The sequence below is a fragment of the Giraffa tippelskirchi genome, chromosome 14, assembly GCF_054371585.1.
Source record: "Giraffa tippelskirchi isolate mGirTip1 chromosome 14, T2T-mGirTip1v1.2.pri, whole genome shotgun sequence".
In the NCBI taxonomy this organism is placed as follows: domain Eukaryota; kingdom Metazoa; phylum Chordata; class Mammalia; order Artiodactyla; family Giraffidae; genus Giraffa; species Giraffa tippelskirchi.
Window position 1 is genome coordinate 72,478,472 of NC_137288.1, and position 72,089 is coordinate 72,550,560.

The 72,089-nt window shown below is 43.0% G+C and overlaps 1 protein-coding gene across 2 annotated transcripts; it reads right to left on the reverse strand.

Annotated features, from left to right (window-relative positions):
• Positions 1–1,204: 1,204 nt before the first annotated feature.
• Positions 1,205–32,640, reverse strand: VPS4B (vacuolar protein sorting 4 homolog B). 2 transcript variants are annotated; one of them, XR_014074740.1, is made up of 12 exons: positions 32,382–32,640; positions 21,838–21,949; positions 20,467–20,623; positions 17,531–17,598; positions 12,858–12,977; positions 10,347–10,503; positions 9,673–9,821; positions 9,212–9,293; positions 8,617–8,836; positions 6,221–6,361; positions 4,560–4,732; positions 1,205–1,776 (listed from the first exon to the last, which is right to left on the reverse strand). XR_014074740.1 is itself a non-coding variant. In XM_081562288.1 (11 exons), exons 1-11 carry the CDS (start codon positions 32,406–32,408, stop codon positions 4,631–4,633), a joined length of 1,335 nt encoding a protein of 444 aa, XP_081418414.1. In that variant the 5' UTR covers positions 32,409–32,640; the 3' UTR covers positions 3,840–4,630. The 2 variants fall into 2 exon arrangements, 1 of the variants encoding a protein (XP_081418414.1); XM_081562288.1 differs by lacking the exon at positions 1,205–1,776 and having other exon boundaries at positions 3,840–4,732.
• Positions 32,641–72,089: the final 39,449 nt, after the last annotated feature.

The window sequence follows — 72,089 nt, forward strand, 5'->3', positions numbered from 1 at the left end:
AATTGTGTATTCCACGATATAATTAGGCAACCTGCAGGATCAAAAGCTGACTTTTGATTACTTTAGTACTGTGACTACAACTGCTTCTTTCAGCATAGTCATGAAGGATCCCCGGGTTTCCTGTCAGCAGTCTTTGAAGTTCTTGTGCCTTCATTTTGTTTAGTACTATTGTTGTTTAGACCCTGAGTCGTGTCCAGCTCTTTGCAACCCCATGGGCTATAGCCCCGCCGGGCTCCTCTGTCCGTGGGATTCTCCAGCCAAGAGGACTGGAGTGGGGAGCCACTGCCTCCTCCGGAGCGTCTTGATCCAGGCGTGGAACCCCCGTCTCCTGCAGTTGCTCAACGTCGTCCCCTCACTGGATACTTCATTCCATGAGGCCACAGACAGTAATTAGCCACCAGATCCCCGTCCACTCACTTAGACGCTGTCGATGCTGCTATGATCTGGTTTTTAAAGTCCTTCCATCTTTGCTGTGCTCAAGACTGAAGGACTGGGCAGCAGCGCCTGAAAAGCCAAAGCTGGTCAGGGGTTCAGGCGGTGTCCGCCACCTGAGGAGGACCTCCTCACCGTGGTTCCTGGATCCAGGGGCGTTCCCACAACCTTGTAGGCAATAGGGATGAACATTCCTCCAAAGTACGTTTGGTGAATACCCTCCGTCCTTTTTTCCTTAAAAACGTTTCCTTTTCTGTTATTTCATCAGGTTCCAGAGGAGACAGATTCCTGTCCCTAGCTGACAGGTTGACTGCAATTTTTTCTTAAAGACTTTTAATTTTGGGAAAGTAACATATGTAAAGATAAAAACAAAGAAGAAAATTAATAAGTATCTGTATTTCTATCACACAGATTTAGCCATTGTTCTTGATGTGGGCTTGCCTGGTGGCTCAGTTGGTAAAGAATACGCCTGCAATGCAGGAGACCTGGGTTTGATCCCTGGGTCGGGAAGATCCCCTGGAGAAGGAAATGACAACCCACTCCAGGATTCCTGCCTGGAGAATCCCATAGAGAGAGGGGCCTGAAGGGCTACAGTCCATGGGGTCACAAGAGTTGGACACAACTTAGCAACTAAACCACCAAATTCTTAATGTTTTCATTCCTAATTTTCTTCTTTTACAAGTAAAAATTGTAGGGTTGGCAGGGAGAGAAAGAGGGGCAAAAATCATACACACTCTTTGTAAAGTATTCAGACTTAGGAAAAATACGAAGGTTCATTCACTCAATAAATATTTATTGAGCACCCATCAGGCACTGGTACTGTTCCAGATCCTGAGGGGACAGCAGAGAAGAAAACAGACAAGAAACCCCCAGCTTTCCTGGAACAAACGTGAGGAGAAATCACAGGGAAGAACAGCAGTAAATCACACGGCATGTTAGATGATGGCGAGAACTACAGAGAAAATAAAGCGGGTGGGGGCTGTTTTCATGTCTCTAATTGCTGCTACAATACAGAAGTACAATCTTTACTTATTAACCTGTATCTTCTAATCTTGTTAAATTCAGATTCTAAGTTTGTTACTTTGGATTCTCTACATACAGAATCACGTCACCTGAGGATGACAATTGAGTTTCTTCCTTTTTAACCCCTTTTATTTTTCCTACAACTGGGTAGGATCTCCTGCACAAGCTGAAACACAGCGCTGGCAGCAGGCACCTTGGTCTCTTCCCGATGTCTGCGGAGTCAACTTCAATAATTCACAATCAAGTATGGTATTTGTTCAGAGTTTCTGCTTGTTTCTTTGGTAGATGTTCTTTATTAAATTAAGACGTTCTCTTCAATCCCTAGTTTATAAAATTAAAAAAAAATCACAAATGGTGCTGGAATTTTATTAAATGCTTTTTATGACTCTTCAAAGACATACCTTTTCTCCTTTATTTCTGTGAACACGGCAAATACAAATTTTTCAATTTTAAACTACACTTCTTGCTTTGTACTGCGCCATGTACGTGGAAACTTGCTGGATTCTGCGGTGAAGATCACTGCCACCGCGACAGGTTTCAAGCTGCCCATGCAGTGACCACAGGTGGCCAGAAATAAGAAAATCTGGTTCTTGGGGCCAAGAGGAGCCAGCTCTGGCACACCTCTGATTTCAGCTCCAAGAACCAAGACTGACACTCACCACAATGGCAGTAGACCAGCAGGAACAGAGCAGCTTCAAATTATCTCTTTTATGAAAAGTCTCACAGATAAACTAGCAAGTTGATAAATATGGATACTAACTCCCTTAATTTTTTCAAGCCTTTATTATGTACATCATAAACAGTGTCAAGCACCATGCTAATCCAAAGGAAAGTTGGCTTTACTTGTTGGCTCAGAAGAAGACTCGAAAGTCCCTTGGACTGCAAGATGCAACCAGTCCATCTTAAAGGAAACCAACCCTGAATGTTCATTGGAAGGACTGATGCTGAAGCTGAAGCTCCAATACTTGGCCACCTTATGGGAAGAGCCAACTCATCAGAAAAGACCCTGATGCTGGGAAAGACTGAAGGCAGGAGGAGAAGGGGACGATAGAGGATGAGGTGGTTGGATGGCATCACCGACTCAATGGACATGAGTTTGAGTCAACTCTGGGAGATGGTGAAGGACAAGGAAGCCTGGTGTGCTGCAGTCCATGGGTCACAAAGAGTTGGACATGACTGAGTGACTCAACAACAGCAAAAATCGTAATGGTCAACATCCAGGCAGAGACAGCCTAAACATTCAGCTTCCTCCTGAGTAGTTATCTGCCCATAAAGAGCACATGGAAACGGTCTATGTCCCACCATTCTAGAATAAGTTTAAAATGACTAGGGGGAGACCGTGTGAATTCTAGAAGCAGTTTTAAAACCAGAAATGTGGAAAATGGCTAAAAGTGACATAGATACTGAGGCATGGTTTTCAGAGCACACAAAAGAATTAAGTGATAAAGTATTCACTTGTCATTAATGCTGTACTTACACACTATTTGGTGAACTGAAGTAAAATACTTCCTCAAAACAAAATTTGGATTCACAAAGAATTCTGGATTTAATTATTACATAGTTTATAATAATATGTTAATTCTCTCAATGACAAGATTTTAATAGCAATACTGTATGATTCTGAGGCGGCTAAAGTAGAATCTTCATGGCTACATCCTTAATTAATAATTTTTAATGATCTCTTTGTATCTAATCAATCTAGATAATATTTTCTCCTATACAGAAGATCCCAAAATAAAGAAGCGTACACAAAATATAGCCAACAGTAGGTTATATCAATTTACTTCACGTAAGAACAGCGTATTTCGGGCCTATGATTTCCATTTAATATCAACAAAAACAATCTGTACAGAAAACCCCAAGGCAACCATATAGCATAATATGTAAAATGTGCAAATAGACTTTAAAATGCAAGTTATTCTATAGCATTTGCAAGGCAGAACTTTATAGCAAATTAAGGAAATCTACCTCATTCTAGCTGACTTAATAATACTCTGCATGGAGAGGCCAATGCAAATGTACAAGGCACAACTTAGTGTTGGTGCTGAAGTGTGTAACACACCCCCTCAGATTATTTATTTGAGGGTATTAAAATAACATAAAATCATGTTTGCATTTTATTACTTAAGGAGACTATCAGCTCATTTCTAAAGCTTCATGAAACATTACACTGATAACATATGTGTGGTCAGGACAGGCTGTTCCCCAAACTTAAAAGATCAAAGACAAGACTCTAGCTATCCTATATTTAAAAAATTTATATATATATATATATATATATACAAACACACATCAGATATCACATACAAGAACCTTTCCATAATCCAAAGGGAGGCCGTTTGTCCCTTTAAGTAAAGGTTCCCATACAGTATTTCATGACAGAATTATTTAAAAAGTACATGTTTATTCACCACCTGTTTTGGTCAATCTTGCTACAAAAAGACACTGAAAGACACAATTTTTTTCTTCAAAGCAAAGACAATGTCTAACTTAGAGAGTCCTTCTCTAAAGATTGCACAGTGAAAGGTATTACTTAGTGAAATATAAAAAAGCTTGCAGCTTTTATAGAAGCTATTTAAATCTACATGGAGGGAAAAAAGTCAACCTATCAAAAATCAGTAAGACCCGTGGCTACAACACAATTAAGAATCTTTCAAGCCCGATGACAGTGCTCTCTGCTGTTTGACTGCCCATCCCTGAGAGTAAAGCATTTAACATGTTTTTAGTAAAGCAAATAAAGTTTACTTTGATGAGAATGATGCTTAAGAATTTTTTTTTTCAAAATATGAAATAAGCCCCATTTCATTTTAGCTGGGAAAAAAAAGAATGCTCTTTGCAAAGACCACTATTCCTAACAGTTTGAAATATTTGTATGGCAATCAATTTTAATTTTCTTTTTACTGGGCAATTTCTATTCCCTGCTATTTATACGTCACTCATTTTCTTCTTTTTCCTGTCTGTGTGTGTCACTCACTTTTTATGGCCCATTATTTTATAATTTTTGTTAACGGGAAGATTTAATCGGTAATGGAGCAAAAGTACATATAAAACTTAAAGGAACGCTAAAGCGAGATCTCTATCTCCCTGTGGTGAAAGAGCTTTACCGGAAAAAATCTGACTGCCGTCCAGGAAAGCGAGAGCACGCGTGGCGAACGGCGCCCTCGCTGTCTCTGGTCTAGCCCTCTTGGCCAAAATCCTCTGTAAACTTCTTCAGTTTCAACAAGTCGTGTTCATTGACCGTGGGCTTTGTGCTAGACAGCGACCGTAACATGTCCGACTGTCAGGAAAAAGAATGGGGGAGGATTAGTCATTGATTTAATTGAATAAAAAACATTTCATTATCAGCATTATTATTACTAACTTTCACCTAAGGTTAAATCTGAAAATCTGCATTGTGTCACAGACTACTGATGATAAACTCTCTCGTTTCCCTAAAAGACAACTTTGACTATGTTACTCCTCTGCTTATAAACTTTCAGTTGCTTGCCCCGTCCTGATCATAACCTTCAAAGGCTCCTCGGCACCCACGGAAGTACAGTCCTCTTCGCCCAAGGACCAAGGCCTCCAGAATTAAACCCCAATCTTTTTTCTGGCTGTATGTTTAATTTTAAAAAGAGCAGCTGTCAAAATGCAACTCAGAAGGATACAATCATTCACTTCTGTGAAACACAAGAATACCATTTAACCAAAATCAACTAATCAAAAAGTTTAACTATTAGCTAAAATCAAAATCAAAATGGCAAGAAAATATACCAATGTAAAAAATTTATTAAAAAGTTAACTTTTAGGCCATGTCTCCTGTAAAAGAGTAATGGAAAAATGATCCAAAGAATGAAACCGTTAAAAAATAAAGGATTTCTAAATAATTTCTCAGATAAGCAGTGGTTAATTAACACATAAATATTTCTATATGTTTACAGATATATTATTATATACATATACATACAAGCTTATATACATATATGTCTCTATGTCTAGGTCTACCTATCATGTGAAAGTTACTGTTAATTTTGACATATAGATTTGAAAAATCTTTAACTAAGAGAAGATTTTAAAACGGAATGTTCATATTGGCTATACCCCAATACAAAATAAAAAGTTTAAAGTTTGGGGGAAAAAACTGAACGCTCATAATAAATACGTATCTTTTCTGTTTTGGCGGCATACCGCGTGGGATTTCAGTTTCCTCACAAGGGATCAAACCTGTGCCCCCTGCAGTCTTACGGATTACTTTATTTCCTCCATAGAAACTATAGAAATGCAATATTTTATGAATATTTTAATTCCTTCAATATAAACTGTAGAAACGTAACTTCTTATAATAAAAATTTTGTTTTCAGAGCTTTTAAAAAAGTATTGCATTATTTAAACTTCCTGTGATGCCTTCAGAAGTAAAACAGAAAAACACTGTTATGAATACTATGATTCACATAATAGTGTTTCTGGATATTTTACTAAATCAGAGATTCAGGGAAAAAAATTTTCACAATATTATTGTAACACCTGTGTCAGAAACCTGTATGTTTTAAAAAACAGCTTATTCACTTATAATTAAAATTTCCTTGAAGCTCAAGAAAACATTTAAAGATAATTATTTTTGATACTTTATATTCAATTAATCTCTATAACCTTTAAAGTATTACTATTAAACATGTCTGACCATACTAACATGTTTAAACTAAATTTTATAAAAGTGAAAATTTTATCTGACAAATTATAAAATATAATTTAAAATTTTTTTAAAAAATTAAACAAAACGTCAAACCATGCAAACAACTGGCTCCAAAAGTTTATCCCCAGGGACGTCCATCCACGTCATCTCAACGGCCCCCGGGTCGCCGGGGGAGCAGGGCGTGAGCAGGTCATCTACTATGTTGTTAGGATCAGCTCGTGAAGGTCCGCGAACCTGCAATAAACAGTCATTTGAGATATTTATTTGAACAAATTGAATAAATATTACGATTTAGACCACCATCAGGAAATCTGAACATGTACTATTACCATGTTTTATTAAAATGCTTAGTTCTGAAAATAAACAGAATATACAACAAAAAGTGCAGCTATCTCCGGGTGATGAGGTAGATTGTGTTTCATTTTAATGTTTTTCTTGATGATTTTCTATATTTTAAATTTCCTACAATACATTACTTACATGATCATAGGGAGAAAATAAGGTAAAAAAAAAAATTCCCTGTGCCTAAAAATACCTTTTTTCTTTTCTAATGGTTATTAAGTGGTAATAATCCTAGATACCAAGAACAGACCTGCACAACACACTGCTATATTTAAAACAGACAAGCAACAAGGACCTATCGTATAACACAGGGAACTCTGTTCAGTATTCTGTAATAACCAAAATGGGGAAAGCATTTGAAAAAGAATGGATATAGGTGTATGTATAACTGAATGACTTTGATGTACATCTGAAACTAAGACAACATTGTTAAACAACTATAATCGATAAAATAAAAATTAATAAAAAATAGACCTACTTAAAAATTCCTTTAAGTTACTCTATTTTCCATATTAAGAAATTTCTGTGATCTTTGGGAGGTTTATTATTGTGAAATTACTGTCTCTCCAACAAAAACTCCTTCAAATATAAGTACAAAGTTAAATGCTGAGTGTAATTTCAGTGCTAGCTGAATTTATAACTCATAACTGGTTTAAAGTAAAGAATTTTCGCCATACCCAGAAAAAGAACCTCTGTGACAGTCGCATGTAATTTTCAGCTTGCAACACCCATGTATCAAGTCAGGGGCTGCTTCATCCTTCATATTTGTTTTAAATGACTGGTCTTAAATACTGTCTGAGGATTGGGGGGGGTAGAGAAACATTTTCACTTTACTTGTTATGTATTTTATTGTTTGTCTTCTCTCACAAAAATTTCAGCGGCAGGGATTTTTGTGTTTTTCGACTACTGTACTTTCTGACTTACCTCTGGGCCCAGATTAGTGCTGATACATTTAATAAATAAAATCACAGGCAAACGTGTTCTTACGGACCGAAAAGCGGAGGAGAAGATGGAGCCATACAGATCTACTGGGCTGGGGACACAAAAGGCCTGATGTTGACAGATCTGGCTGCTTCACCTTTATCCTCCTAACAAGGGCCTGGCTTTAGGGTCGTATAAGCTGCCCCCAACAGTAATACAGAAAACTGACTAGAAGTTCTTAGCAGGGAAGGACTGAGTTCCTTCGAAACGGCAAAGAGAATGTAAGAAGAAACACAATGGCTGTGGCATAAAACTTGATCCCGAGCTAACTGCGTTTCTCTCAGTAATGAAATGACTGAAGAAGAGATGAGTGACATTTACTGGATTGTTCAGGTACCATGACAGCTGCTTTATGAATCTTCCTCTTTTCATTCTCATATGAGCATTTCAAAGCAGTGTTACCATCCTTATTTAAGAGATGATAAAAAAAAAAATGAGACCTAAAAAGGTAACACAATTTGGTCAAATAGATAAAATAAGTAAATTGTGGAGTAAGGCTTCAAATTCAGGTTTTAATTCAAGCTCCTCATTTTTTAAAAGAAATTACTTACCGTGGTAATACATGGTATACAATAGACATGGTATACAATAGACATAATACATGGTAATACAATAGACACGCATATGCTTACCAGAGTCGTGACATATTAGTTCGTCATATACTGATGGATTAAGTTTGCTGACAGTGTTTTGGGATTTTCACATCTATGTTCATGAACATATTGGTGACTGCTGTTCTCAGCAAGAGTGTAGGTCCAAATTACCTAGTCTACAGTTACTTAAATTGAGTCTCCCAAGACTGCACAAAATTCCCTCTAAAACCATACATGCTTACGTCACTCATGAGACCCAGCAGTGCACAGAGGAGCAGGAGACGAGAGGTTAAGACCTCTGTGCCGAGCACAAGAATTAATTTAAACGATATTTAGCTATCATTATTGTTACTTTGATAAGGAGGTGTAAATGTATGGGTAACACGCTTCAAAGCACTGCATACAAAGTAGTTTTAAAACACATCGGGAGAATTTATTTCAGTATCTATCACGTAAATCCACTTATTTATTACACAAAACTGAAATCTTCCTAAAATTATTCAAAGACAAGTCAACAGTGGTCTCAAAACTTGATTTTAAAAATATATGAAAAGACAGATGAACGTTCCTTACCTTTTTAAAATGAGTAGCTGACTGCACTTTCCTAACTGGCTGCATAAGCGCGTCCCGTACGATGATACTTATGTCTGCCCCTGAGTAACCCTCAGTTTTCTTTCCAAGGTCCCGGAAGTCTGCTTCTGTTAAACTGTTCTGAGTGGCCCCCAAGTGCAGTTTAAACATTGCTGCTCGGGCATGGGCCTCAGGCAAAGGAATGTAAATTCGTTTCTCAAACCTTAAAATCAAAGAAAAATTACATCAAGAATATTACCATATGATAATATTTAATTTCTATTAAAAATTACTTTTCCAAGAACTAAGGAAGACATTTAGATATTCTCTTTTATCCAGAGCTAAGCTGAGTACATTAAATGGGCCCGTATCCACCAGATATGGGTAAACATATATATTTAGGGTAATAAAGGGAAAATACCCAGAACACATTAACAACAAATGCCTGCCTCTCCTGTCCAGGTCGGGGGTCAGCAGGGTTCAAGCACACTAAAAACATTCTAAAGTTATCAGAATGCCTCCTCTCTAGACTGAATGGGAATTAATATTCATTTACTATACTGTAACTAGAAATAAGGTATTTCCTGTATTGTCATACCTTCGCCTAATGGCAGAATCCAGAACCCAGGGTATATTTGTAGCTCCCAGAACCAAAATTCCATCATTGTCCACGCCAACCCCTACAGCAAAATAGATACAGTTTCAGATAATTTGTCATTTCAGCGTTCTTTAAACCTCATCTGTATCTTCTCTTATGAATGTGGTATTTCTTTGTTAAAAATGCCTCCCCTTGAGAGTCTCTCTGAAAAAAACTGTATTTAACCATATTTCATACTACTAGAATATGATGTAAATATTCCCAACAGTAGAATCTCCTAAACTGTGGGAAAATACTATTAATATTCTTTTCAAAATATTTCTCAAAAGATTAAAATTTGAAGTGTACTTTTTCCTTCTATTGATATTGTTTCTGGTGTAAGTGAAAATATAAATAAGTCTCTTCACTACTTATACCGAGATGATTACAACTGGGTAGAAATTAAATCAATTGAGCACTACCTTGCATCTGAACTAGGAATTCTGTCTTAATTCTTCTTGCAGCTTCACTTTCATTTTCACTTCTTGAACCACACAGAGAATCGATTTCATCAATGAAGATAATCGAAGGTTTATTCTCTCTGGCAAGTTGGAATAGGTTCTTAACTAGCCTAAAAATAAATTAAAAGTTTCAATTTCTAAAAATTAGCCAACGACACATGACAGTGAAAACATTTAAAGAAAACAATGCAGCGACAGGAGCTCTAATAGATCAAAAAGCCTATGGCATTTTGATCTAGAAAATAAGACCACGACACCTGGGTAACTCACTTCATGCCTTACAAACCCTGCTGCTCAGGTGTTTCGTCCTGTCCGACTCGTTGCAGCGCCGTGGACTGAGCCCACCAGGCTCCTCTGTCCACGGGATTTTTCAGGCCAGAACACTGGAGAGGGCTGTCATTCCTTCTCCATACATGTGTCATATATCCTAAACCATACGTGTGTCACATATGCTATCTTTTCCCTATGAAATAAATTTTGAACTAGGGAACAGTTTGACAGAGAAATGGATACCACCTATATTACAGCACTTTTTGGAATGCCCATTAATGATGTAAGAAACCTATTACTTTATAGACTGATATAATGACTACTAGGTAAAGAAAAACTTAAAAAAACACCAATTTACTACTTACTTTTCACTTTCACCTAGCCACTTAGAAACAAGGTCAGAGGAAGATATTGAGAAAAATGTTGAGTTGTTTGCTTCTGTGGCTACAGCTTTGGCTAAATAGGATTTTCCAGTCCCAGGTGGCCCAAATAACAGGATTCCCCTCCAAGGCGTTCTCTTGCCTAAAAAAACAACATGAGAACTTCAAGCCTGTTAACTTCATCACCCACAGTGAAGAACAGCATGAAGAGGCTTCCACTCTAAAGCTGGCAGGAGGATGAAACAAAATTTAAATAAATCAATCTAAGGTAAATATGTCTTAAATGTACTTTATTTGCTTTTTAGGACCACTTTGTCAAAACCGTGTTTACACAGCTATAATCCTCCTGACAGGCAGCCCATCCGCACGCTCACTCACATGACCGCTATGTGCTGAAACCACAGTGGCAGACGGAGACGACCCAACAAGGGTCTCTGACCTCCCAGGCCTGCCCGTCTATTCAGGGGAAAAGAATTCGGTTAAAAGGGAGCTGATCATCCACTGTGTGCACAGCTCAGACTCAGAATGTTGTGGGAGAAACCACGCCCACAGGGGAAAGGCAGCTGGCAGTTTTTCCTTTAACATTCATGGCATCTGGAGGGGTGAGACTAACACAGTCTGGATGACTCATGAAGTCACACTCCATTCCTGATTCCACAGGAAGCACAGGTTATTGTTACAGGCGGCAGATTTCCATTCTGATGATTGGACAACAGTAAGGGGACTCCACCGTAAATTCTAGTTTTGCCAAAATATAGTAACAAGTGAACACAACCAGTTCTTTGAGCCTCAATTCTACTAATGAGAAATTATAATGTTGCCTTAAATAAACCAGGCTGGGTTACAACTGGCAATAAAATATCAAATACACATTTTTAAAAAAACAAAACTACTAGGTGTAAACTGTAGGTGGACACAAGGTATCTGTAAAAGAATGATATGCAGATGACTGATGGCAAAGCTAAACATTGTTTGCTGTTCGGGAAGCCTCAACTTTTACTTGAATCCTATTTGCCTAGTTTAAATGTCTGCAACTGTAAGTCAGTGTCCCCATAAGTGTGGTCCATATACCACTGGTGGCAGATGAAATGCCTTTAGGTGGTATACAAACACTTTCCATTTAAATAATTTTTAAAATGCATTCTATGAAAACACTACTCATCCATAGAGACACAAAGACGTCTTTTATTCCTTTAAACAATTTGTGTGGCCACATCGCACAGCATATGGGATCTCGGCTCCCCAACCAGTGACCAAGCCTGCGGCCCCTGCACCGGAAGCGTGGGATCCTAACCACTGGGCCGCCAGGGACGCGCCCCCAGTGGTCATTCTGCAGTAGAGTTATGAAGTCAACACAAATGAGACGACTTAGAAGTTCAATGTGGGCAAAACAAGCTGCGATGTTAGAAGTCAAGAGAGAGTCCCTCTCTCTAGGGAAGACACAGGGAGGGGTTCCTAAGCGCCTCACATTGATTTCTCATCTGGGGGAGGAGTACCATCTGCGATAATTGATGAAGCTGAATGCACATGGGTTCCTGCATGTCTTTGTATATTTATACTCCACTTTAATAAGTTTCTCTAAAAGTGATTTAAAGAAGAAAATTTAAAAAATAATAGTACGCTTATATGGAAAAATTCATGAAGATTACACACAGGACTCATGTTTGAGAAACACTGGTATAACATAAGTTCAATTGCATTTTTGTACCTTTATAGGATTCTGATGGCAATTTTTACACGGTTAGTTTCATATTCCTCAAGTGAGGTTCTGAGTCGCAGCTCGAAGCTGGGTGGACAGCGGGCTCTTGCTCTTCATCACTGCTCTATAGGACACTGCTGTCTGGACCTGCTCAGTTTGAGGCCAGTATCACAGATTTGCTCTCTACATAAACCTGCTTGTTTTTAAAAGGAAAAACCTCTGTTTCACTGTTAAGACTGTGGGTATAGCCGTATCACGAGCACAGGCTATGGGTCACAAAAGGGACAACGTGAAGGATGGTTCAGCACAGACAAACCACCTACTGCTGGAGCTGTAACTTCAACTCGATCCAGATGGTTCGTTAGCAACATTCTCCCTGCAGTGATCATGAGCTACTAGAGCATATGCGTTTCACCTGAAACTGTTCAATAATTGGATACATACTGTATAACTTGCTTTTTGACCTTTACAATACAGGGGGACATTCTTTCATGTCAATTATAATCAAGATGGTACACTACACTGTAGTGAGTGCACAGTACTCCACCGAATGGTCCTGATTTACCCTATGCCCTGCTGCTTGACATTTAGGTTGTTCTAAAATAGATACGTATTATCAATACGCACACGCATATGAAGTAGCACCTGTATAAGGCTATGCCCTAACTGCCACTACCTTATAAGAGGATTTAAAGTAACAGTTTATGACACAGTGACAAGAGTTCACAATACTTTACCTCAGTCATCAGTGCGTTTTTAAAAAAATCATCAAAAAATTTATTTACAAGCCATCTCACCTGTAAAGAGATGAGGAAACTTGATCGGCAATATCACGGCCTCTTTCAGAGCTTCTTTAGCTCCTTCCAGACCAGCAACATCGCCCCACTTCACATTGGGTCGCTCTATGACAATGGCACCTACAGAAAATTAAATCATCTTTCAATCAAAGAGAGCTATTCCATCAAATTTAGATAACAACATGAAATAATGAAACTAAAGAAATGCCTTATAAATTTGTCTGGAAGTTTTACATATTAAAGACAGTTCTAGAAGGGTGTGGTGAGGAAGTGGTTGTTAGGGGCAGTGAGGAGGGGTCGGGACCTGGGGTGGGTAGCTGGATGATCCAGCATAGAGCCATTCATCCGTTCTATCCCCACTACCTCACTGTGAAACAGAAATAGCATCATCTGGCCAGACTACTAAAGACAGGTGAGTGTAAACATCAAATGACGTAATAAATACCCGAGTGCTTGGAAAAGCACCAAACATTACGTCAAGTATTTATAATGGTTGACCACACTGATTCTGGAATATCTTTTAACCAAAAGAATCAGTGATCTAACGCTCTCCGTAACCACAGAAATAAAATACATTTAACCACTTTACCTGAAGACAGACAGGCAGAGATGGACGGACAGAGAGAGGGGAAGGCGAGCGTGAGAAGGGGATGATGGAGAGAGGAGGTGTGCTCTTACAGACCTGCGGGATTTCCCAAGATTTGCCACAGTTACCATTCGACTTCTACATAGATCTATTTACAATTTCTGTGCATTAACAAAGCTATTTAAATGATTTAGTTTTTGAACATAATATATTCAAAAGTCATTGCAAACTGTCACAGTAAGAACAAGTAAAAATCATTAACGGTCCACAAAACATTTCTTTTACTATAGCTTACTACTGGATCTCTCTACAAATCTTTTATCAAAAGTTTTCCCAATTTTCTAATCTATAGAAACAGCTCAACTACCAACCATGAAGTAGCCTGTTCTAAGATGATGTGTAATTGTTTTAAGTGTAACATCACCACTTACACAATCGACTCACTACCTATGATATTACTTTATGGGTATTTTTTCTTCCTTTGAAAGGTCATCTGTTATTTTAAGATTGCTTCTACTTGGCAACTTCCCTAAATTATGAAACTCTTTAGCTATACATTAACATGAAATAAAACTATGAACTCTTTTTGCATTCTGAAAGTTCACACTAAGTATAAATTAAGGGAAAATTTTACCTGCCTCCTGAGAAACCTGTATGCAGGTCAAGAAGCAACAGTTAGAACTGGACATGGAACAACAGACTGGTTCCAAATTGGGAAAGAAGTACATCAAGGCTGTATATTGTCACCCTGCTTTTTTAACTTATATGCAGAGTACATCACGAGAAACACTGGGCTGGAGGAAGCACAAGCTGGAATCAAGACTGCCGGGAGAAATATCAATAACCTCAGATATGCAGATGACACCACCCTTATGGCAGAAAGCAAAGAACTACTAAAGAGCGTCTTGATGAAAGTAAAAGAGGAGAGTGAAAAGGTTGGCTTAAAACTCAACATTCAGAAAACTAAGATCATGGCATCCGGTCCCATCACTTCATGGCAAATAGATGGGGAAATAATGGAAACAGTGACAGACTTTATTGCCTCCAAAATCACTGCAGATGGTGATTGTGCCCATGAAATTAAAAGATGCTTGCTCCTTGGAAGAAAAGTTATGACCAACCTAGACAGCATATCAAAAAGCAGAGCCATTACTTTGCCAAAAAAGGTCCGTCTAGTCAAAGCTATGGTTTTTCCAGTAGTCATGTATGGATGTGAGAGTTGGACTATAAAGAAAGCTGAGTGCTGAAGAACTGATGCTTTTGAACTGTGGTGTTGGGAAGACTCTTGAGAGTCTCTTGGACTGCAAGGAGATCCAACCAGTCCATCCTAAAGGAAATCAGTCCTGAATATTCATTGGAAGGACTGATGCTGAAGCTGAAACTCCAATACTTTGGCCACCTGATGTGAAGAACTGACTCACTGGAAAAGACCCTGATGCTTGGAAAGATTGAAGGTGGGAGGAGAAGGGGTTGACAGAGGATGCGATGGTTGGATGGCATCACTGACTCGATGGACATGAGTCTGAGTAAGCTCCAGGAGTTGGTGATGGACAGGGAGGCCTGGCGTGCTGCAGTCCATGGGGTCCCAAATAATTCAGACATGACTGAGCAACTCAACTGAACTGAAGGGAAAACCCAATTCACTTTTTCTTTTCTATGTTCCTTTCTGATTAGTAACCCTATGTGAGAAAAACATTATGTCATCTGACAGGATTTTGTGTCTATTAAATAAAAGTAGATTTATACATAAGCATTATCTTATCAACTAAAATGTTTTGTTACAAATTTTCTAAGTATGTCATAATTTATCTTCACATTTAACTAATACTTTTCTCCTTAAAGTTTAAACTAGGTGACTTTGGAATGTTCAGTGATAAAAGAACATCTAGATAAAAGTAATATTAATTACTAGACATGGATTAATGACTTTTAAAATTAAAAGGGAAGGACTATTAGAAAATAAGAGCCAAACAGTTCTCCTGTTCCCAGCTGAGTGGCCCTGTCCCGTCTCCGGTTCTGTTCGTCCACTGACAGGCTCTGTGCGCTGGGTCGCTCAGTCACGTCCGGCTCCCTGCGGCCCGTGGACTGTGGCCCACCAGGCTCCTCTGTTCATGGAACTTTCCAGGTAAGGATACTGGAGTGGGTTGCCATTTCCTACTCCAGATATTAATATGTTATTTAACCTCAAAGTCACTGAATATCAAAATTAACAGAAGACTCAAATAATTGATTTTAATAATTAAATATTACCCTTAATATCATAACCTAAAACAGAAGTAAAACATTTGGAAAACTATTTCAGGAAAAGTGACTAAAGATTCAAAAACGGACTATTACACAATGAAATCCATCAGCAAACCATGAAACTAAAAGGTGGGGGAAAAAGGACTCTCAGGTAAGAAAAGCTAGGACTCTCTCCATATTCTATTTCATCCTGAAATTGCAGATAAATTTTCTTGTTTAAATGTTTTAAGCATCTGTATTTTTATACATCCCTGGGCCTTATCATTACTGATAGGAAATGTAGAAAAAAATTCCTTATTAAAAACTGGGTTGTATCTTTTCCAAAATTAAAGATATTAAAAATTCCAATTTTTCCTTCAGTGGGGCAGAGCCAGAGAGATGGGGAACAAAACCAAAAGAATGGAGAGAAAAAGGCTTTCTGCCTTACCAGTAAAATAAAGCCACTTGGCATGGCCCACGGGGTGGCCCTAAAAAGCTAACAGAGGAGGAAGCAGGCCCATGCGCTCGAGGCCGTGGAAACTCCAGTTACTGCCCTTGGACTACACCCACCAGTGACGTTCTTGGCACATAAAAACATCTTCGTTAACTGTAGGGTTTTCAAAATATTATCCTTATAGGATTCCCCTATCCATCCCGGTGGGGTTGGTAAGACGGAAACAGTAACAAAATGAAGAGACTAGAACAGCAAGGTTAAAGGTCTGTCCAAGCTAGGAACCTCCACCAGTCACTGAGGCTGGCCCTGCGCAATGGCTATCCTTCCTAGGTACAATGCGTTCTGCCTGGCAAGATTCAAGTCAATAAAATCCAGGCTACCAGTGAATGAGCATAAAATTCAACTTGAAAGACCATTTGCTAATATATCAAAGAACAATCAAATCTCAGTAATTAAAGAAGTCAGTAATTAACGAGAGGCCTTTTTAGACACACAGAGCTACTATCTCCCCTGCGCGCTAAGTCGGTTGCTTCAGTCGTGTCCGACTCTTTTCGACCCTGTGAACTGTAGCCCACCAGGCTCCTCTGTCCATGAGATTCTCCAGGCAAGAACACTGGAGCAGGCAGACATTCCCTTCTCCAGGGACTACTTACTGAATCCCTAGTATTTGTCAGATGTAACACTAGGTAGTTTTACACTGTCATTAACCTCTTCAGAGCCCTGAAAGCATTTTTAACTTGCATTTTAGAGTTGGGGGGTCTCAGGCTCCTTGCCCCAAATCAGAAAGACCAGCCCAGCACAGCCTGCAGTGGAGTCCAGACGTGAGTGCAGCCACAGTCCACACTCTCTCCACCATCCCATTCCCTACAGCAGAGAGAGGGGTTTCACAGTGTGGAAGGCGTGAAAATTAAAGGGGAAAGAGCAATGTAAATAGGAACACTGAAACAGGGCAAAAAAGTATGAGGAAGAGCAGGGAGGAACATGAAATAAATGGCATCAGTGGACTAGTGACAGCAATAGCAATAGAAGCCAAGTGTGAGTCTTAATTCATTCTGTTCCTCTGACAGGAAATTCCAATACCATCAGATTTCAGAGTATGTTAATAGTATAACTGCTACACTCTCTAAAACAGGGCAAATAAGACAAAATGAAAGAGAGTAAACTTTTTAAGGCAGATATAACATGAAACAATATTTTTATTGCCTAGGAAAAAAATCAACTCATCTGAGAACCTATAGAGGAAATCTTACAAAAATGGTTTCAAACAAAGCCAGCACGTGATCACTGGGAACCAAAGCCAGTTCTTGAACCTCATTTAAGTACAGGTAGGAAAGAAAAACCAATTCAAACAGACAATTCATTATGAGTTTTTTAAAAATAAGTAAATTTAAAAATGAAATCTAAAGCAACCTTGAAGTTGATTCTGTAGTTTCTTTTTTTCAGGATCATCAGATTCTCCTTCCCCATCACTGTCATTCCTAATAAAAAGAATTTAATATATTCAAATGATCACTCATTGCTATCAAAAAATGAAGGAAAAGAAATATCTGTAATGAAAGTGCCAAAATAAGACATTCACTACAAGTTTAGCTCATCTTATTACTTTTAAGAATACAGTAGACAAAATAGGGGGCAGGCATTTGTTGTTGTTTAGTTGTGATGTCGTGTCTGACTCTTTGCAACCCCATGGACTGCAGCCCACCCAGGCCCCTCTGTCCATGGAATTCTCCAGGCAAGAACACGGCAGTGCGTTGCCATTCCCTTCTCCAGGGGATCTTCCCAACCCAGGGATGAACATGCATTGGCAGGAAGGCAGCCTATTACATGGAATCATGAACAGAAAATGGAGAAAAAGACCAAAATGAAGTCAGGAACTAGCTCCAAATTCCTGTGTCATACCTATGCATGTATTAACTCATAAATGCATGACCCATACTTCATTCCACAAAAGATTTAAGATGAATTACAAGAGAGTTGTAAACAACAACAATTTAAAAAATCAGGACCAGGCAAACTACATATTAGACCAAGAAGCCATAACTAGGAGGGAAAAAACCCAGAATACGATTTAAGGTACAAAGATCGATAACCTTAGTCTGGGGGTTCCAAAAGCCGGATGAAACTTCTGATGAAAATGAACTGACCCCAAAGAACAAGGAGATCAATCCAGACATTTTGTATTTAGGGATTCATTCTGAGGACATAATTTAAAATGAGTTCAGGGATTTGACTGCAAGGATAATCATGCCCACGTTGTTGACGATAGGGAAAAAAATCAGCAATAATGTGCATTCAACTATAAGGATTAGCAACATGATAAAACATGCTGCAACCTTTAAAGCAAAAATATGCCTTTAAGACACATTTTTTACAATATTTAAAAAATGTCATTACATAACATACTCGACAGGTTTCATGTCAAAATGGGACCGTGTGGTTCTCAGAGGATGGTTGGGTTCTTTATGGGTGAGGGAGAGCCTGCAAACTGACTCATCTTGACTTTAGAGTTGGAGGGTCTACCAACTCTCTAACCTCTTTCTACCATGCTTTCTTGTACAACAGACTGTACTTGCTTAAAGAAAACCTGCCATTCCTAGGCCCCTAGCCACATGGAATCCAAACCTGTCTCCCTGGCCCTCGGATTCTGAAGGGAAGGCGCTACAGGTCTCCCAAAGCGTGCTTTATGACACTGTGATTCTACAAAAGACCTACATCAGTACCTGTTTGCACTAACTGAAAGATAGCCAAAGAGGATTACTGCTATTACAAGGAAAGGCAAACAACAAAAACAGCCTTCAGCGCCTGTTTTGCAGCGAGCTCTTACAGAGGCAGCGCGACCCCGCGCAGTGAGAGCTCCTTCCAGGAACTGCACGCAGTCTCTCAGCACCAAGACGCCACAGCTGGGGGCTGCGAGCCTCTGTGCCTGCTTTCCGTGTATCCTATACCTCTATTACCAAGAAGGAATGGCTTCTCGGCTTTACCCCGTTTCAGTTTAAAGCGGGTCCTGCCGTCCGCTACAGAAGCAGGCCATCACCTCAGGAAGGACACCACAGGCTCTCCAAGCGTGACCAGGAGGGCCTCAGCTCGCAGCGGAGGGGACACTTCTGCTGCCAAGGGGGTCTCGGTGAGATCTGAGGGCCCACGCACCCGAGGTCAACCGATCCTTCCCAACAGTTCCATTTCAGCTTCCAAGAGATTTTCACATAAGAAAAGCAGTGAAGTTCAACTGATTTTGAAATTCGGTAAGCTATGAGATCAGCGAGGGTCTCATTTTTGTCCCGCCAACACTAGAGCTATGAGAAGATAAAATATTTTTAGGATGTCATAGGGTCTCCTGGTTCTCTGACCACGTCTTGAACAGAGAATATAAATAAAAACCCTGAGCTTATTACAAGTTTCTTCGAACTGTCCCACGTAGTCCGAAGCAGCCTGTCAACTCTTAGATCTTCAAGTTGCCTATGGGAGTAGCCACAGGCCGCCAGAGCACTGCCTTCGAGGGACTCCGTCTCCAGTGATCACAAGGGTCACCTCAGGAGCCCGCACCGCTGTTTACGGTGAACATGTCACATCCTCTCGTGCCAACAGAACCTCCTGCCTTCACACCCAGCGAGGCCAGGTAACCCCCCCCCGGGTCTCTTTTTCCGACCTGCACGTGTTATGTATTAACAGACACATTCTGCATCTGTAAGTGATATATCTTCCATCAAGGAAGCCACTTCAAAAACGACTTTTGATATCTATAAATTATGCTATAAATTATTCTTTACAATGATAAAGTAAAGCAAATCTGATGCAAATTCACATCAAAAAACTTTACTAAGATATCCAAAAATTTGTGTGCATTACTGGAGCTATTTTTCACATTGTCCATGTGCTTAGCACTGAGTCAATACTACCAGTCAAAGGGTCAATTCTCAGACCATTCCTACCATTTTAAACCTCATTACCCGATGGCCAGAGGGAAAGAACTGAGCCGTATTCCTGCCAAGTGGTTTTTCCGCTACCAGCCAGTCAAGGAGCCGATTTGATGTGTATCACCTCCTGAGCCTGGCAAACTAGGGACTCCAAACTTTGTTCTGTAAAGAATCAGACCGTCAACATTTCAGGCTCTGTGGGCCACACAGTCCTTTGTCACAACCACTCAGCTTTGCAGGTGCAGCGCAAAAGGAGCCACGGACAACAGGGACTGAAGGGACGCGGCCGTGTCCCCTACCACGCCAGCTGCGAGAGCAGGCGGTGGGTCAGAGCTGGCCCGGGAGCCGTTCTTGTCTAACACCTACAGTTTCAACAAAAGAAATCTACTTCACAAACTCCCGTACTCTCGTGACTCGCTCTGAGACGCGTACCCCTTCTCGTCCGCGGGGGCCGGCTGCCCCTCCTTCACCGGCTTCTGGGGCTTCTTCTCTCTCTTCTTCAGGTGCTCCTTCAGCTTCTCCGCTCTGTCCAGATACTCCGTACACTTCGCCCTGATACTCTGCTTGGCTTTATCACCTTGTGCTTCATCTAGGGAAGGGAAACGCAAGAGATTTTTTCCTTTAGTATTTTATACAGACAGGTTTAAACCCTTAGACACACTTTTCAAACAAGGAACATCTATTTTGGAGGAGAGAGAAAAGATCATCTCCGGTTCATCGTAATCAGATGATGATCAATCTTTTCTGATCCTTCCTCTGGCAGGCTTCAACAGTGAGTACGAGTCAGAAAGAGTTCTGAGCGAGACACTAGTAAACTTTAGGTTCATGGTAAAGAATAAGCAGAAATCCTGTAATATTCTGTGGGATTCACACTCTTCCCTTACATTCTTTGCAGATAGTTGAAAGCTGCTTATCTCATACAAAACCAATTATAAGACAAAAGTAAAGCAATATTAACCATTCCCACTAATGCCTACGTAAGCTTTATTTCAGAATATAAAAAGTGACAGAAATCCCAGATATTATGTGTAACACCAATACAGTAATTTTATTACATAAAGGCCCCAGTGAGGGCTGTTTGAAAGGAGACTTCAGCAACATATGCAGTTCATACGATCAGCCCTACCTATCTTATCAGGTTATGACTCATTCTTAAGTTTCTCTTTAATGTGACACAAAAACCTCAGAATTAAAGAGGAAAGCTCAGAAGAAAATCCTTAATTACCCAACTGTTAAAATTTTTATTTAAAACAGTAACAGACAGAAAGACACTTTTTTAACGTCTTACTTCACATATGTTCAGCATTAGGTTTAAGCGGTTTTTCTTTATCCGTTTCCTCCTTACTGCTGTATCCCACTGCCTGGAACAGTGCTGGGGGCGGGGGCAGTGTTAACACTGAACACAAATTTGGATGTACACAATTAAAGTGTTTCCCAATCTCTTTTTAAAACATTAATTTCAAAGAGACATTTAGAAAATGAGTAAGTCCAGATTACAGATCTGGGTACATTACCAGTAAAATAAAAAAACTTTTTTTCATTGACTAGATGGCATTTTAATATGTTTAGGTGCACAAAGTAATAACTATGACAGCTGCACACATTTGCTGGCTGAGGACTTAGAAACTACTAAGAAGCTAGTGGGACTTTTTTGCAAATCGATGGTTTATAATCTTCTAGGATTGTACTTCAATGTTTATAAATGAAACAGGATAATCTTTTTTATTTCTTGGAACAGAAATGAATAGAATAATTTTTTCTATTTTATTGTTTTCAAAATAACAAAACAAACGATGACCTTACATTTAACTACGTGGAGAAAATACTGTACAGCATGTTGGTAGAGTTGAAGAGCTTCCTCGTAGTTTCCGGCTTTATCTTCCTGGGCTGCTTTGCTAGCAAGATCTATGGCTTTCTGTTTGAAGGGAGACAAAAACCATCCCATCAAAATCAAAGCACAGGAGAACTCTGAAGTCAATAATCAAATTGAAAGCTTTCTTTAAAAATAAAAGCAACTTTAAAACAAATCTTTTTTCTCTAAATCACAACTGCATTACATTATAAATGGTAGCTATTTATAAAATGCAAATTACATTTGTTACATAGGTAAACGCTATCTGAACACTACTTTACCTAGTACCAATCACTAAGAGTCTCACATAATTTTTCATTCAACAAAAGTCAAGCTCAGGGCTACCAAAGAATAATTGAATAAGATGAAAATTCAACTTAAAAGCATTTACGGAAACTCTCAAAAATCAAATTCTGTTATGTCTAAAGCGTATGACAATAGTAAAATTTAAATGGGGTAAAAGCCCTTCAGAAGCAACAGAGCAATGAAATACCAAAAGTCTGAAAAATACCCAAATCTTTTAACTCCGTAATTAACTAAAAGGTTCACCAAGCAACGAGTAACCAGAGAAGTCTTAAAAAATAAAACAAGACCTGGAAACTTCAAAAATTCTATAATGAAACGGGCAACTCTGTGTAGCATTAAAAAAACAAAAAACAACTACCAGAATTAGATCCATACAAATACATCTAACTGAACTTTGACAAAGACACAGAAAGGCAGGTTAAAGGCAGAGAGATAGGCCTCAGAACTGGTTCCAGAGCAACTGAACATCCATGAGCCAAAATAAAAAAAAGAGAGAAGGAGAAATTGCAAACCAAACCCTGCACTTTGTACAAAAAGTAACTCAAAATGGATCACGGACTCAAATCATAAAATCTTTAGACAAAACAAAGCATATCTTCACCACTGAGGGCTAGGCAAAAGGGTTCTTAGACTTGACACCAAAACACAATATATGAAAAGAGAAAAATAAAAACAGTATGATACTGGCATAAAAACAGACACATAAATCAATGGACCAGAAGAAAGAGACTAGGAATAAATCAATACATACATTGCCAATTAATTTACTGTAAAGGAGCAAAACATGTATGGTAGGGAAAGAATAGTCTCTCCAATAAATGGTGCTGGGAAAACTGGATAGTCATATGCAAAAGAATGAACATAAGCATTATCTTACACCACATATAGATATTAACTCAAAATGGATTAAAGATCTGAACGTGAGACCTAAAGCCATAAAACTCGCTCCCTGACTCTGGTCTTGGTGGCAATATTTTGGATTTGACACCATAAAGGCAACAAAAGCAAAAATAGATAAAGTGTGACTACATCAAACAAAAAAAGCTTTGCACAGCAAAGGAAATAATCAACAGAATGAAAAGGTAACCACCTGAAAGGGAGAAAATACTTACAAATCACATGTATCTGATAAGGGGTTAATGTCAAGAAAACAAATCAATACCAAAAATCAAAACAATTCAATCAAAACAAAGGGCAGAGGATCTGAATAAACATTCTTCCAAAGAAGACATACAGATGGCCAACAGGTGCATGAAAAGGTGTGCAAGAGCACCAATCATCAGGGAAATGCAGGTCACAACAACGAGCTGTCGCTTCACACCCGTCCGAACGGCTGTTACCCGAGTTCCTACCACAGACTACGCGTGGTGACAGATGTTAACTGGACGGACTGTGGTGACTGTCTCACCGTGCACACAAATAGTGAACCACGCTGCACAACCGCGACTAACACAACATTATATATCAATTACACCTCAAAGTGGGGTGGAAAGAAAGAAATGATAAATTGGAGCTCATCAAAAACCTTTGGTTTGCAAAAAATCATATTAAAGGGATGAAAAGACAAGTTACAGACTGGGAGATGTTTGCAAACCACATATTAGAGAAAGGACTAGTACTTAGAATATAGAAAGAACTCTCAGAAACCAACAGTTTAAAAACAAATGAAGTAGAAAATAAGCTAAAGACATAAACAGACATTTCACCAAAGAGGATATACAGATGGTAAATAAGCACATGAAAAGATGTTTAACACCACTAGCCTTTAGGGAAATGCAAATTAAAAGCCACAGGGAGACACCACAAAACACGTATCAGAATGGCTAAAATAAAAAATGGTGCCAATACTAAATGGTAATGAGGCTACAGAGAAGTGAATCACTTATACACTGCTGGGACATAAAATGGTACAGTTATTCTGGGAAACAGGTGTTTTTTTAAACAAATCTAAACAGGTAAACAGGTAACCGCCACATGGACCAGCAACTGCACTCCTGGGTGTTTATACCAGAGAAACGAAGGCTACGCTCACATAAAAAATTGTACTTGAACATTCTGGATGTCCTTCAAAGGCTGCATTAAACTCTGGTACGCCCACAGGAGGGAATACCATTCAGTAACAAAAAGGAATGAACTACTGATACATACAACTTGGATGAATCTTGGAAGAAGTATGCTAAGTGAAAAGAACCAATCCTGAAAGGTCACCTACTGCATGATTCCATTCATATAACCTTAAATGGCAAACCCAGAGGTGAAGAACAGTTAAGCATCGTCAGGAGATAGGGATGCAGGGGGAGAGAAAGAGAAGGGACTGTGCTTATACAAGGGCAGCAAGAGAGACCCCTGTGGAGAGAGCTCTGCTGTATCATGGCTGGGGTGGGGGTTCAAGAATCAACTCACGCGTCAGAACTCAGACAGACACACAAAGTAAAACTGGGGAAACCTGAGTAATGCAGCAGAATGTACCAAGGTCAACATCCGGGCTGTGACCCTCCACTACACGAGATGCCCCACCAGGGATGACAGGGCGACGGCTACACAGGCTCCACATTCCTCACAACTGCACGTGGGTCTGTGATCATCTCAGGGTGAGATTTTCACTAAGAAAGCTATCTTTACTATTCTAAAATATGCACACACATACAAATAAAGAACAAGCATAGTTACCGAAACATTTCGCCTGGATTAATTTAGGTAGTAAAACTATATTCAACAGAAATAAGAGCCAGTAGAAAAAAGTGATCATGGTCATGCTATATCAAAAATAAGAAATACAATTAAGAAATTATTCATACAGTGCAAAAATGAATCATATGCTATGAACAGGATATTTTGAAGCAGTTGCTCATGGACTGAGTATAAATGGGATAAATGGGAGGAACTGGCCTTCCAGCTGCTATAGCAAGAGGGAAGGAAAATACCTGGTGTGTTTTAGAGTTGACCAAATGTAGCAGTACATGCTTCCAAGTTCAGATTGTTGAACTCAAAGCTTAATTTGCAAGTCTGGTCAGCCCAGAAGGATCTAAAGGGCCGAGTTGCAGCACATGGCACCTGGTCACACAAAATGCGTCCAGAAGGCTCAGTAACTAAATCATGTAGCAGAAGTAAGGACTGTCTTTTTTGGCTGTAATTTCCTTCTTAAGCTATTTTGAATTGCTGTGCCACTCACCTCTTTACTCTCACATCCCCCTCCTTTGCAGTCAGCCCTCTTTTCAGTTCAGTTCAGTTCAGTCGCTCAGTCGTGTCCAATTCTTTGCGACCCCATGAACCACAGCACGCCAGGCCTCCCTGTCCATCACCAACTCCCTGAGTCCACCCAAACCCATGTCCATCGAGTCGGTGATGCCATCCAGCCATCTCATTCTCTGTCGTCCCCTTCTCCTCCTGCCCTCAATCCTTCCCAGCATCAGGGTCTTTTCCAATGAGTCAGCTCTTCGAAGCAGCTAGCCAAAGTATTGGAGTTTCAGCTTCAACATCAGTCCTTCCAATGAACACCCAGGACTGATCTCCTTTAGGATGGACTGGTTGGATCTCCTTGCAGTCCAAGGGACTCTCAAGAGTCTTCTCCAGCACCACAGTTCAAAAGCATTTAGGAACCAAAATGACACCAGCTGAAACCTGTATAGTCAGCACTTAATAACCTAGCTCCATATATGGTAACTTTTTCTGCTGAAGTACACCTCTGTATTTGCACCATCCAGTACAGGAGCACATAGCTTTTGAAACTTTTGGCTAGTGTGACTTAAAAGTGAGTTTTAAATTTTATTTAAATGACATGTAAATTGCCACAGGCGCTACCACACTGGATAGCAAGGGTTTCATCTTTAATCAAAGGTGGGGATTTGAGGACGGGCATTTGTTTTTCCCTGCGGATTGCCTCACTTCAGCCTCCTTTCTGTTACCACTTTGCATTTGAAACAAAATTACAATCGCTGCCACCCTAGCTTGGTCCTCTACTGCTGTAGTCAAACTTCCTGCCCGCCCTCCTCTCAGCGGCCGGCCTGCTCTACACGCGATGCTGAAGTCCACACAGCACCAGCGAGGGGCACCCTTTGACAGCTTCCCCTGCAAACAATCGGTCCCCGGTGCTGGGTCATGGTCCACGCGGGCCTGGCTCTGTCTCGGTCTCAACTGAAACCCCGTGGTCCCTGTGCACTCGGGTCCATCTGTTGGGGATGCTCTTCCCTCAGATCATACTTCAAATACCAGTTCTCAGAGAAAGGGAAAGTCGCTCAGTTGTTTCCGACTCTTTGAGACCCCATGGACTACACAGTCCGTGGAATTCTCCAGGCCAGAATACTGGAGAGGGTAGCCTGTACCTTCTCCAGGGGATCTTCCTGACCCAGGAATCGAACCCAGGTCTCCCGCACTGCAGGCGGATTCTTTACCAGCTGAGCCACCAGGGAAGCCCATTCTCAGGGAGGCTCCATTCAAAGGCTGCACCCCATCCTCACTCTTAGCTCTCTGCCCGCCCTGCGCGTATTCCATCACTTCCCAGCACACTCACTGACCATCTCCTTCCACATACAGAGAACCTCCATCAGGACGGGGGCTTCCAACTCTGTTATCGCTGACAACTTCTCTCCACGAGATATTTCTGTGTGCCTGCAAACAACCCTCCTTTAGACAGAGATCCCTGGACCCCCTTCAGCTTGGTTGTTTCTCTGCTACTGTTTAGAACCCAAACTTCACCAAAGCAGCCTCTACGCTCTCCAGTCTCTTTTTTCTACATACCCTTCAGCTGCCGACCTGGGCTCCTGTCCCTTATCTTATCAATAAAACTGCTCATATCAAGGTTCTCTGTGATGCCAGATCCAAAGGCCAGCTCTGTCTTCATACTGATCCCCCGACAATGTTCTACAAAAGAACATTACAATATCCTCCCACCTCTCTGACAGATCCCGCTCAGTTTCCTTTGCTGATTCTTCTTCTCGTAACCAACACTGAAATACATTAAGGTTCCTAGGGGCTTGGGTGGGCCTTCTGCTTACTACCTCCCTAGGTAGCTGTTCTCAATGATTAAAACTGATTATCTTTAGGCTGATGATTCTCAAATTAATTCAATTTGAAAACACATCACTCTTCTGTTTAAAATGCTTCCAGTGGCTTCTTTCTGTGCATGTGGGTTTGGTTTTGGCCTGTCCTCTCCTACCAGAATAAAAGCTTCATGAGGACAGGAGTCACGTCTGTCGTAATGGGTCTTTTATATTCCGGAGTCTAGCCCAGAGGCTGGCACAACAGACTGGACGCTGGGTTCAGCCTGGATCCAGTCACTAACGTGGAGTTACAAAGGCCGGGAGCTCCTGGGACTGTCCTTTTCAGGTTAGGAGACCACGACCTGTGCATGCGAGAAAACCGTGGGACACTGGCTAAATTGCAGAACCACCTATCTCAAGAGGCAGGATGGCCCAGAGCCCGTCTTTCAAGACTGATTTTTCTCCCGTGCTCTGGAACCTACCCCTGCTTCGTCCTCTGACAGTTACTCCCCTCAATTATATCAGCTCAACTGTTCTCCCCAACCTAACTTTTCCCTTTTTTGAGGGAGCAATCCTTAGCATAAAAATGTATGTAAGTCCTATCTTAGACCCCTAGCTACAAAACACCAACAAAACACACCACCTCTCCCTAATTCTAAGGTTCCCATGTAACTAACAACGTACCTATCTCTCCCCCCACAGCCACGTCCAAGGAGAGCCCGGCATTCATCTGGGTTTCCCGGTTCCTCCCACAGTCGTCTTCCTGCCCCGGACAGCCCGCTCCCTCACCCGCCGGGCTCCAGTGACCAGGGGAGCACGGAGCCCTCACAGACAGACCCGTGACGCGGCCTTCCCCATCCTCCCCAGGCGCTCCTCTCGGCCACGTCACCCCTCTCTCTCAGGCTCCCTTCTTGCTCCTGAAGCTGCTCTTCCCCCCGATTTGTGCCTTGTCCCTGTGCCCCTCATTCCATAAACTCCAAGATGTCCCCACCTCTGCTACCATCTGTGTGCTAGGAACCCCCAAATCCTTATCCCCACCCAGTCTAAGTTCTACATACACGAACCCAACTGCTCAGTGGACATTTCCACCCGACTGTCCCCACAAGCATTTCAAGCCCCAAAACTTCAGGACCCCTCCGGCCCCAAAGCTGTCCCCTCTCTTCCTGTAATCCCAGAACCAACCCACTCAGACACCCAACAAGGAATCTGGGAGCAAACTCCCCTTTCAAACGGAGAGGCTCGCCCAACTCCCCTTCCTCTTCAGTCTGTCTCTCGCCAAGCCCTCCTCTATTCTCACAGCTACTGCACCACTCTGGCCTTTGCTACCTCCCATCGCAGAGACAGAACCTGCCTCCTAACTGGTTTCGGGGCTTCCAGGCCTGCCACCCGTCAAGCTGTCCCTGTGCACACACAACGGTTTTGTTCTAAAACAAAAACTGGAGCTTCCTGCCTTCTCTGACTCCCCGTGTGGAGCAGGATGCGGCCAATCACCAGGGCGCGCACTGCTGCTCTGGACGTGGCCGACCTAGGCTCGAACTCTCCCCTGGCACACTCCGTTCCCGTCACGCCAAACTACTGGGACAACCCAGATGGCTCAGACTCCGCACCTGCGTGTACAGCCCACGGTCCGCCTGGAATACTCTGTCCCTGTGTCTCCCTGTAAAACTCCAGCTTCTCCAGGACTCAGCAGAGTCACTGTGGTCCTCCCTCCTGTGAGCCCTCCCCAGCAAGCCCAGGAGACCTAGCCACGAGTCCTCTAGATTCCCACTGCCCCCTGCACATCCTTCCAAAGGTCACGGAATATCCCAACAGTCACTTTATATGTCTGTTTTCACATCAGAATATAAGCCCTTGGAAATCAAGGATGATAGATTTCTTTTATGATGCCCCAACATGTAGACACTCTTAAAAACAAACAAACAAACATTTAGGACTGAGTAAACGTGAGTTCTATGCACAACGAACTTGCAGTTTCTCCCAACCCTCTCCAAGGTCTATTACACTTCTAGACTAAGGCCCAAGTTGCTTTTCTCTACCTGGAATGCATCCTACTCTCCTGTCCAAGAAGGCATGATTTTATCGTGAAAAAGCACCACCATATAAGCAGATAGGCCTGGATTCAAAACTACCTTCAACAAATTAACTGTATGTCTTTGGGTAAATCATAACCTTAATAACCTTTGGATTCTTATACTAAGAAACTGAAGTAATAGTCTCCTTGAAGAGCTGTCTGAGGACTAAATGAGATCACACCATCATACCAGGTAGACAATTAGTGTCAGCATCTCACTTTATCTAAGCTCACCATCACCTCCTCTGTGGAACAGTTCTCATCCTTCAAGAGTTACACAAGCCTTCTTTTCTGCCCTCCCTCACCAGAGCATCATTACATTATTTTGATTTTTAGTTATCTGCATTCCTCCATTTGATTATAAGCATCTGGCTATGGAGATTTTTGCCTTGTTTGGAAAGTTATTTGTCAGTTGAATATTCTTCACCCACGTTTCCCACCTCAGAAGGTTGAAAAGGTTGAATGAGAAGGTGCACCTCACCCGACCACTGATGAGAATGTAACTCATTCTCTCCTGCTGTTCAACACCAGCAACTCTGCCTTTAGGGCAGGTCAGCCTCAAACCGATTCACTGAGGAACATCCACAGTCCAATTCCAATATAATGCAAACAATTATAGAATGAAGCTACAATCTTGCAAAAGAAAAAACATGGATAAGTAGATGAAAATTATACTGCAGAAGGCACAAATCACATGCAAATTCTTGACAAATGAAAAGCTGGTGGACTATGCATAAAGTGGATGAGCAACAAGGAAACAGATGGGCGCAGGAAATCATAGCCATTGTCTTGTAAAAACTTTTAGTGGAGTATAATCTGTAGAAAAACGGAATTACTATGCTGTACAACTGAAACTAGTATAAAACTGTAAATCAATGAAACTTCAATAAAAACCATTTTTTACAGATGGTGGAATACAACTATGCAGTTAACTGACAAACCAACAAGGATGAAGACAGGATGGGCACTTCAAAGGAAACCACCTTTGAAACTCAAGAGAACAATACTTTTATCAAATGACCGATACTTTTTCCAAGTACATTTACCAAAAAGACCCCTTCTGAATGGGGTTACATTATTGTAGCATCTTACTTTAAGGAAATCTTGTTGAAAAAGATACAGATATAAAAATCAACACATGACATTGTCTTTTTAACAAATAAGTCACAGTTGCAATTACATTTTGTGAAACAAAACATTTATTTTCATAACCTTTTTGGTCGATTTTCAATATAAAAGTCCCAAGAAAGCACTTCACCCCCTTTCTGATGAAAATTTGATTTCGATTTAAATCCGTCTACTTTCAGTGATTTTTCTTCAGGATCAACTATTCTGGGCTAAGTAGATCCTCTGCTAATTATCCTAGGTGCCTGTACTCAATAGATGCCTTTTCAATTGTTACACCAAGGGGAGGATTCAATATAGGTATTCATACCACTCTTTTGTCCCAAACTTATCTAGTGGACTGCCGCCCTCGAGGTTAAGTCACATTCTGAACCCCACTTACAACTGGACAGGGAACAATGCACTGGTTCCAAACTGGGAAAGGAGTAGGTCAAGGCTGTGTATTGTCACCCTGCTTATTTAACTTACATTCAGAGTACATGATGCAAAACGCCGGGCTGGATGAAGCACAAGCTGGAATCAAGACTGCCGGGAGAAATATCAATAACCTCAGATATGGAGATGACAACACCCTTATGGCAGAAAGTGAAGAGGAACTAAAGAGCCTCTTGATGAAAGTGAAAGAGGAGAGTGACAAAGTTGGCTTAAAACTCAATATTCAGAAAACTAACATCATGGCATCCAGTCCCATCACTTCATGGCAACTAAATGGGAAAACAATGGAAACAGTGACAGATTTTATTTTGGGGGGCTCCAAATCACTGCAGATGGTGACTGCATCCATAAAATTAAAAGACACTTGATCCCTGGAAGAAAAGCTATGACCAACCTAGACAGCATATTAAAAAGCAGAGACATTACTTTGCCAACAAAGGTCCGTCTAGTCAAGGCTATGGTTTTTCCAGGGGTCATGTATGGATGTGAGAGTTGGGCAATAAAGAAAGCTGAGCGCCGAAAAATTGATGCTTCTCAATTGTGGTGTTGGAGAAGACTCGAGAGTCCCTTGGACTGCAAGGAGATCCAACTAGTCCATCCTAAGGAAATCGGTCCTGAATAATCATTGGAAGGACTGATGTTGAAGCTGAAACTCCAATACTTTGGCCACCTGATGTGAAGAGCCGACTCATTGGAAAAGACCCTGATGCTGGGAAAGATTGAAGGTGAGAGGAGAAGGAGACGACAGAGGATGATATGGTTGGATGGCATCACCGACTCAATGGACATGAGTTTGAGTAAACTCGGATAGTTGGTGATGAACAGGGAAGCCTGGCGTGCTGCAGTCCATGGGGTCGCACAGAGTCAGACACGACTGAGCGACTGAACTGAAACCCCACTTAAGTCCTAGATCCGTTCGAGGGATGGGAGGCACTGTTTAAAAATGTCTCATCTCAAAGAATTCCATTCCACAGAGGTTGAACAACTGTCTAGAATATTAGGATAACCTGCTTTATGAATAAAACACCGAACTCACCGCGGTAGGGGTGGAAAGGTGAAGTAACAACGGCGCTAAAGCCTACTCCATGATCTTATTTACATGCTACACTTGGGGAGCCATCAGGGCGCACCTGAACGCAGAGCTCCAGGAATTCACGAATTCCTCCGATTCTGAGCTCACGATTTTACTCAGTCTGACAGCTCGAAAGAAAGGCTTTGCTACAGCAGCTTGAGGAACCAGGAAAGGACTCCAATCTTTCTATTTTCATCTGATCCAGAGCAGTGCATTGCATGTATTCCGTTCTTTCCTCTCTCCCTTACACCGATTGGGGTCTATGCCTCTCCTTCAAGCTTCAACCAGTTCGGTTCAAACTCGGATGGTTTGAAAAGGGAAAAACACCACACATACACACGGCAGAAAAGCCTCAACCGAAGTCAGGAGTCCTACCGCGCGGGGGGCTCGGGCGAGCCCGGGAGCAGGCGGAAAGCCGGCCTCTGCCGCCGGGCTCGGGGCGCGGCCGCGCCCGCTCCCCGCCCCCCACCCTCCCGCGCCGCGCTCCGGGGCGGGAGCCGGGGATACCTGCAGGTTGGTCACGGTGGACGCCATGGCGGAGACCCGAGGCGGCTCCCCGGGGAGGGCCGGGGGCGGAGGCAGCCGACAGGGCGACGTCGACTCACACCTGGAGCGGCCCGAACGCACGCAGGCCGGCGGCTTGGAACCTCGCGGCTGCCTCCCTCAGGAACCTGCTCCGAAACCACCCCGCACTCGGACAGCGCCCGACCCTCCCACGGAGCTTCCGCGATCCCAGCCCCCAGCGCCGGGCTCGCGTCCCGCCCCTGCCGCAGAACTTCCGCTTTCGTCATCAGCACGCGCACCACCCCGTCCCCGACTGTCGCGGTCTCACCTTAGCCCTGGGCCTCGCGAGGCCGGGACGCGGGTCCCTGAACCCCGCTGAGGCGTGGCGGAGTCAGCCTGCGCGCAGGCGCACTGCGGCTCCGCCGAGCTAGTGGGACGCTGGGGGTGGAGGGCTATTCCTGCTTCTTCCTTTTGCGGCTGTTGTATACTTTGAGATGAGTTCCTGGTTCTGGTGCCTCTCACGCGACTGAGCGTGGGGCGTGCTCTGTCGCTCTGTCATCCGAACTCGAAGACCCACTGGTTGGGGCTTTGGGCCGGTTACCGGTTCAGTTCAGCCGCTCGGTCGTGTCCAACTCTGTGCGACCCCATGGACTGCGGCACATCAGGCCTCTCTGTCCATCACCAACTTCCAGAGTTCACTCAAACTCATGTCCATGGAGTCGGTGATGCCATCCAACCATCTCATTCTCTGTCGTCCCCTTCTCCTCCTGCCCTCAATCTTTCCCAGCATCAGGGTCTTTTCCAGTGAGTCAGCTCTTCCCATCAGGTGGCCAAAGTATTGGAGTTTCAGCTTCACCACCAGTCCTTCCAATGAGCACCCAGGACTGATTTCCTTTAGGATGGACTGGTTGGATCTCCTTGCAGTCCAACGGACTCTCAAGAGTCTTTTCCAACACCACAGTTCAAAAGCATCAATTCTTCGGCCCAGGCAATGGCACCCCACTCCAGTACTCTTGCCTGGAAAATCCAATGGACGCAGGAGCCTGGTAGGCTGCAGTCCATGGGGTCGCAAAGAGTCGGACACGACTGAGCTACTTCACTTTCACTTTTCACTTTGATGCATTGCAGAAGGAAATGACAAACCACTCCAGTGTTCTTGCCTGGAGAATCCCAGGGACGGCGGAGCCTGGTGGGCTGCCATCTATGGGGTCGCACAGAGTCGGACACGACTGAAGCGACTTAGCAGCAGCAGCAGCTTTCGTTATAGTCCCAACTCTCATCCATACATGAGTACTGGAAAAACCATAGCCTTGACTAGACGGACATTTGATGGCAAAGTAATGTCTCTGCTTTTAATATGCTGTCTAGGTTGGTCATAGCTTTTCTTCCAAGGAGCAAGTGTCTTTTAATTTCATGGATGCAATCACCATCTGCAGTGATTTTGGAGCTCCCCCCCGCCAAATAAAGTCAGCCACTGTTTCCATTGTTTCCCCATCTATTTGCCATGAAGTGATGGGACCAGATACCATGATGTTAGTTTTCTGAATGTTGAGTTTAAAGCCAGCTTTTTCACTCTGATTTCACTTTCATCAAGAGGGTCGTTAGTGCCTCTTTGCTTTCTGTCATAAGGTGGTGTCATGGTTACCATTTACTCCTCTGTAAAATGGGATATTTATGGTACTATCTCAGCATTGTGGACAATCCTAGTGCTATGTGACTAGGCGCATTGCACAGTGATGAGTGAACAGGAAGATCTCAGGATGCGTTAGAACTTATTGCTCACACTTTACATTTCATCCAACAAGCATTTTCCGAAGTGGTTACTGTCATGGCTCTACAAAGCCCCGAGAATTTTAATGAAAGTTGTGCTGGGCCCTCCTCTCAAGGATTGTCCAGTAGATTGGTGGGGATGTGGCACTTGAACAAGTCCTGCATCGCTTCAGGCGTGTCCGATTCTTTGGACCCCGTGGACTGCAGCCCGCCAGGCTCCTCTGTCCATGGGATTCTCCAGGCAAGAACACTGGGTGGATTGCCGTGCCCTCCTCCAGGGGCTCTTCCTAATCCAGGGATCGAACCCGCGTCTCTTACGTCTCCCGCATCGGGAGTAATGTTCTTTACCTCTAGTGCCACCTGGGAAGCCCTGAAACTGTCAGATCAGATATTTATTCCAGTTACTGTGACAGGGAAGGTTAATGGCTTGAGCAGCTAAGTGCTCTATGTGGGATGACGGAAGTCAGAGATTAGTGGCAGAACTAAAATAAGCCCTTTCCCCAGCATTCTGTTGTTTGCAGGAAGAGTTCTTTCTTTTTCCCCCCTTCCCTTCCTAGCTTCTCAAAGGAAAGAGAAATAGATGTTTAATCACTCCAATGTTTTCTTTCCCTCTCATTCCCTAATTCTTTCTGAACATCTGGCATCTCCTAAATAAAGAACTTCCCTCCTGCATCGTATTTAGTATTGGCAACTACCCAGTTCTTGAAATCTTTTCTGGATAGTGTCCTAAAGTCCTTTATCCTCTCCACTTCCTCCCCTCTTCACTCAGAGTCTGACACCCTCTTCTCTTTCACTCCTCAAGCTTTGCGCATCTTATCTTCTTGCTGGATTCTAGATGCAATGGACTAGAAATGGCTTCAAATTTAAATCTCTAGGCCTGCCCTGTCCTCTGTCCATCATTGACAGCTACCTCCCAGAGAGCTCCAAAAGCCATGGGAGTTTCCCACAGGAAAAATACAAGACAGTAAAAGGCAAATTAATTATCATATACTCCAGACTTCCATCTGTGTTTGCTCCTCAGAATAAATGTCACCAGCTCTCCATCATCCAGGCTCAAAGCTGAAGACCTCTCTCTGCCTGCGTCTACCAGTTCTTCCCACCCTTCTGTCCCCTTCCAGTTACCAATAAAATACTACAGCGAATCCAGTCCTTGGAATGGCAGCACATACTATACATTTAGTAAATATTCAACTGTTTAACTGAGCTGCTTAGAACAATCGCTGGTTCCTTAATGACTTTCAAGCTTGATTTTGCCTGAAGATACAACCAGACTCCAAATCATCTTTCAATTCAATCCCTAAATGTTTACCAAACACCCACTAAAGACAAGCCTACTGGGCATTAGAAACCCATGAATATGAATAAGATGTGGTCTTTGCCATTTAGGATCTAACAAGTTAGTGGAAGGCACAGACATGTAATAATGGAAAGAGAATTTATTTGAGTACCACTATGTACCAGTCTGTTTTAGGTGCTGGATATGAACCAAAGAGTCGGTAATTTCTCTTTTATAACCTATACAGTAATAAACCACGTTGATACCATGTGCTCCCTAATGTGCAATGAGAAAAGTGTCACCTATGATATTAAAACATTCAGTCTCATCATGATAAAGTACCATAAAAACACAAATTAAAGTTTTTTTTTAAAACTTCTACAAAATACCTAACTGGTGTGCTTCAAAAATGTGAAAGTCTTAAAAAACAAGGAAAGACTGAGAAACTCATCACAGCTTTTAGGACCGCATCTGTGCTTGCTCAGCCACTCGGTCATGTCTGAATCTTTGCAACCTCACGGACAGCAGTCCGCCAGGCTCCTCAGTCCATGGGATTTTCTGGGCAAGAATACTGGAGTGCGTTTCCATTTCCTCCTCCAGGGGATCTCCCCGATCCAAGGATCAAATCCATGTCTCCTGTGGCTCCTGCATCAGTAGGCGGGTGCTTTACAGCTGAACCACTTGCAAAGTGTGGCTCAGGAGACTGAAAACTAAATGCAATATGGGGTTCTGGATTGAATTATAAAACAGAAAAAGACAGTGGAAAAATTGATAAAATCCAAGTAAAATCCATATTTGAGCTAATAGTATTATAATGATGCTAATTTCTTAGTTTTGATAAATATGCCATGGTTGTTTAAGATGTTAACAGCAGGAGATATAGCATGAAACATATATGGGAATTCTCTTTATTTTTGCAACTCTCTTGTAAATATTATTTTGAGATAAAATGTTTCCTTAAAAAGTCCTGCTCTTTGGAGCTTGCCTTCTAGTGGAATAGAAAGTTTTCCTTTTACATGTGTGAGTAAATAGAAAAAACATATTATCTGTGCCCTTGGTTCCTGGCACAGAGTTCCTGAAACCTTGGAGTTTTCTGGGTGATCAAAATGTCTTTTTTTCTAATGAGGTGACCCTGTGTAGGCTCCTGGAGGAGGATTGGTCACCAGGAAGTACAAGCCATGATTCGAAGCTAGGAATTTTCAGCCCCACCCACCATTCTCTTAAGGCAGAAGGGCTGAAGGTGGAGTTAATGATTGATCATACCCATGTGATGTGGTGAATCATCTGTAAAAATCCCCAAAGTATGGGCTTCAGAGAGCTTCTGGGTTGGTGAGCACGTGGAGGTGCTGGGAGGGTAGTGGGCTATGACGGGGCATGGGACCTCCACGCCCATTCCCACACACCCTACCCTTTATTCCCACACACTACCCTGTGCACCTCTTCTGTCCTGATGTTCAGTTCAGTTCAGTTCAGTCACTCAGTCGTGTCCGACTGTTTGTGACCCCATGAACCGCAGCACGCCAGGCCTCCCTGTCCATCACCAACACCCGGAGTCCACTCAAACCCATGTCCATTGAGTTGATGATGCCATCCAACCATCTTATGCTCTGTTGTCCCCTTCTCCTCCCGCCTTCAATCTTTCCCAGCATCAGGGTCTTTTCAAATGAGTCAGCTCTTCGCATGAGGTGGCCAAAGTATTGGAGTTTCAGCTTCAACATCAGTCCTTCCAATGAACACCCAGGACTGATCTCCTTTAGGATGGACTGGTTGGATCTCCTTGCAGTCCAAGGGACTCTCAAGACTCTTCTCCAACACCACAGTTCAAAAGCATCAATTCTTTGGTGCTCAGCTTTCTTTACAGTCCAACTCTCACATCCATCCATACATGACTACTGGAAAACCATAGCCCTGACTAGACGGATCTTTGTTGGCAAAGTAATGTCTCTGCTTTTTAATATGCTGTCTAGATTGGTCACAACTTTCCTTCCAAGGAGTAAGCATCGTTTAATTTCATGATGTTCAGCTGTATTCTTTATCCAAACCTTTTATAGTAAACTGATGAAAATGAGTTAAATGTTTTTCTGAGTCTTGTGAGCTGCTTTGCAAATTAATCAAACCTGAGGAGGGGGTCTTGTAAACTCTGATCTATAGCCAGAAGCACAGGTAACATCCCAGGCTTGTGACTGGCATGTGAGGAGGGTGTGTGTGTTGGGGGGGTTGCAGAAAGGCAGTCTTGTGGGACTGAGCCGTTAAGTTGTGGGATCTGACACTATCTCCGTGTCAGAATTGAATTAAATTTTAAGACACTCAGTTCATGTCGAAAGTTGTTAGGTATGAGGAAAAGTCTTCACATATTTGATGACTAGAAGTACATAAGAAATGTCTTAAAACTCAACATTCAGAAAACTAAGATCATGGCATCTGGTCCCATCACTTCATGGCAAAAACAGATGGGGAAACAATGGAAACAGAGACTTTATTTTGGGGGCTCCAACATTACTGCAGATGGTGACTGGAGCCATGAAATTAAACAATGCTTGCTCCTTGGAAGAAAACCTATGACCAACCTAGACAGCATATTAAAAAGCAGAGACATTGTTGCGGTCCTTTAACGGACTGGAACCTGGTGGTCCGGAGTCGGCGATAAGAAAGTGAAAGAGGGAAAGAGAATAATAGTCCCTGGGTTACGTAGAAAACCAATAAAGCCCGAGAACAGGGCTTGTACCACTCACAAAGGCACAGGGCATCCTCTCGAGGAGGTCTTGAAAGCCCAGGCAGGAAAGTGAGCTTGGCAGCTTTCCCTGCTGCAGAGAACTTAGTCAGAGAGAGAGAGAGAAAGAAAGACACGGGGACCCAAGTCTCTAGTGGAACAAGGGTGTTTTATTGAACTCCGTGAGAGTATATATACTGTTTTACAAGGTAGCTTTTTCAGCAAAGATAAAGATCAAAAGACCAGGCTTACAAGTTACCAAGGAAACAAAGAGTAATAGAGGTCATAAGGCCAGAAGACAATCCATATCTTAAGAAAGAGGGTCGTGACTAATCACTTTCACTGTGTGGAAAAGTTAATGAAGGAAATCCATGCACGCATTTCATCCCATGACCTCGGTCCTGGGAGCAGCGTGCGGCTCCACTCGTTCCTGTTAGCAGGAACTGATAAGGAACAGAGGGCTCAAGAGAGACAGAAAACAGCACTCAGGAATCCTACTGTTAAACGTTCCCTGACAAGACATTACTTGGCCAACAAAGGTCCGTCTAGTCAAAGCTATGGTTTTTCCAGTGATCAAGTATGGTTGTGAGAGTTGGACTATAAAGAAAGCTGAGTGCTGAAGAATTGATGCTTTTGAACTGTGGTGTTGGAGAAGACTCTTAAGAGTCTCTTGGATGGCAAGGAGATCCAACCAGTCCATCCTAAGGGAAATCAGTCTGAGTATTCATTGGGAGGTCTGATACTGAAGCTGAAACGCCAGTACTTTGGTCACCTGATGAGAAGAACTGACTTATTGGAAAAGACCCTGATGCTGGAAAGATTGAGGGCAGGAGGAGAAGGGGACGATAGAGGATGAGATGGTTGGATGGCATCACCGACTTGATGGACATGAGTTTGAGTAAACTCCGGGAGTTGGTGATGGACAGGGAGGCCTGGCGTGCTGCAGTCCGTGGGGTCGCAGAGTCGGACACGACTGAGCGACTGAACTGAGAAGTACGGTATGTGCTGTGTTAGTCGTTCAGTCCTGTCCGACTCTTTATGACCCCACAGGCTGCAGCCCACCAGGCTCCTCTGTCCCTGGGATTCTCCAGGCAAGAACACTGGAGGGGGGGTGCCGTGCCCTCCTCCCGGGGATCTTCCTCACTCAGGGATCAAGCGCCTGTCTCTTACATCTCCTTCTGGGGAAGGGTCCTCTGGGGAAGGGCCTGGCAACCCACTCCAGTGTTCTTGCCTGGAAAATCTCATGGACAGAGGAGCCTGGTGGGGTACAGTCCATGGGATCGCAGAGTTAGACATGACTGAGCAGCTAAGCATGCATTGCAGGCGGGTTCTTTATCACTGGCGCCACCTGGGAAGCCCGTAGCCAGGGTTTGTTGCACGAAGTGAAGTCTCGTTGTGAATGATCTTTGGCCATTTGGGAGGTTGGTTGCTTGGCAGATGGCATCTGTGGACTCACCCTTCTACAGAGTCTCACCATCAACCTGTCCAGGAACAGTCTGTCTCCCTCGGACTCTAAAGGAAGAGCACAGTCTGAAGCCCTTCCGGCATGAGCAGGGCTACTCTTCACGTCCACCCAGGAGGCCAGTTTCTGCTTGCTGAGTCACCCGCCCCTCCCTGACCCGGGACACAGCAGTAAGGCAGACTCAGCACTGACAGCTGACCACGTGAAGGAGGTGACTCATCGGGGTTCTCGGGCTGGAAACCTGCTCTCCGTATCAGGCAGCTCACCTTTCTGAACGTGCTGGTCACCTGGAGGCCCCACCCTTGCCCACTTCCTGCTGTTCATTTTATTCATATGAAGCTACAGAGAGTTCTGGACTGTTAATAGGTTTAGGAACCAGCCCATCAACGTCAGTCATCCTCTGAGGATGGGCGTGTGGATGGAGGCGTCCGTTCTTCGCTGTGGCTGGTCTACAGTGAGCGTGCTCTAAAGCATCTGCTCGGAAGGAAAGTTGAGGGGCCTGCCTTCAAGAATTTTGCAAGCTGGGTGATCATTCCCCAGATGGTGGACACTTAGATGGGCTTCCCAGGTGGCGTCTGTGGTAAAGAACCCAGGTGCCAATGTAGGAGACGTAAGAGATGTGGGTTCAATTCCTGGGTCAGGAAGATCCTCTGGGGAAGGGCCTGGCAACCCACTCTAGTGTTCTTGCCTGGAAAATCTCATGGACAGAGGAGCCTGATGGGGTACAGTCCATGGGGTCGCAAAGAGTCAGACATGACTGAGCAACTAAGCGTGCATGCATGCTACCTTTAAGCCCCCTGAAGCTGTTGGCCAAATTCATGGTAGCTGACTTTATCAAAGCCAAGAACAAACACCCACACACACACACACACACAGACACACAGACACACACACACACACACACACACACACACACACATGATCTTGGCTGCTTCAAGTCTCTGGCTTCAGGGAAGGCTCAGACTCTCTCTTAAAGGGTTTTCCTGATTAGGTCAGACCCACCCAGGATAACCTTGATCAACTCCAGGTCAACTTATTAGGGACCTTCCTTACATCTGCAAAATCCCTTCACCTTTGCCATATTCTGTTGGTTTGAATGAAGTCACAGGTTCTTTCTGTACTTAAGGGAAGGTATTACACAAAGTTATGACTCATTGGGGGGGTCATTTAGAGTATCACCACCACAGTTATATTTGACAAGACATGTCTGTAAGGGAGATGGAAAAAAATTAATATTTCGTTTTAACATAAGAGATGCGTGTAAGATTTCATATTATAAATACTATATAAAATTTTTGTCGGCTCTCTAGTTTATGTTTTCCAGGGCTCTGATAAGTATTACGTTCATTAAGATAATTAGAAAAATGGAGTAACTGACAGAGAAAGAAGAATGCAGTAATCTATTACCTATATATGGAATCTGAAAAATAGACCCAACAAGTGAATATAACAAAACAGAAGCAGAATAACAGATACAGAGAACAAATTAGTGGTTCCCAGGAGGGAGAGGGAAGGGGCTAAGAAGTAGAAATCGCTCTGCGTAAAAGAAACTACAAGGACATATTGCGCAGCGCAGGGAGTGTGGCCGATATTTTATAACGACTTTAGATGGAGCATCATCTACAAAACTGTGAATCACTATGTTGTACATCTGAAACTAATATAATATTGTGAATCAACTATACCTCACCAAAAAGAAAAAAAAGTGGAATGAATAAAGACAGATGCTTAGAAAGAAGGAGCTCGTGAAATATCACTGCCTTGGAAAATCGTGTGGAGCGGAAGCATTTGGTTTAGAAAGAGGAACAACTTCTCTGTATCTTAGAAATATGCAGACCATACATATTCTAGCAGCAAAATTGATTCATACATAGAAGCCTTTGCTGTCCACCGACAGCTTCTTCTCCAGAATGACTCAGCCCCGTTGCCTTTTGAGCAGGTAAACTCGCTCAGGTTTGCTATCGCCAAACTAACACACAGATCTGGGGTGAGATTTGTTGGGGTGGAATAATTTTTAGTTCGAAAATAAACTTCCATTTATTTCTCATGGGCTAGTCTTAGGAGAAGAACTTAGGTTCTATCTTGACTACACCCAGCACAGGACAGCACCACCTTCCAGACAGCAAGAGTGGCTTCATCAAGTAATGACTGTCTAGATTAGCAAAGGAATTCTGGGTTTTGTTATCTACACTAACGTTTTCCCAAGAATTATAGTCTAACTTAGCTGTTCATTGTCCCACTCGATTGCTAAATTAAATCAACTCTACCACAAGATTAAGCAGAAAGAAAACGAATACACTCTTAGAGTAGCCGTTATGTGTCTTATAGTAGAGGGTTCCAATATGATATCTGTTTAGTGGTGTTTTTTTCTTCTGCTGCTGAGAATAGTGTCATTCTCTATTCACTCTTTTAGAAGCTCATTATTATCCATTTTAGCAAATCTGTTGAGACCTTAAGCTTTGTTTCCATTTTCCTTTTCAAAGTGCATATACTTGCACCTGCATACGTTTTTGAAGAGGTATCAGTATGTCAGAAAAAAAAAGAATTGGTTGTGGTTTTGTGTGTGTGTCATGACTTAATTACCAGCTCAGAGATACGTGGCACTGTGGTAAATGTCTGAGCGCTGAGTGAGGGTGATATTCTGGGTACAGAGGGGTGTTGAGGCAGGACTGGGGAGCCCTGAGTAAAGGTCAACTTGACCTTGACCACCATAAGATTGAAAATTAGCTAGCAATTTTCTTCTTTGTGATTTATCCATATTTAAGAAGAGGTTCAAAAAGGATACATTTCAATGGTGAGATGAAAAACTAAGAATTGTCAAACTAAAAAATTCTTTATTGGCAGCTGCTGTATCAATGCATCTTGAGGTCAATATCTTAACTAGATAAGACATTTCACACTCCTATTAAATTCCACTTGTAATTGTGCTGATGTTGGGAATCAGAGCATGTGGGATGGAATGCTTATTTACATGTGTGGGACGTAGATACAGCGCACATGTTCAACATGTGGTTTGCCCAGGCGTGTCCGACTCTTTGCAGCCCCATGGACCATAGTCCACCAAGCTCCTCTGCCCATGGAATTTTCCAAGCAAGAATGCTGGAGTGGGTTGCCATTTCCTCCTCCAGGGGATATGCCCAACCCAGGGACGGAACCTGGGTCTCCTGCATTGGCAGGTGGGTTCTTTACCACCTGTGCCTCCTGGGAAGGCCCAACAGAGGTGAATCCTGGGACTTGAAAGGCTTCCCTGGTGGCTCAGACAGTAAAGGGTAAGCCTGCAATGCAGGAGACCCAGGTTCAATCCTTGGGTCTGGAAGATCCCCTGGAGAAGGAAATGGCTACTTGCCTCAGTATTCCTGCCTGGAGAATTCCATGGTGGGTCCGTGGGGTCACAAAGAGTTGGATACAACTGAGTGACTAACATTCGCAGTACACTTTTCACTGAGACTTAAAGAGGAGACAATAGGATTGGCGACATCCCTCACCTTGAACCTGTGATACTTTTCACCCAACCAACTGGCACTGACTGAGCTCCTGTTAGGCAGGCAGACCTGAATGTGCTGTTGAAATAAATCCAAATGGAAAGTCAAACCTGGCCCTTTCTCCCCAAAACTTCTGGGATAGTTTGAAAAACAGTTGTTAACAGAGACCAATCTCCACCGGGAAAAACGAACACTGAATACAGTGCAGGCGTCATGAGTTAGAGACAAGTGGTGAGAGATGCTGACTGTCTGCCACGATCACAGAAAAGGCTGAGTCTTAATTGTGCCAGGAGAGGGGACTTTAGAAGTGGCGAAGGAATTTACATTTGTTCATAAAATACGCTCTGTGCTACTGAGGGGAGCTGTCCTTTAACATTATTCAAATTATAATTACAAAATGGGAGTCTTGAAAGCTCAAGCATTTATTCATAATCTTGGCCAAATTCCACCTTGAAAGAGTAAGGATAGGTTAAAAACCACAGCCAATTCAATTATTTAATTTCACTGTATTAAAGCTCAAGGTTGCCAGATGATCTCATTACCGAATTACATCCTAAGATCATGCTGGGAAAATGAGGGAAACTACTCCCAAGGGCAACCGCTGGCCAATGATGTTTTTGAAGTTGCAAAATAGCTGTGCTTTTCATTGGAAAATTCCATCCTTCACCCCTGGTACTCTTGAAGGGTTCCTAGGCTTAACCAATCTGTGCAACAGAGCCTTGTCTTTATCAATGTAAAACACTCAGTAACACACAAATGACAGCTAATAGCAATCTTTCCCATTGGCTCACCCCGTAAAGAATCTGCCTGCAGTACAGGAGATGTAAAGAGACATGAGTTCAATCCCTGGGTCAGGAAGATCCCTTGGAGAAGGAAATGGCGGCCCACTCCAATATGTTTGCCTGAAAAACCCCATGGACAGAGGAGTCTGGTGGCCGCTGTCCACGGGGCCACAAGAGTTGGACTCGACTGAGCAACTAAGCAGCAGCGGCAATCTGAGAAGCAATTTTGTAATCGATTTTCCAATGAGACCTCTTAGGTCTGTGACCCTCACGGGAGAAAGCAGCAGGTTGGGTGTTAATGACAAGTGCCTTCCACACAGTGGGATGATCAGTATTTGCTGGTTGTTACAGCCACTATAGTAAGAGACGTCAAGCTAGTGAGCATGCGTGCTAAAACAAGTGAAGATGCGGAAAGACTGACAAGTCCAGCTTTCATTCCTCACCTTTTAGGACCTGTTTTATGGTGGGACTTTGTAGAAGTGAAAAGTTCAGGTTCCCTCTTAAAAGAGAAAGTATATACCCCTATCGAGGGGAGGAATACGCACCAAAGAAAGTGGCTTCATTGTGCCAGTGAGAAATTCCAGAAGAGGGATATTGCAAGAGCCCCTAAGGAGTAGATTCAGGTCAGGGAAAATATATACCTTGGAGAGAGACGGAGACATGAACTTGTTTAGAAGTTGGCTCTCTTCGAAGACCCTAGAGTGTAAAGTATCATGTAATTGATCCAAGTGGACAATATGTCAATCAACAAATCTAAAATGAGCTGACTGTTATGTGAAAGGCATCTCACCCCCCAAGCTCCTTCTAAATTTTCCGAACGAAAAAGGTGAGCATTGTGCGTTGATGTCTAAGTAATGGGTATCACAACACAGATATGTTTGAGAAACGCCAAACGAGGCGTTGTAATCCTTACTGTGCGCTCTCGGCACACCGTGGTGTGGCAGAAAGAGGTCCCTCTGGGCGTTGAGCTTTGACATCCGAGGCTCTGATCCCAGCTCTCCCACTCAACAGCTTCCTAGCATCTCTTAGCATTAAGAGGAGTTGAAATGAGACCCGGTGAGATTTCATCAGAAGACCCCGGGCGTGTACTCAGCTACGCCCCTCCATTGCTTTCTGGCTTTAGGAGAGTCATTATTAGCTTCTGTTATTTTTAGTTTGCTTGATTGTGATGACAATGAGCTAGATCATCTCTGAAATCTCTTATCGCCTTAAACGAATCCCTCAAAGCGTAGCATAAATATACTGTACTTGAAATGACTGTGGATTACAGATGTATCTTTGTTTCTTGCCAGAGTGTTGAGGCATTGTGGCATAACATTAAGTATTAGAGATTTTGAGGTGAGACCCAAGGACAGGCACTTAACTGCTCTGAAACCTAGTTTTCTTATCTCTAAGACTGGACTAATATTCCTGCTTTACAAGGTTTCTGCAAAGGTAAGAGATAAGGAACTATAATGTCTAAGGCCCATTGTGGGCATTCAGTAAATGGCAGTGTTTTTTTACCTTCACCTCCATGAACCACTTGATGCCAAAGTACAGCATTATTCCTTTGGGAAAATAAAATAGACTTCGTAACAGTCTACAGTTTCTAGGGTGGCTTTGTGGCAGACAGCATAATGCTTTCTTTTGTAATAGAGATGGTGATCAGGAATGAAATTTTAGGAAAATGTGTTAATGGACTTCAGGAGGAGCCCACTACTTTACAACGGTATTGGATGTTACCTCGGTCATATCTTTACTCAGATCTTACACTTACTTCTGACACTAAATGCTCATTAGGCTGGCTCCAGCAGACCCCCGATTAACCTGAAGGGCTACAGTGTGGGCTGGATGAAGCTTCTCACCGTGGCACTTTCCTCCATCTTTCCTTCCAGGCTCCTCTCTTCACTGCCACCCCTGGCATGTCGCCTGCTGTTTGCCCTGTGCCTCTGCACTTTCGCCACCCCTGGGTGCTGCCGGAGGCCGTTTCCTCTTTCTCAGACAAACACAAAGCAGCGGGCAGCTCTCCGGCAACCTCACCTCTTTGCTTCACATCTTGTTTGGAGCAATGGTGGCCTTGTGAGGTGCAAAGTTAGAAACCCTTTACATTTTACACAGTGATGTTGGATTCAGGAGTCAACTCCGAATGAGTTCACTTATCCCACCTTTGAGCATCTGTCGTTCTCTGTTCTTGAACCTGGGACTTCTTGTTGATTCTCACAAGTGAGCACTGATTTGTATTTGCTGTGATGCCTTTCCCGGCCTATCCTTGTATAAAGCACGATTCCTGTCCTCAGAGTTTATTGTCCATTCCTCTCATGAGGGATCAGGGGAGACAGTCCCTGGCGACAAGTGTGAGCTGAGTGTTACCCGCAGCAGATGCTGCAGGAGGCAGAAGAGTTGGCCCCGGGCTGGACCAGGCTGCCTCCTGATGGGCACGGACTCTCGAGCTGGCCCTCGGCAGCGAAGGAGGGGAAGCTCAGGCCAGGCGTGGGGCCGGATGGTGCTGACCACGTGGTCTGTGCACGGAAATTACACAGCAGATTCTTATTGCACAATCAGTTCATAAGCTCGTTTCTGCCATGGACGTTTCTTAGCCTAACACAGGGAAGAAAAGTGGGTGTCGTATACTGGATGCGTGAACTTGGCTGGATAATGTGTCCACGTAAAGTTCAGTTGTCTCAACAGCCACAGCCAGCTGGGTTGGTGCTAGACAGAACATGTTCGTGGCAGAGAGCAGCCCCTGGGGACCCGTGAGGTGTCACGTCTCCCTCTGCCCCACGTCCATACGCGTCTGTGACCCGTGGGGTCGCGTCATGTTTATCTCCAGAGTTTATTCATTTTACGGAAGAGTTTATTCACAAATTAATTCACATATTTATGTGAATAAATCCAAATATAGTCATTCCGTAGACTTCCTGGTTCTTTGTTATGTCTGGAATGTTTCTGTGATGGATGGAAAGACATTAAACAATAATTCAAAAGAAACCTTATCGGCAGTCTAAGCACAGAAAGCAGGGGATTGTGGTGGGGCTTTTGGCGGTTCAGCTCCAAAGTCAGCCTTTATTTTCAAGTGTTCATGTCCTAGTGCTGTTGTGATAAAGCAGGACAGGCTTTGTGGCTTCAAGCAACAGATGTTATTCTCGCGCCAGGAAGGCTGAAGGGGCTTCCCTGGTGGCTCAGATGGTAAAAAACCTGCCTGCAATGCAGGAGACCTGCGTTAAACCGTGGAGCGGGAAGATCTCCTGGAGAAGGGAGTGGACACCCACTCCAGTGTTCTGGCCTGAAGAAGCCCACGGACAGGGGAACCCGGTGGGCTAGTCCTAGGGGTCGAAAAGAGTTGGACACGACTGAATAACTAGCCCAGTGCCGGGAGGCTGGAGGTCCCCGATCAAGGGGTTGGCAGATGGGACCTCCCGGTGGCCCAGTGCTTAAGACTTCACCTTCCAGCGCAGGGGCGCAGGTTAGATCCCTGGGCAGAGAGCTGAGATCCCACATGCCCTGCAGGCAAAAACTCAAAACGTAAAATAGAAGCAATATTGCAACAAATTCAATACAGACTTTAAAAATGGTCCGGATCAAAAACAAAAAAAATCTTGAGTGCTGGCAGAGCCCTGCTGCCTCCGAAGGCCCCCGGGGTGGGTCCTTTTCGCCTGTCCTGGTGTCCGCGCCCCTGGGTGCCCCTCGGTTGGTAGACGCACAGCTCCAGTCTCTGCCTCTGTTGTCACATGGTGGTCTCATCATGTCTGAACCTCTGTCCCCAAATTTTCCTTTCCTTCTAAAGACACCACCTACCTTGGATTTAGGGGCCCGCTAATCCAGTATGACTTCATCTGAATTTTTTAAAAACTTAGATATATTGACATATAACATTATACTAGTATCTGGCACACAACGTGTGTGTGTGTGTGTGTGTGTGTGTGTGTGTGTGTGTGTGTGTGTGGGCTAAGTTGCTTCAGTCGTGTTTGACTCTTTGTGACCCCATGGACTATAGCCTGCCAGGTTCCTCTGCCTACGGAATTTCCCAGTCAAGAATACTGAAGTGGAATGCCATTTCCTCCTGCCGTGGATCTTCCCTACCCAGGGATCTTGCATCTCCAGCGCTGGCAGCAGGCTCTTTACCTCCAGTGCCACCCGGGAAGCCCATGTGTGTTAGTTGCTCAGTTGTGTCCGACTCTGCGACCCCACAAACTGTAGCCCACCAGGCTTCTCTGTCCATGGAATTCTTCAGGCAAGAATACCGGAGTGGGTTGCCATTCCCTTCTCCGGAGGATCTTCCCCACCCAGGGATCAAACCCTGGTCTCCTGCATTGCAGGCAGATTCTTTACCGTTTGAGCTACAGGGAAGTCCTGGGAAGCCCATAATGATTTGATATTTGTATGCATTGTGAAATGATCATCACAATAAATATGGTTAACATCTATCACCGCACAGTGACTACTTTTTTTTTTCCCTTGTGTACTTCATCTTAATTTGATTGCACCTGTAAAGATCCTATTTCCAAACAAAGTCACCTTCATGGGTGCTGAAGGTTAGGACTTGAACATATCTATCTTTGGAGGACACAATTCAACCTACAACACGCAGATTGCCCAAGCAGAAGCAGAAGTTCCTCCTCGTGGAGGGGCTGGAGCACAGCCAGGTGGACAGAGCATGTGAACTTACAGACTCAGCTTGGGTGTTCTTGTTTAAGCTTTTGAATCCTGAGCAGGTGGCCCAAAGTAGCGAAGTCAGAGTCCACAACCCACCAGCAGAGGGCCAATGGCTTTGTGTGTGGCTGTGGCCGCCGGGTGGCTGAGAGGGGAGGTTTCCGGCCTCCTCTGTCAGTCACTCGGTCGTGTCCAACTCTTTGTGACCCCAGGGACTGTAGCCCACCAGGGTCCTCTGTCCATGGGATTCTCCGGGCAAGAAAACTGGAGTGCATAGCCATCCCCTTTTCCAGGGGATCGTCCGGATCCAGGGATTGAACCCCGGTCTCCTGCACTCTAGGCAGATTCTTTACCATCTGAGTCACCAGGGAAGCCCTGGTCTCCTTTGGTTCCTGCTTAATTCCTGAGCTGGATTCTCTGGGCTTCCCTTCAGTTCCCTTTTGGTCCAAGAACCCTTTCACCTAATTCCCTCTCCTTTGTTTCAAGTACAGAAAGTCTGATTTTGTTGTTGTTGTTGTTGTTGCTGTTGTTCTCAAGCAAGAACTCTGAGTAATGGCAATATCATATTAAAGTAATTTATTATCCAAACATTTCCAGAAGGTTTCGAGGGGCAGCAGAACCCGAGGACAATTAGCTTCAGAAGAGCAACTTCCATTAAGAACATTAATTATGGCAGGACATTAAATATTGACTACCAAGTCACCCTTTTGTTGTAAATATTTTATACAAACGACAAAGGATAGAGCTACTTTATAAATAAAGTAGTTACATCAGGAAATTTCAGATTCTACTCTTCAGTATCTAGAGGTCTGAAAGGGAAATTCAAATTATTTTTAAAATTGAAATTCAAAGTTTTACGAAAAAAAATAAAAGGAGTTCAACTAGTATTATTCCTTTTAATAATTTTTCTGGCTGTTGAAGCAGTCCCCCAATGCAGGACCATCTGCAAAATTTAAGGAAATTCTCCCATTCAGTATGAATTAGTTAATTTTCTTGGTTCAACCAATGTATCTGTAAAGCAATTAACCAGCCGTTAAAGTAACTGATGCTCCTGGCTGTGCGGGGGCCAGTTTCAGTCCTAAGTGTGACAAGAGGGCCCTCTACTGGCGACTCACAGAAGCTACAGCTCTCTACTCACGTGGCCGTAAAGAAAGAAAAAAAAAGAAAGTTAGTCACTTACTCTTCCCTGGTGGCTCAGATGGTGAAGAATCCGCCGCAGTGCGGGAGACGCATGTTTGACCCCTGGGTTGGGAAGATCCCCTGGAGGAGGAAATGGCAACCCACTCCAGTAGTCTTGCCTGGGAAATCCCATGGACGAGCCTGGTGGGCTACAGTCCAGGGGGTCCCAAAGAGTCGGACACAACAGAGTGACTTTACTTTCTTTCTTTCTCTAGTCACTTACTTAGTCGCATCTGACTCTTCGGGACCCCTTGGACTGTAGCCCACCAGGCTCGTCCGTGGGATTCTCCAGGCAAGACTACTGGAGTGGGTTGCCATTTCCTTCTCCACGTGCTGTAAAACAGGGCTTCAAAAGCAAGAAGCAGTTTTACTGTAACCCCCTTGAAAATTATCTGAGGTAGTAGCCTCAGAGTAGGAACAAGAAAAAGCACAGATTAGGAAATCAGCTGTGAAGGAATCTTGGCCTACTACTCTCTGGATTCAAATGAAAAATGCATCCCAGTAGAATATTTGTTCAGTAGAAAAATTGCAAAAGCCACAAGTGTGAGCCAAGTACTAATTTGAAATTTCTTAGTGGCCATATTTTTTAAAAAAGTAAAGCGAAACAAGTAAAATTTATTTTAATTATGTATTTCCTATTCAACCCAATATATCCAAAGCATGATCACTTCAGCATGCAATCCATAAAAGAAATTAACTAGCTATCTTTTATTGAGCTTAAGCCTTTGAAATCTGGATTGTACTTTCCACTAGCAGTACATCCCAGTTTGGACTAACCACATTTCAGGGGCTCGGTAGCCCTGTGGGGCTAACGGTTGTTAATTAGACATTGTGGGGGCAGAGAAACTCCAACAGCAGGGACAGGAACACGAGAGATATGATATTAACTGTTTCATAATTTATAATTCATAGCTCAGGGTAGCATCTCACAATTTGTCCAAAACCTGTTTAGGAAAGGACCGTTAAAGATGAATAAACTGACCGCCAAGAACTATGAGATTTGTTTCCTTTGTATCATTGTTGATGGCACTCTGTACAAGGCTCTGGAGAGTGATTTGACATCATGCATCCAGAGCTTTCAACTGTTCCGAACGGTAGCAGCGGGGTCTGAGCACAGGCTGGCTCTGGGTATTGAGAAATGGAGTATTTCTCGCCATATCAGTAAACAAGGATGTCACAACAGCAGTATTGCAGCCCTCCAACGGGCCGGGGAGCCCTAAGGGCACTCAGGAAGGACAGGAATGCCTGCGATCCAGAGGTCCTCAGGCTGCAGCCAACCCTCCAGAGAGCCCCATGGGAGCTCCGAATGTGGAAAAACACAGGGAACCGGCCTCCATAGCGGAGGTGCACACGGAAGGAATGATTTCAGGGAGCCCAGACTCCTGCATCTTCTCACACATGCAAAAGCGCTAAATTCCTCAACTTGGGATATCTGGTTTTCTTTAATTAATAATGCTCTTTTGATGTTCACACTACTTGCCCTTTGTTACAAAACCTCCATGTAACCTGGCTCCTCCCCTCACCTCCTGGGGCCGGTCTCTCAGGCTTACTTGAGGTGCTGTTTCCTGGGCTTGTTGTTGGTCAGTCGTTCAGTCGTGTCCGACTCTTTGCGACCCCGCGAACCACAGCACACCAGGCCTCCCTGTCCATCACCATCTCCTGGAGTTTACCCAAACTCATGTCCATTGAGTTGGTGATGCCATCCAACCATCCCATCCTCTAACATCCCCTTCTCCTCCTGCCCTCAATCTTTCTCAGTATCAGGGTTTTTTCCAATCAGTTGGTTCTTCTCATCAGGTGGCCAAAGTGTTGGGGTTTCAGCTTCAACATCAGTCCTTCCAATGAACACCCAGGACGGATCTTCTTTAGGATGGACTGGTTGGATCTCCTTGCAGTCCAAGGGACTTTCAAGAGTCTCCTCCAACACCACAGTTCAAAAGCATCAATTCTTCGGTGCTTTCTTTATAGTCCAACCCTCACATCCATACATGACCACTGGAAAAACCATAGCCTTGATTAGATGGACCGGTCTTAAACATCTCCACTGGGTAAAGCATAACGCTTAGCTTCTAGGCCGTGGCTGTGTTGTAAGTCTGCAGTATCAAGCTCCTGACCGTAGCATGGGCTCTGTCTTTCCACCTGGTGCATCTCTGTGGGCTCTCAGGGCGACTTCAGCTCCAGGTGGCAGAGGTCTACCCAGGGCCCAAGGGAATAGCCTCAAGACCACTCATCAGCACTTTCTTGGCGGGCTTTCCTTATTCTTCTTGTGGGATCCGAGCCTGGGTGGCTAGTTAAATGTAAGATGCATGTATAAAATTAATGAATTAATGTATGTAATTTAACTAATTAAAATAAGCGTATAATTAAGCTCATGAAATTTACTATTGATTATGAAAGTCTTTGTCCTCAGGGGCATCTTTAGTGAGTCTGCTAGAAGCAGCCATGCTTTCAGTGGAAGAGCACGACTTTCCCAACAGGGCCCACTTCCTCTGCCCCAGAAGGGGGTCTGCCCTAAGAAAGGGTCAGAGACGCAGACCAGGTGCTTGGATGAAGCTGTTCAACTGCCTGATGCTATTAGGAAAGAAGGGAGGCAATTTATTCAACAATAGGCGACTACTTAACAATATTTCCACATAATGGATATTGTGCAGCTTTCAAAGTAAGATTTCAATGAATGTTTTTCCACTTTATGTTTGGTTTTCGTTTTCTCAGTGATACCCAAGTTTTGAAAAGCTTCAGCCCCCCTCTTCTTTCCATCTTCCTTCTTCCCCAAAGGCAGACTAGGCAAAATTCACCTTCCAACTGAAAAGATTATAAGGGATAGGTTATCAGGGGAGAAAAGTCAAATTTCAGGTAATTTAATGTGTGGAGCTATAACAGGCATACCAGGAAATCATTGAAGATATGGGGTTAAGTATTCACACAACTCGATGAATTTTCAAATATCAGGCATTAAAACTGTAACTGTTTTGACAACTGAATTTAGTTCTAATACAGAGAAAAGACAATAGTTTGGCATCTTATTAATCAATTCAGTTATTAATACATTCAGTATCTGGAGGAAGCATTACTGATTTAAAACTTTGTCATATTCAGAATGAACTCAGTTGCATGAAGGAGAATCTTTGCAAGCACACTTTCTTCCCCCAGGATGGATATTAGGATGTGATGGTTTTGTATGGTTCAGATGGTAAAGAATCTGCCTGCAATGCAGGAGACCTGGGTTCGATTCCTGTGTTGGGAAGATCTCCTTGAGAAGAAGGAGATCTCTACTAGAGAAGATCTACTGGAGAAGGCAGCCCACTCCAGGACTCTTGCCTGGAGAATCCCATGGACAGAGGAGCCTGGCGGGCTACAGTCCATGGGGTCGCACAGAGTCAGACACGACGGAGCCACTTTCACTTTCACTTTCCTTCCCCTAGGATGGATGTTAGGGTGCGATGGCTTTGTTTCCCAGCTGCACAGCGGCCCCGGAAGAGGGTGACTATGGCACTTCAGAGGCCCTCCTGTGCCCGCACACACTCTCAGCCTGCCCCTTCCTCTCCCGGGCTGCCTAGCCTGGTGACCTCAGGGAGAGCCTCTTTGTGGAGCTTGCTGTCTCCCGGGGCCTCCTCCAGGTTTGAGGCCCAGGCCCTGCTTGATCCTGGATTCAAACTTCACAGGAGGTGTCAGCTCCTTCTACCTCCAAATGACTTGCCAAGGGAGAGACAGCTTGTGTAGCTCCCACACTGAGCACTTCCCGCTCGCTTCCTTTCCAGGCCCCCTTCCTCCTCCATCCCAGATGAGAGGGACTTTCATTTTATTGGAGTTGTGTCTGCTAAGTCACTCAGTCATGTCCGACTCTTTGCGACCCCGCGGACTGTAGCCCGCCAGGCTCCTCTGTCCATGGGATTTCCCAGGCAAGAATACTGGAGTGGGTTGCCATGCCCTCCTCCAGGGCGTCTTCTCAACCCAGGGACATCCTGCTTTGGCAGGCGGGTTCTTTACCACTGAGCCACTGGGGGAGCATGAAGGTGGAAGCCCCAAGCAGCAACATCTCACAAAGCTCCCTCTACGCTCACAAAGAGCAGATTCTGAAGGGGCCTGTGTAGCACGGGGTGGGTAGGATGACGCGGGTCTCAGGGGAGCACCAGGGCCAGGCCGGACAGAGAGGCGAGTCCGGGAAGTAATGGGGCAGAGGTTTGCACCATCAGCGGTGGCAGTACTGGAACTGAGGGGAATTTTATGGGAAGTGTCTGGTATGGAGGTGGAGGAACTCACAGTGGACAGAACTTACCCTATGTTTATGAGCCATTGTATCATGGCTCTAAAAGTTTATTTCCTCTATTTTCCCCCCATTTATTTTAAACGTGTTGTGGTTGGAAACAGATTGCTTATTACTTCTTGGGCATTAAAGCGTATTTTCTTTTAACCCTAAGTAAATGCCTAGATATTTGAAAAGGCAATAAATTAAATGCATTAGTAGGTTATAAAATTATTCTCTCTCACACACACACCACACGTTTGCACACACCCCCTGCAAGTCTGCGCAGGTCACGCTGAGGGACGGTCTTGTCCAGCTGTGCGGTCGGACCGCCGCAGCGATGACGTCACTCATTGGCAGTGCGCTCACGGGCGCCATCATTGAGTCTGACAGGAAGTTAGAAAAACGAGTCCCCAGGGAAACACGCTGTCCGCTTCTAGTTCCTGATGTAAATGTGTCTCTGGAAATGAATGCAGATGTGCGTTATTCCTCATCACCGCAGAGAGACCCCCCCCTGAGGCAGAGCGGATGTCCTGACGGCTCTGCGCTCAGCTCGCCTGCCGCGAAGGCGCTGTTCGAGGGCCTCACTCCTGGGGGCTGGGGACCTGAAATGTGATCATTTAAAAAAATCTATCCCATAACTCCTTCCCTGCCCTTATTCAAAATGTGAGTTCATTGTGTTGAGCCAAGATTCAATAAAGGCAGGGCTTGCCCCACGCCCTGACGAAACGTGCTTTTCGAATGTGTAACAGAAATGCATTCATCCCTAGAAACCGGAATCGGGCGATTCTCCTGTAGGGGCTTGTTGGGGCAATCCTTTATTGGAGCAAACCTCCCTGGGAACTGTGCCCGGTGCCGGGCAAAAGAACCTGCTCGGTCACATTTGCATCCCAAAACCGAATATCCTGTCTTACAGGGAAATGAATGAGTTGTCCTCTTTATGGGAGCCTAAGACGGGGTGGTTTGACCGAGGTAAGAGAGATGAAGGAAGACTTGGAGAAAGAGAGAAGCAGATCCTCGTAGGTTTAGAATTATTAAGAAAAAATTGATTTTGGGTAGGGAAAATTCTGAATTATAGAATACTTGAAACATAATTTAATGTTTTGAATATTACATATTATATACATATATATATAAAACTAAAATGAAGAGATGAACTTTTTTTAGTCCTATATCATATATTAATATGTCATAAATAAAAAAATTATTTGAACTTTTAAGCAAATACAAATCACAATACAATATACACATGAGAATAACTTTCAAATGAGTGAAATCAAAATCAATGGAGCTGTTGGCTTATCACTAATACTAAAGTAATATTGTTTAATAATGAAAACGACAACTTCTCAAAGTTCTTGGAAAAGACATTTTAAGGGGTGTTCCCCTTTCCAATGAAACAATTTGAACGCAAAGATCTGTAAGAACACACATTATTGGGAACAGACTCAGATACCAAGAGTGCCAACTCATACGGTAAGTGTAGTTTTAGTGTTGAAGGAAACCACCGAGCTATTCCCCACAGTGGCTGTGCCATTTCACGTCCCTGTTCGCAGTGGCTGAGATCTGCTTCCCCTCCTCACCAGCATTTGCAGTTGTCACTGTTTTTCTTATAGTTGTTCTAATGTCTGCAGTTCCACTGAATTTTTAATAATGAAACAAAAGCATTATCCTACTGAAAATACAGTTGTCCTCAAGACTGAATATGAAGTATGGGGAGACTTGAAAAACTCAGGAAAAAAATCCCTAAGAGTGAAATGGGCTTCCCTGGTGACTCAGTGGTAAAGAGTCCATGCAGGAGACACAAAAGTAATATGGACACACACACACACACACACACACACACACACATGTACATGCATGTGCATTCATATGGATAAATTGGTGAATGTATTCTCTTTGAATAAATGTATTTTGTGTCTTTCCTCTTCTTGGGCTGGAGAGACAGACGTTCAAAGGAGGAGAGGAAAGGTGGGGGATCTCGACACGTGAGGAGCCACATTGCCTCCCCCTGAGTCTCTCTCTGCCTGGTCTCTCACGTGGTAATGTGACAGGTAAATTGGGCTAGGAAGGTCTTCCTCCTGAATAGAGATTTTGGATCAACTATCACTCAGTTGGTCTTTTCTATCTGAATGATAGAAGTGGTGAAAGTCTAGATGAGTGATCCCCAAACCTCAAAACACTTGAGAAGGTATAATAAAATTCATCTTTTCAGGGGTGAGGCTCAGGGAACTGTTTTTTATTCAATTAGATTTGGGAAACACTGGTTCCATCCCAATCTTTCTGGTCTTGAATTTCAGACATTCTAATTAACTGGGGAAGTTGTTAAAGATGGAGATTTGGGGACTCCTCCCAGAAATTCTGACTCAGTAGACATAGGGTGAGGCCCCACCCTGGAAACCTCATTTTACAGTCAAACCTGGTGATTCTGTGGACACTGACTCCTAGTTCACAATCTGAGATGTAATCCTCAACCCTGGTTACTATTCAGTATTGCCTGGGAACTTTTAAAAAGTAGACATCAGGGCTCCACCCCCAGACCAATTACATCAGATTTTCGGGGAGTATAACTAGGATGGAGGAGCCTGGTAGGCTACAGTCCATGGGGTTGCTAAGAGTCGGACACAACTGAACGACTTCACTTTCATTTTTCCCTTTCATGCACTGGAGAAGGAAATGGCAACCCACTCCAGTATTCTTGCCTGGAGAATCCTAGGGACGGTGGAGCCTGGTGAGCTGCCGTCCATGGGGTCGCACAGAGTCGGACACGACTGAAGCGACTTAGCAGCAGCATAACTAGGAAACTGACTTTGTTAAATGCTTCCAGGTAATTCTAACATGTAGCTTGAATGAGGAAGATCCTAGCTAAACAAGGGCTGTCTATGGTGAGGTTGGCATTTGATTGTACACTCAGAGAGATTGGTATTTATTTACAATTCAAGATGTTTATTTACACCTCGTAGTTGTGAGTTCCCAGTTTATAGATGAAGAAAACAAAGGCTCAGATTAGTTCAGTCTCTCAATCATGTCCAACTCTTTTTGCCACCTCATGGACTGCAGCATACCAGGTTTCCCTGTCCATCACCAACTCCCAGAGCATGCTCAAACTCATGTCCATTGAGTCGGTGATGCCATCCAACCATCTCATCCTCTGTTGTCCCCTTCTCCTCTTTCCTTCAATCTTTCTCAGCATCAGGGTCTTTTCCAATGAGTGGGCTCTTCACGTCAGCTTCAGCATCAGTCCTTCCAATAAATATTCAGAACTGATTTCCTTTAGGATTGATTGGTTTGATCTCCTTGCAGTCTAAGGCACTCTCAAGAGTCTTCTCCAACACCACAGTTCAAAAGCATCAATTCTTTGGTGCTCAGTTTTTTTTTATAATCCAACTCTCACATCCATGACTACTGGAAAAACCACAGCTTTGACTAGATGGACCTTTGTTGGCAAAGTAACGTCTCAGCTTTTTAATGTGTTGTCTAGGTTGGTCATAGCTTTTCTTCCAAGGAGTAAGTGTCTTTTAATTTCATGACTGCAGTGATTTTGGAGCCAAAAAAATAAAGTCTGTCACTGTTTGCATTGTTTCCTCATCTATTTGCTATGAAGTGATGAGACTGGATGCCATGATCTTCATTTTTTGAATGTTGAGTTTTAAGCCAGCTTTTTCACTCTCCTGTTTCACTTTCATCAAGAGGCTCTTTAGTTCCTCTTCACTTTCTGCCATAACGGTGCTGTCATCTGCATACCTGAGGTTATTGATATTTCTCCTGGCAATCTTGATTCCAGCTTTCACTTCATCCAGCCCAGCAGGTCTCATGATGTACTCTTCATATAAATTAAATAAGCAAGGTGACAATATACAGCCTTGACATGTTCCTTTCCCAATTTGGAACCAGTCTGTTGTTCTATGTCCAGTTCTAACTCTTGCTTCTTGACCTGCATACAGATTTCTCAGGAGGCAGGTCAGGTGGTCTGATATTCTCATCTCTTTAAGAATTTTCCACAGTTTGTTGTGATCCACACATTCAAGGGATCTTGACTGTAGCCTAGTCAGTGAAGCAGAAGTAGATGTTTTTCTGGAATGTTCTTGCTTTTTCTATGCTCCAGCGGATATTGGCAATTTGATCTCTGGTTCCTCTGCCTTTTCTAAATCCAGCTTGAACATCAGGAATTTGTTGGTTCACATGCTCACGTCTCAGTTCAAGGTTCAGAAAAGCTGTATAATTAATTCAAAATCATACATCTTACTAGTTTTGGAACCAGCACTGGATTCTGAGCTCAAAGATCCTTGTAATACATCTTACTGTCTTCTTCCATTGACAGGTGCTGTGGAAAAACGAAAACAAGCTTGTTTAATTCAATTTTGGAGTTAAAATGAACTGATGACCCAAATTCTTTATATAAGGTATATTGTTCAGTCGCTAAGTTGTGTCCAACTCTTTGTGACCCTATGGACTGCAGCCAGGGCTTCCCTGTCCTTCACTATCTCCCAGAGTTTGCTCAAGTTGTCCATTGAGTCAGTGATGCCATCCAACCATCTCATCCTCTGTCATCCCCTTCTCCTCTTGCCTTCAATCTTTCCCAGCATCAGGGTCTTTTCCAATGAGTCAGCTCTTTGCATCAGGTGGCCAAAGTATTAGAGCTTCAGCTTCAGCATCAGGCCTTCCAAATAAGACATGTATAATGTACTACAAGCTTAAGTGGGTCATGTGCGTGTAATGTGATGAGTGATTAACCAGTGGGACAGTCTTGTCAGTTGCTGACTTATAGGCATCTTGACCATGTGGATTGAGGTATGGACGCCTCCCAGACATACTAGTGACTTTTGCTGGAGACCCGCTTCTGAGAATGCCAGTCAGCTCATCTCAGGCAGGGGCCATCTGGAACAGTTACTGCTTGCTTTCTCTGGTCCAGAATTGCCCTGAATCTCAGCTGAACATTAATTCGTGTATAAAAATTGAGGGAGAATACTTAATCTCTTCTCCCCTCCTTTGCGGTGTTTCACAGCTTGTCTGACACAGCCTTTGAGGGGTGTGACCACAGCTGTCATCCAGCCCTCTGCCTTGCCTGTGATGTCACTGGCTGCCGCACTCATGGGACTTGGCCTTGATTATGGGCAGATTCATGCTGACTCACCAAGAGCTCCCAGTAGCCTGAAGCTTTTTGGACACTGTCATTAACTGCCCCACCCATGGTTCCCTTGACTCACCTGTTAGGGGAGGGACACTATAGAGTGCTTCTGGGCTTCCCTGGCGGCTCAGATGGAAAAGTGTCTGCCTGCAATGCCGGAGACCTGGGTTCGATCCCTGGGTTGGGAAGATCCCCTGGAGAAGAAAATGGCAACCCACTCCAGTATTCTTGCCTGGAGAATCCCATGGACGGAGGAGCCTGACGGGCTACAGTCCTGGGGTCACAAAGAGTCAGGCACAGCTGAGCAACTTCACTTTCTGTCTTTCAGTTACATGTAGGACTTGTATATTTCCTGCACTCACATAAGTTTTGAACAGGTGCATTTTTCTTAGCGGATCACAACACAAAAACTTTGGTTTTGAATGTAGACTTTGAGTTTGAAAGAAGGACAAGGGTTATTCCAAAAACTGGGAATATTCCAGGTTCTAAGTTGTTCAGTCGTGCTCTGGATGATCGCTAGAATGCTTCTGAGAAGTACTATTTTTATACGATGCATAATTGCAACCCAAGTCACCTGCTGACGTCTCTATGCCCTGTGTGAATTTCTCTCTCTCCCTTCCCATGGTCTGGAGCGACAACTTCAACCTGCAGGTGAGTGGCAGCCCCTTCTGCCCACCTTCTTCTCTGTGTGGCAGACAATTCTGACTATATATTAGTCTATGTATATATACATAATACGTACAGTGCTGGAACGGCAAGCAGCTGAGAGGAGATACCCCACATCTAAGATCAGGAGCGGCAGCCGTGAGGAGATACCCCACGTCCAAGGTAAGAGAAACCCCAGTAAGACGGTAGGTGCTGAGAGAGGGCACCAGAAGGCAGACAGACTGAAACCACAGTCACAGAAAACTAACCAATCTAATCACATGGACCACAGCCTTGTCTAACTCAATGAAACTAAGCCATGCCGCGTGGGGCCACCCAAGACGGATGGGGCATGGTGGAGAGGTCTGAGAGGTCTGACAGAATGTGGTCCACTGGAGAAGGGAATGACAAACCACTTCAGTATTCTTGCCTTGAGAACCCCATGAACAGGATGAAAAGGCAAAAAGATAGGACACTGAAAGATGAACTCCCCAGGTCAGTAGGTGCCCAATATGCTACTGGAGATCAGTGGAGAAATAACTCCAGAAAGAATGAAGGGATGGAGCCAAAGCAAAAACAACACCCAGTTGTGGATGTGACTGGTGATGGAAGTAAAGTCTGATGCTGTAAAGAGCAATATTGCATACGAACCTGGAATGTTAGGTCCATGAATCAAGGCAAATTGGAAGTGGTCAAACAGGAGATGGCAAGAGTGAACACAGACATTTTAGGAACGAGCCAACTAAGCGAAAGTGAAGTCGCTCAGCCGTGTCCGACTCTTTGCGACCCCACGGACTGTAGCCCACCAGGCTCCTCCGTCTGTGGAATTTTCCAGGCAAGAGTACTGGAGTGGGTTGCCATTTCTTTCTCCAGGAACTAAGATGGACTGGAAGGGGTCAATTTAACTCAGATGACCATTATATCTACTATCGTGGGCAAGAATCCCTTGGAAGAAATGGAGTAGCCATCATAGGCAACAAAAGAGTCTGAAATGCAGTACTTGGATGCAATCTCAAAAACGACAGAATGATCTCTGGTTTTTTTTAATCAAACCATTCAATATTATGGTAATCCAAGTTTACACCCCGACCAGTAATGCTGAAGAAGCTGAAGTTGAACAGTCCTATGAAGACCTACAAGACCTTTTAGAACTAACACCCCAAAAAGATGTCCTTTTCATTATAGGGGACTGGAATGCAAAAGTAGGAAGTTAAGAAACACCTGGAGTAACAGGAAAATTTGGCTGTGGAGTATAGAATGAAGCGGGGCAAAGGCTAATAGAGTTCTGCCAAGAGAACACACTGGTCATAGCAAACACGCTCTTCCAACAACACAAGAGAAGACTCTACACATGGACATCACCAGATGGTCAACACCGAGATCAGATTGATTATATTCTCTGCAGCCAAAGATGGAGAAGTTCTATACAGTCAGCAAAAACAAGACCGGGAGCTGACTGTGGCTCAGATCACGAATTCCTTATTGCCAAATTCAGACTTCAATTGAAGAAAGTAGGGAAAACCACTAGACCATTCAGGTATGACCTAAATAAAATCCCTTACAATTATACAGTGGAAGTAAGAAATAGATTTAAGGGACTAGATCTGATAGACAAGAGTGTCTGATGGACTATGGATGGAAGTTCATGACATTGTACAGGAGACAGGAATCCAGATCATCCCCAAGAAAAAGAAATGCAAAAAAGCAAAATGGCTGTCTGAGGAGGCCTTACAAATAGCTGTGAAAAGACGAGAAGCAAAAAGCAAAGGAGAAAAGGAAAGATGTACCCATTGGAATGCAGAGTTCCTAAGAATAGCAAGGAGAGATAAGAAAGCCTTCCTCAGTGATCAGTGCAAAGAAATAGAGGAAAACAATAGACTAGGAAAGACTAGAGATCTCTTCAAGAAAATTAGAGATACCAAGGGAACATTTCATGCAAAGATGGGCTCAATAAAGGATAGAAATGGTATGGACCTAACAGAAGCAGAAGATATTAAGAAGAGGTGGCAAAAATACACAGAAGAACTATACAGAAAGATCTTCACGACCCAGATGATCAGGATGGTGTGTTCACTCACCTAGAGCCAGACATCCTGGAATGTGAAGTCAAGTGGGCCTTAGGAAGCATCACTACAAACAAAGCAAGTGGAGGTGATGGAATTCCAGCTGAGCTATTTCAAACCCTAAAAGATGACGCTGTGAAAGTGCTGCACTCAATATGCCAGCAAATATGGAAAACTCAGCAGTGGCCACAGGACCGGAAAAGGTCAGTTTTCATTCCAATCCCAAAGAAAGGCAATGCCAAAGAATGTTCAAACTACCGCACAATTGTACTCATCTCACACGCTAGTAAAGTAATGCTCAAAATTCTCTAAGCCAGGCTTCAGCAATACGTGAACCATTAACTTCCAGATGTTCAAGCTGGTTTTAGAAGAGGCAGAGGAACCAGAGATCAAACTGCCAATATCCGCTGGATCATTGAAAAAGCAAGAGAGTTCCAGAAAAACATCTATTTCTGCTTTATTGACTGTGCCAAAGCCTTTGACTGTGGATCACAATAAACTGTGGAAAATTCTGAAAGAGATAAGAATATCAGACCACTTGACCTGCCTCTTGAGAAATCTGTATGCAGGTCAGGAAGCAATAGTTAGAACTGGACATGGAACAACAGACTGGTTCCAAATAGGAAAAGGAGTACGTCAAGGCTGTATATTGTCACCCTGCTTATTTAACTTATATGCAGAGTACATGATGAGAAACCCTGGTCTGGATGAAGCACAAGCTGGAATCAAGATTGCTGGGAGAAATATCAATAACCTCAGACATGCAGATGACACCACCCTTATGGCAGAAAGTAACGAAGAACTAAAGAGCCTCTTGATGTAAGTGAAAGAGGAGAGTGAAAAAGTTGGCTTAAAGCTCAGCGTTCAGAAAACTAAGATCATGGCATCCGGTCTCATCACTTCATGGCAAATAGATGGGAAACAGTGGAAACAGTGTCAGACTTTTATTTTTTTGGGCTCCAAAATCACTGCAGATGGTGATTGCATCCATGAAATTAAAGGACGCTTACTCCTTGGAAGGAAAGTTATGTCCAACCTAGACAGCATATTAAAAAGCAGAGACATTACACTGCCGAAAAAGATCCGTCTAGTCAAGGCTATGGTTTTTCCAATAATCATGTATGGATGTCAGAGTTGGACTATAAAGAAAGCTGAGCACTGAAGAATCGATGCTTTTGAACTGTGTTGCTGGAGAAGACTCTTGAGAGTCCCTTGGACTGCAAGGAGATCCAACCAGTCCATCCTAAAGAGATCAGTCCTGAGTGTTCATGGAACGACTGATGTTGAAGATGAAACTCCAATACTTTGGCCACCTGACGTGAAGAGCTGACTCATTGGAAAAGACCCTGATGCTGGGAAAGATTGAAGGCAGGAGGAGAAGGGGATGACAGAGGATGAGATGGTTGGATGGCATCACCGACTCAACGGACATGAGTTTGGGTAAACTCTGGGAGTTGGTGATGGACAGGGAGGCCTGGCATGCTGTGGTCCATGGGGTCACCAAGAGTTGGACACGACTGAGCGACTGAAATGAACTGAACTGAAGTGACGGGCCTCCCTGGTGGCTCAGCGGTAAAGACTGACTGACTAAACCACCAGTACCATCACCATTTATAGCATATATGATGTTTACAAATCTATGGAGCACTTTTCTTCATCATCCTAAGATTTTCTTTCACACTTGAACATTTTCTAGCACTATGAATTACTAAACATGTTGACTACAGGTAGGATGATCCAAAGGTACCACATACCGTAGGTGAAAATCACAGCTTATACAGATAGGATTTTAGAGGTTGACAAACATACTCTAGATCAGAAAAGATAGTGAGAATCCATGAGTAATCACTATGCCTACATCTTCCCATACATATGTTTATAATACAATTAATTGATTTATGGCATCAATTGCTCTATCATAACTGGCAAACGTTTTAGCTATAGCATTGTCAAGGTAAGACCTAGATTTTGTTTCCCCTTTGTGTTCATCATTGTATATAATCATTTGTCTCAGAGAATTCTAGAAAACACTTTCATATGCACAAAGGACTCCTGTAAGTTTGTGTTCTATCTTCACATGACTTTTCCCATTGTTATAACACAACCAGCTATAATTTTGACTAAAATCACAATTAGTAGTTATAACATGTAAGTTGTTATCTAGAATATCTGCTTGAAAGGGAAAAGTATTGGTTTCTCTTCTTGTCACTTGTGCTGATCACTCTGCTGCTACTTGACCTGAAATCTTTCCTTAATTGGCAAAGTGGTCTGTCTTCAAAATTATCTCATTCTATCTAGTAGTTTCCTGGGCTTCTTGTGTCCAGAGGCTGTATACTTCTTAAACTCTTCCTCTCTCTTTCTTTTTAAAACTTTAGTAAGGAATACTGTATTTCAAATGTATTCACAAGTAGAGAAAATACTATAGTGAGCCTTCATTTCCTCTGTAAAAATATGAGTAGGTATCTTTGAGAAGAATTTTCAAAAGTTGTAGCCCTGCTATAACAACCACACCTGAAGAAATTATATTGGTTTTGAAATAATATCTTTGGTATCCGATGAGTCTTCACATCTCAATTTTCTCATTATTTTCATTATTTACAATGTGTGTGAAGCACGTTTCAAATAATTGTGATTACTTGATACCTCACAAATTTCTTCAAATTACAGGTTCCCCTTTGAACTCTCTTTGTCCTTGCAGTTTAATTGTTAAAATGCTTGTAGAATTTCTTAGAGTCTGGATTTTTCTGGTGGAATCTCTAGGGTACAAAATTCTCCTTTATTTCTTATACTTCCTGAAATTTGTAGTTAAATTTATATGCTTGATCATATTCAAGTTCTACTTGTTTTGGTTAGACTATTTCAAAGGTAATGCTGTAAACTTCCATCCAGAAATACACACTGCTTGATTAAATCTCTTTCATGATGGAATCAATCACTGATGCTTATAGCCTAGATGTGTTTGTTTATTAGAGGTTATAAAACTGTGTTCTAATCTTATAATTTCTTTATTCACTAGCTGGAATATGTCTATAAAGAGAAAATGGCCAACTACTTGGTTATCTGAGATTTGCACAGAAAAAGCAAAAATAAATGTTGAGTTCCTTCTCCTTTCATCTGTTTTCAAAACAGTTGCTTAGGAGAGTGTATTCTTCTAGACAGCAGAAGAATGCAACTATAGAATATATCTGTTCACTTGTTGAGAATTAACCATACAGATTTTAAGTACAGCCTCATCTTTGGTTTTCCTAAAAACATGCCAATACAAATGGAAAACACAGCATCTTCTGCCAGACAACAAGCACAAAGAATAATGTGGTAATTTTCCTCTTCAAAGCATTTCAGCACTAATTATTTCTCCCACCTCCCCAAGAAGTAGGTGTTATTAACTTCATTGTAAAGATAAGAAAATGAAAACTTAAAGAAGAGATGAGAGCAACTTGCTCCCAGCTAAGATGGCATCACCACGAATGATGCGAATATAATTTGTGTATGGTTTAATTTAAAATTTTATGCTCAGGAAGAGAGATACATGGAGAGCCAGAGGAAAGGGGAGCTGAGACTGCTGACTCAGTTCTGACACCATAAGTTGTGCAGAGCGTAGAGAGTTGAAAACTGTCTGGGCCATGGGGATTATCAATGAAACATTTGATATATTAACGTCTGATGAATAGTCTGATGAGCAAATATTTGTCAGATGACTGAGAACAAATAATTTGCCACACTTTGCTCCTATGGATATCCCTACAGTATGACAAGAACAAACAATTTTCCACTCGATTCTAACTCCTCAGTGATTATACACCAGGTAGTTGGAACATGAGTCATTTTTTTTCTCTGTGCTGTGCTCAGTCACTCAGTCGTGTTCAACTTTTTGTGACACCCTGGATTGTAGCCGCCATGCTCCTCTGTCCTTGGAATTTTCCAGGCAAGAATTCTGGAGTGGGTTGCCATTGCCTCCTCCAAGGGATCTTCCCAACCCAGGGGTCGAACCAGAGTCTTCTGCATTGCAGACAGATTCTTGACCACTGAACCGCCTATGGAGCCTCCTTTCCCCCCTCTAACTCAGAAGCACTTAGTGTATGCGAGTACTTCCTGTATAAAGCAAAGACAGTCTCCGCATTAGACTTGAATATGCTCTATTCACGCTGACAGAGCACATGTGATTGTGAGACTCCGTCAAACAAGAGCTGCTATAATTTAGTTCTCCAGAAGAGTCTTCTTTATGCCAGGGTTGGTGCTTAGTTTTTTCACAGTAGAGATGTTCAAATTAAAATAATAATCCCTATGCTTTGGAGCTGTAACACACAAAATTTGTGTTCTCCACCCAGATTAATTGTCTCAACAGACTATATAATTGCTTAGACCTTGGGTAAGATGGCTTCATTAGCACAAACACCACTGTCTATGGTGGAAGAGCGTGGAGAAAAGAACGTAAGATGTTTTTCAAAAGGAAGAAACCCAGAAGCTTCTTTCTGACATTAGACACGTCTTATTAAGTCTCCTAAGCTAAAACACATCTAATGAGCTTTATGATGACTTGATAATTTAGCTCCTCCTTGAAAAGGACTGCTAATACCGGCTGTGGACTGTAGACTCCTGTTTTTCTTAGAAGCCTTTATTGACTTTGTTACAATATTGCTTCTCTTTTATGTTTTGATTTTTGGCCGGGATCCCCAACCAGGCTTCGAACCTACACCCCCTGAATTGGAAGGCAGATTCTTAACCACTGGGTCACCAGGGAAGACCTGACTTTTAATTCAGGAAACATGCTACAGATTTCATTTACCGGGTAAGAAATCTCAGTTTAATTCACACCCTGTGTTTCTTCTATTTAATTCTCAACTCATATGCCAATAGGCTTCCTTGGTGGCTCAGATGGTAAAGAATCCGCCTGCAATGCAGGAGACCTGGGTTTGATCCCTAAGTTGGGAAGATCCCCTGGAGAAGGGAATGGCTACTCACTCCAGTATTCTTTCCTGGGGAATTTACTGATTTTTTTTTGTAAAAGGAACTACATTCCTTTTTAGCTTTTCTATTTCCTAACTGAAAGCTAGCCTTGCTGTTACAGCTTCTCATCTCTGAAAGCCATGCTTTGGGCAGGTAACGAGGAAGGATCTTGCCATTCATACAACCTTCTCCTTCAAATCTACTCAAAGGCTCACTCCATTTTCCTCAGGCTCCACCTTCTCTTCCTGTGAAGTCATGACTGGTAACAGCAGGTAAACGCTAGGATGTGCATCCAATCCTGGAACACTAACATCTTGAAAAGAGTAGATGTAAAACTCCTAGTAAGGACGCATTATGTTCTATAAGGAGAGTGAATGCAGCATCTTCGTAATACTAGCAAGTGGTGTAGCTGACAGTATAGTTCAGTTTATGGGTGTGCACAATCCTGCAATGAGAGTCACCATCACAGAGGGCAGCCGTGACCCTCGGCCAGTGATCGGCACTGAGCAGAGAGGGGCGGGATTGGGCTTGATGGTGTTAATGTCCAGGTGAGTCAGGAGGGTGGTTTGGCCTGCAGTGAATCTTTGGGCTTCCCCTTCAAAATCTCCTTTGAAGAGAAAGCTGATAATAAATGTATAAGATATTTTCTTTGTTTCATTAATCCCCCCCCCCCATTCTTGACTTTATATTTATTTAAAAAGTTTGTTTTTAGTAGTGGAGGGTGGCTTAGTATTTGAACAGGCTCACATTCTGGAGTCTATCTGGGTGTGAGCTGCACTCCATTTTTAATCAGCATTTACTTAAATTTCTAATATCACTTTCCTCACTTGTAAAATTGGAATCATAGTACACGACTGACTGTGAGAGAGATAATATACATGCAATTTCTGTGGGGAAAAGGCTGGATGTGCAATAAAAGCCTGTGAACTGCAAAGCATCAAAATATAAGGGAAGACCTTACACCACATTTTTTTTTTTAATGTTTTGGCTGCCCAGCGCGCAGGGATCTTAGTTCCCAGTCCACAGATCTAACTGGCGCCCCTGCCTGGGTAGCTTGGCGTCTCAGCCACTGGACCACCAGGGAAGTCTCCAATCACTTTTAACACTGTGCATATATAGCACTGTGGGCTTAGTTTATGCCATGTGGAGACAAGAGATTTGGACTTGGGCACAGCCAGACTTCCTTCGGAGCACCCCTTCTCCTTGAAGGCTCTGTTGCATCAGGGAGGAGGCCGCTGAGTCAGCGTGGGCCTGCCCGGGAGGAGGGAGAAGGAGGAGAGAGAGGGTCAGGCGTGTCCCCGCGGGTGCTCCCTCCCGGGGCGGGGGTCCCGTGGGAGGACCCCGGGTGCCGCAGCTCCTCGGGCTCCCGCCCCGCCTGGCCGGGCTCGTCTCAAGGTCTCAGGGCTGCCTGCCGGTCTGTGATGTGACCCCAGCTTCTGCTGAGTCCCTGAGCGGTCCTGGATGTCATCAAGGGAAACTCTGGAATTTCTAACTTCTCAAGAAGCACAGCTTCTTCTTCTTTTTTAAAAAACGTGGGTGTCCCTTTATTAACAACTAAAATAGACACTATCTGTTTCTACAACACAGTAGTGATTGATGGGAGATTTATTATGCAAAGGCCCTGTTGTGACAGTTTTTGGAAAGCAACTTGTCAAGAAACATAACTCTTTAATCATAAGAAATGATACATAATGACTGTAGGAAATTTGGAAGATATAGGAAACTATACAAAGAAAAGAAAAATCCTCTTTAATTTCATTAAACTAACTATTGCTAAAATTATTTTATGCATTTTCTTTGTCTTTTAAGAACACACATATACACACTCACGTAATCTCTTAATACAAATCATATAACCTTAAGTGCATTACAGCATAAAGCAAAAGTTTCCAAATATATAAATGCATATATGTATTTGTTACCTACTCTTAGACAACTTAAGGGCTTCCCTGGTGGCATAGTAGTAAAGAATCTGCCTGACAAGCAGGAGATTCAGGTTGGATCTCTGGGTTGGGAAGATCCCCTGGAGAAGGAAATGGCAACCCACTCCGGTATTCCAGCCTGGAAAATCCTATGGACAGAGCACACTGGTGGGCTGCCGTTCACGGGGTCGCAGACTCAGACCCGACTTGGTGACTCAACAACAACGAGGCACCTTCAGCTTGTGTCACTCCTGGAAGACATTGAGTTACTTCCGCATCGATGGACACTCAGGTCGTTTCTAGTGTTTCTGTTATAAATCATAGACATTTCTGTACACTAATCACTGACCTTATCTGTAATTATTTCCTTAAGAAAGATTTCTAAAAGCTATATTACTGGGTTAAATGAGATGAATATTAAAAAAGTAACATTGCTAAATTATTTCCCAGAAGAGTTGGCCAATTTACACTCCTATCAGTTGTGTAGACTCCTATCTAGGTCTTACTAGATATCTTGGAAAAGTTGCATTTTGATTCTTATACTTCGTTTTTTTCTCCTATAAGAATTATACAAGAAAAGAAAATGTAAACTTTTATATACACAGATATTTGAACTACTGAATGTGAAGTCAACAGATCACATAGCTCTGTTATTTAAAGAATTCAAATCCAGTCCCTAATGAACTAATATGATTAATTTTTATTTCACTTTTATGTCACATCCAAACGTATTCCATACTACCCATTTTCAAGAGTATTGTGCTCTTTTAGTTAGGTAAAGGTAGGCTTTCACTCTTTGACCTTTACATCCAAAACTAACATAACGACAGTGGTTCAACCCCTCTCTCCTTATCACTGCAAAGTATCCTGAGGTCCAGGGAAGGCAAGTTTTTTGCCCGTGATTAATGCCCGGGGAGCAGTGGAGTGTGGCTCAGAATCAGCCTCAAGATGGACTTTTTCCACACTGTCTCCTCTGTTTTCTCTAATCCATCAGCCAAATCTAGGTGGTTTGATATTGAATCTTCTGCTTGGATTATTCCTTCCCACATAATATTATGAATTTCAAAGGCGAATCGGACACTTATGCCACCTGGTTATCTGTGGTTTGTCTCCGGAGTCCTGGTCTTTTTTCACTTAGTTTTTTTTCCCCTCCCTTATGTTCACCTCTTCGGAGAATTTCACTCAAATTTGTATAAATTAGAATTCATGTAAATTATTTTCCAAGACGGGTTATCATTTCATATAAAATTTCTCCTAGATGGAATTTTAGGTTTCTCAAACACTAGAAAATGATAAGACGAAGAGCATGAAGCCGTATTAAGCTATTCAATTCCCGAAATGGACGTAGGGTTAAGGATTGTATATCTGGCATTTTGGAAACTTTTTTTCTGTTCCAGTCAGAAACTCTAAGGTAAAGTTGCCTTATCTTCCTTGACTCAGTTTCGCCATGTGCGAAAAGGTGATAACAGTCCTCAGGGGCTAGGGAAGACTTTTGTGAGATTTCTTTGTTTTTGGAAGCATGTAAGTTTCAAGTTATTCCTTTATTGTACAGGGGAGCTGTCATAGGCATTGGTGAAAATCATACTGATCGGTGGGAAAAAACAACACTTGATGATTTGTAGGTATTTGGGGAAAGTGTTCAAGAATTTGTGGCTGAAATTCATCTTCTTGGAAGAGAAGCTAGAGAGGGAGAAAGAGATTCTAAGCGTGCTGTAACAAAGCTCCTTTGAGCTGTTCCTGGGAGCGGCTGGGTGTGGCAGGCCTTCCCCAGTCAGAATGCTGAATAACCAACTCATAATATTTGCAATGATTCAACCTACAGGTAAGAAAAAGCACCAACAAAACAGTCTCCCAGGTTATTAAATATTTGAGCTGATGACTATTTTTGTTGAGCTAGAGGAAACTATTGCTCGATAAAATTGTACAATGAATGGATGGTGTATTTCTTTAAGCTGTATTTCTTCCCTCCACCCCCTACTAACATCTACTCTTTTTTTTTTTTAATAAATTTATTTATTTTAGTTGGGGGCTAATTACTTTACAATATTGTAGTAGTTTTTGCCATACATTGACATGAATCAGCCATGGGTTTACATGTGTTCCCCTTCCTGAACCCCCCTCCCACCTCCCTCCCCATCCCATCCCTCTGGGTCATCCCATTGCCCCAGCCCTGAGCATTTGTCTCATGCATCGAACCTGGAATGGTGTTCTGTTTCACATATGATAATATACATGTTTCAATGCTATTCTCTCAGAACGTCCCACCCTCACCTTCTCCCTCAGAGTCCGTAAGACTGTTCTATGCATCTGTGTCTCTTATTCTGTCTTGCATATAGGGTTATCGTTATCATCTTTCAAATTCCATATATATGCATTAGTATACTGTATTGGTGTTTTTCGTTCTGGCTTACTTCACTCTGTATAATGAGCTCCAGTTTCATCCATCTCAATAGAACTGATTCAAATGTATTCTTTTTAATGGCTGAGTAATATTCCATTGTGTATATGTACCACAGCTTCCTTATCCATTCGTCTGCTGATGGACATCTAGGTTGCTTCCATGTCCTGGCTATTGTAAACAGTGCTGTGATGAACATTGGGGTACACGTGTCTCTTTCAATTCTAGTTTCCTCAGTGTGTATGCCCAGCAGTGGGATTGCTGGGTCGTATGGCAGTTCTATTCCCAGCTTTTTAAGGAATCTCCACACTGTTCTCCATAGTGGCTGTACTAGTTTGCATTCCCACCAACAGTGTAAGAGGGTTCCCTTTTCTCCACACCCTCTCCAGTATTTATTGCTTGTAGACTTTCGTATAGCAGCCATTCTGACTGGCGTGAAATGGTACCTCATTGTGGTTCTGATTTGCATTCATCTACTCTTTTAAAGACAAAGTCAACAACAAGGTTTTTGTGGCAAATCAAAGAGAGTAAAGAAAGTTATAGATTATTGGGAGTTATAGATTATTGGGATGTCCCTGGTGGTCCAGTGGTTAAGACTCTGTTCTTCCACTGCAGGGGGCACAGGTTTGATCCCTGGTAGGGGAAGTTCCACATGTCATGTGGTATGGCCAGAAAAAAGAAAATTATAGATTATTTTTGGAGTTATAAAACAAATGTTTTCCCCCACAAACAGGGGTTTATAATTTCCCACTAAATATTTTTAAAGAAACATTTGTTTCCAAGAATTAGAGTTATATTTGGGCTTCCCTAGGTATTGCTGAATTCCTGTCTCTGGAAGTGTTTCTGCCAAGGTTAGACAGGCCCTGAACAGGAGTGTTGTAGAGAGAATTCAGACTTAAAAAGAGAGAGTGGACAAAGATTTCTGATTTAAATGCAAATCTCTTGAAACCTTTGGGTCACAGTAGCAAGCAGGGGGCTTCCCTGGTGGCTCAGTGATAAAGAACATGCCTGCCAACGAGGGAGGCGTGGGTTTCATCCCTGGGTTGGCAAGATCCCCTGGAGAAGGAATGGAAAC

Coding starts and splice junctions, on each gene's coding strand:
- VPS4B (XM_081562288.1), bottom strand. CDS start 32,408: ATGGCGTCCACCGTGACCAACCTGCAG. Junction 21,950..32,381: donor CCACCGTGACCAACCTGCAG/GTATCCCCGGCT, acceptor CCCTTCAAACAG/AAAGCCATAGATCTTGCTAG. Junction 9,822..10,346: donor TGGCTAGGTGAAAGTGAAAA/GTAAGTAGTAAA, acceptor ATTTATTTTTAG/GCTAGTTAAGAACCTATTCC.